This window comes from Trichosurus vulpecula, chromosome 3, assembly GCF_011100635.1.
Source record: "Trichosurus vulpecula isolate mTriVul1 chromosome 3, mTriVul1.pri, whole genome shotgun sequence".
Lineage (NCBI taxonomy): Eukaryota > Metazoa > Chordata > Mammalia > Diprotodontia > Phalangeridae > Trichosurus > Trichosurus vulpecula.
Genome location: NC_050575.1, coordinates 366,944,487 through 367,016,575, shown reverse-complemented (window position 1 = coordinate 367,016,575; position 72,089 = coordinate 366,944,487).

Here is a 72,089-nt window from a genome sequence, read left to right as displayed (position 1 = left end):
CTATGTTACTTGTTTTCCCAATGGGGTATTTTACATTTTCTTCTATTTTTCATTGTTTTTGTTTTGTTTGACTAATTCTTGCTGTTTTATAGAGTCATTTGCTTCCATTTGTCCAATTCTAATTTTCAAGAAATTATTTTCTTCAGTTAGCTTTTGTATCTCCTTTTCCATTTAGCCAATTTTACTTTTTAAGTTGTTTTCTTCAGTCAATTTTTGTCCTTCCTCTCCTGAGCTATTGACTCTGTCTTGCATACCTCTCATTTCTTTACTCAATTTTTCTTCAGCCTCTCTTATTTGAATTTTAAAAATCTTTTTTGAGCTCACCTAAGAAGGCTTTTTGGGCTTGAGACCAATTCTTATTCCCCTTTGAGGTTTCAGATGTAGGTATATTGACAGTGTTGTCCTCTTTTGAGTTTGTATTTTGATCTTCTCTATCACCATAAAAGCTCTGTGTGGTGAAGGTTCCCTTTTGCTTTCTGCTCATGTTGTTTGCCTATTTCCTGGCTTTTAAAGTTGAGCTCTCCTGCTGGAGCACAGGGCTACTGTCCCAAGCTTCTTGTGATGTGGGCCAGGGGCCTGGTCACTCGCTTTGTGCTAGATCCTCTGTTTCTGGCCACTGGGGGCTGTAGGGGTCTGGCAGTTTGCTTGGTGCTGAGCTGGCATCCTAGTGTTGGTTTTTAGTATGTGCTGAGGCCAGGTGGGGTTTTATGTTGCTGCTTGTCTGGGGCTATGCTGAAGCATGGGGAGGTTCTATGTTTCCCTGAGGAAGACGCTTGCCTGTTCAGTGCTGCCCTGAAGCACAGGGAAATCTGGCTGGTGGAAGATGCCTGCCCACCCTGGGCTGTGCTGAAGCACATGGTGGTCAGGCTACTGGAGGATACCTGCCCTGCTGGTGCATGTGGTGGTTTTCTGAACTGGAATCTGCTCATCCCCCAGCTTTGCTCAGACACATGGGGGGTCCTGGTGTAGACAACTGCTTTCTCCACCACCCTAGGTCTTAGAATTTCCTTCTGGTTTGCTGAGGTAGAGCCTGCCACTGGCTTGCTGGTACACCTCCCAACTTGGACTATGCTCCCCTGATACGCAGGTGATGCAGACCTTTTTTGCTGATCTTCCAAGTCTCCCAGACCAAAAGACTGCTCCATCCAGTCTTTTCACCGGCTCCACTGTTCTTAGATTTGTTCTGGGGTGCTATTTTATGGGTGTTCCAGGGTGAGAATGGGAGAGGGACAGTGATCTACTGCTTGCTCTGCCATCTTGCCTCTGGGAAGTACTTCCTGGAGTTGTTTTATTTAGCAGATTTATTTTTTCCATTTGAGCAAATGTATTGTTTAAAGAATTATTTTCTTCAGTCAGTTTTTGTGTTTTCTTTTCAAAGCTTTTGACTGTCTCTTGCATAACTCTCATTTTTTTTCTCAATTTTTCTTCTACCTCTGTTATTTGATTTCTAAAATCCTTTTAAAACTGTTTTCCATTAAGATATCAATTTTATTCCCCCCAGTTAGATGTAAAATAATTTTCAACATTCATTTTTTACACTTTGAGTTGCAAATTCTCTCCCTTCCTTCCCACCCTTCACCCCCCATTGAGAGGGCAAGCAATTCAATATAGGTTATACATGTGCAGTCATACAAAACATTTCTATAATAGTCATGTTATGAAAGAAAAAAAAATAGAACTCCCCCCCAAATAAACTACAATAGTAATTTAGACCGTTATCTATCTATATATCTATATTTCTAGCTATATCTCTCTCTATCTCTATCTATCTATCTATCTACCTACCTGTCTATCTAAATAGCTTTGATTACTTCACCTAAAAAGTGTTCATATCTTTTGATAATTTATCAGTTGAGGATTGGTTTTCATTTTTATAAATTTGATTCAGTTCTCAATATGTTTTGAAAAATGAGTCTTTTTTTAGAAACTTGCTTCAAATTTTTTTTTCCAAGTTACTAGTGATAAATGCATCTCCCTCCATTTCATTTTCCCCCATTTATTCTATTCTGTTTCTTTCCTTTTATCTGTCCCTCCTTAAAAATATTTTGTTTCTGACTACCTCCTCCCCTAATCTGTCCTCCCTTCTGTAACCTCCCCTTCTCTTATTCCCTTTACCTCCTACTTTTCTGTAGAGTAAGGTAGATTTCTATACCCAATTGAATATGTATGTTATTTCTTCTTTGAACCAATTCTGATGAAAGTAAGGTTTACTCACTCACCCCTCCCCGATCTTCCACTCTACTGTAAAATCTTTTTCTTGCTTCCTTTATGTAAGATATTTTAACCCATTTTCCCTCTCTCTTTCTCTTTCTTCCAGTATATTCACCTTTCACCACTTTTTTCTTCAGTATTTTTTTGTGTCTCCTTTAGCATTCTATTGTCTCATTCCAGGATTTTCTTGCATCACTCTCAATTCTCTTCTCAATCTTTCCTCTTCTTCTCCTATTTCATTTTCAAAATCCTTTTTGAGCTCTTTCATGGCCTGAGACCAATTCATATTTTCTTGGAGACTTTAGATGTAGAAGTTTTGACTTTGCTCTCTTCTGAGTGTGTTTTGTTCTTCCTTGTCACCCTAGTAACTTTCTATTGTCAGAATTTTCTTCTATTGTTTGTTCACTTTACCAGCCTATTAGTTGACTTTTAAGTCTTTGTTAAAGTAGTGCTCCATTTGCAGGGTGGAGTGCACACTGTCCCAAGCTTCAGCGGTTCTGTGCAGCTGTTTTCAGAGATACTTCTACCTACCTACCGTAAGTTTTCAGTTCATCCAAGGTGGTAGGATCTAAAGAGAGGTGCTTGCTACTCTCCTGGCCTATGCTCTGGTCTGGTGAGCAACCACACACACTCTTTTCTGACCTGAAATTGTAACAATGGTTCCCATTCAATAGTGGACACAAAGTCTGTTGTGCTAGTGCTCATCCTCACCCCGGGACTGCCACCCAGGACTGTGACCTTGATGTGAGTATGGGTAAAGCAACAGAGTCCTAGCTCAGTGCTAGCAAAGCATCCCTTGTATTCTCCTTCTGACCAGTTGTTTGACCCCCTTATCATCTGTGGGCTGAGAGCTCTGGAAGCAGTTGATGCAGCTCCTGAGTCAGTGGCTCCCAAGGCCTGCTCCTGGTTTCCTTGGGCTGGGGCTTTCCTGGCACTGCCTGAATTGGAAACTTACAAAATGGGTATAAAAATAATAACAATGCCTATATTATTTACCTTACGTATTTATTACATGAATCAAATGAGAAAATTCATATGAAATACTTTTGACACCTTAAAGCATAATATAAATGCCAGTTACTATTAAAGCATTCTGTTAAATGTCAAGGGAAAGGAAGGTTATTTCCAACCAAAGACCTTCATGAAGAAAAGTGTCAAATATCTACAGAGAGAGTTGAATAGTCTAGTTTTATTGGAGTGAAACACACATTGTGGTGAATAGCATGAAGTAAAGCCAAAACATAGGGACAAATTAGGTTGTGAAGGGTTTTGAATATTGAAGAGAATGCTTTACTCAGTAAGCAATGGGGAGTCATTGGAGGAATTCAAGCAGGAAAGTAGTATGAACAAATCTGTCCATAAGGAAGATAAAACTGGTAATATGTAAGAGATGAATTGGATGGGGGAAGAGAGCAGAGTGGGAGAAACCTGATAAGAGGGATCATAGGTTCATAAAATTCAGACCTAAAAGGTACCTTAAGAGCTAATGCAGCAGTCCAAATAGGTGGTAATGAGGACCTGTGGTGGCAGTGTTGGAGAAAGATGTTTAATGATTTGAAATAAATATCAAAAGTGTCAGTGGAATGACAAGGTTGCACTATTTTGCCAAGGGCAGGCTGAATTCTATTCAATGCAGCAAGCCCTGACCATGTGCTAGGAACTGTGTTAAGCCCCAGAGATTTGAAGACATAAATGAAAACAGCCCTTGCCGTTAAGGAGCTTACATTCTATAGTGAAAATACTGTCATCTATGTCACATTTCAAGGTTTTCAAAGTGCTTTCCTCACAACAACTCCATGGGGCAGGGGTAATATTGTGATCTTTATTATGTAGGGGAAGAATTTGAGGCTTTGGGAAATTAAGAGAACCAACAATATTATAACTCTGAAGTGAGATTTGAACCCAGGTCTCTCCAGAAATCTACTCTCTATGCACTAGTCAGTCCGTACTGCTTCTTATACCCTGAAATAAAGACAAAGATTAAAGAAGAGGATCAAGTTATCAAAGACCAGAACAAGGAGACAGACTACAAATAAAATCAGCATAGGATAGAACGTCCAATGGCCTTATATGCCTGCATGTGTTCAGAATTTCAAATAGGAATTTTTTCAACTTAGAAAAACTATAAAAAATGGTTATTGGTCAAGTAGCACAAAGAATGTCTTCATTTTGGAGGTGACGGTACAGGATACTCTCCATAATATTGGGAGTATGTGGAAGACAATGATCCAAGGAGTGATGGACTGTCATCAGAGTGAGGAAATAAAGGAAGAACAAAGAATGTATCAAGTACTTCTTCTGTGCCTATGATTGAACTATGTGCTAGGAATACATATACAAAAACAAAGATGGTGCCTGCCTTTAAGGAGCTTGTATTCTAATGAGGCAAATAATACATATAGGGGAGTAGTGATCAGGAAGGAACATCTTGCTCTAGAAAGTTATAGGGACGAGTGAGGCCATAGGTGAGTGGATTTACATATACCAATTAATGCCAGTGGCATGGAAGAGATGATTTGATCGGACTTCTTATTTTCAGAAATTTATGCATATGATGGCAATATTGTCCTCAAAGAAGTTGTAGAAGGGGTGGCAGAAGGAGGAGGGAGTGACATAAAGTATGATTGGGGCTCTCCTGAAATAATACTTCTCTTTAGCATAAAGTGTTATTGTTGTGCCTTCTTTCTTTCCTTTTGTTAAGTTGCATACAAAAAAAAATGAAGTGAAGTGTGGTTGTAGAGCAGTGTTAAATTATGTCCATGACTACTTAAAAAGGACACAAAACTTGGAATGTATCTAGGTAAGGATGACCAGGATGGTAAGAGGACTGGGAAATATGCCACAGGCACGTTTGCTGGAGGAAGCAGTGTTGCTTAACTTGGATAAGAATGGGGGACATGCTAGATGTCTTCAAGTATTCAAAAGACTACTATATGGAAGAAAGATTAGATTTTTGCCCCTTGTCTTGACCCTTGAGAGAACTAGGAAAAAATAGGTAAAATTTACAGAGAAGAAGATTTTATATTAATATAAGGACAAATTTCCTAAAAATTTACTATTCCCCATAGTTGAAATGGACTGCCTTTGGACATAATGATAAGCCCATCAACTGGATGGCTTCAAGTGGGTGCTAGGTGATGACTGACCTGGGATTCTGTAGTGGGAATTCCTGTTAAGATTAAACTAGATAATCTCTGAGGTCCTTTGTAGTTTTGGGACCTTTGATTCTATAGTATATAAACAAAGCATCCTTGAATCATCTTGAGTAGAAAAGAAATTGGAGAATGAGTATAGAATAAAACCTTTAAGGCCCTAAGCCTTACATTTAGCTGCCATTGAATAAGACAAACAGGCTCCTCAGATGCACTGCAGGAGAAACACAATGTGAATCAAAGCAGGCAGGGTTATTGCTTTCTTAGGTGCTGGTTCCACTAGGGTGGGAGTACTATATTTGGTGTCTGTCACTATTCCTTACATCACAGATAATTTCACTTGAAAGACTACAACTGTGAGCCTCTTAAATGATACCAGGCTTCAACGATTTAAGACGAGTAAGAAGAATGTTATGTATTGTGCCTGCATTCCCTGGAAGGGTAGAGAGGCTTAGATTTCTGTCAGGATCTTGCAATTGCCAGTGCGGTGTTGGCATTCTCCTTCCTCTGTTTTCTTTGCATGCTTTGCCCATATGCATTCCATTGCCACCTTGTTCAATAACCAAAGTAATTGAGGTGTTTCATGCAAAGGGCACAACTAATGTCAGGAATCACTGCTGGTCTATAAATCATCTGTCAGACAGGGCTGTGAGGGTCCTCAAATCACTCATAGACAGGGGAAAAAATACACCCTAATACATTTGGAATTGAATAAAGAAAGGAATGTGTTAGTTATAAACAATACAGATGCTTTGCCTTAAGTGGGGGAAGGGGAAAGGAGAAAAGGGAAAAAGCGTTTATATGGCACATACTATGTATGAAGTGCTTTTTTATATTATCGTTACATTTGGTTCTCACAACAACTCTCTGAGGTAGGTACTGTCATTATTCCCATTTTAAAGGTGAGGAAATTAATGAAAACAGCATTCAAGTGACTTGCTCAGGTCCTACAGCTAATATGTGTCTGAGGCTGGATTTGAACTCAGGTCTTTCTGAGATTTATCAATCTATCAATCTATCTAGTGTGGCACCAGCTGTCTCCACTGATAAGGGGGGTGGGGATGCTTCACTTGCAGTTCCATATATTTATTTGCATGTGAAAAAGCTAATCATCCCAATGATGAATGAAGGGCCTTTGCAGGAGTCCTCTTCAGATTCTTTATCAGGGTGTGGACAAGACTTTGGCCTTTTGAAAGTGACAACAAAAGCTTGAAAAACTTTGAACATGGGTCCAGGATACATCAGTGACCTCTAACTTTGACAAGGTACTGCCAAGAAGGGAAAATGTCAAAAGCAGAAATTGATTGGAGCCATTTAATTTTTTGTTACTATAGCCCCATCCTTTAGCACAATGCCTACATAGCACATAGTAGGTATTTAGTAAATACTTATTGAGTAATTGATTATGATCCTAGAATCTGGATCCAGTGATAAGCTGTGTGTTGGTGATGTGAGTACCACTGTGTCCAAGGTCAGAGACAGCTGAATCACTTGAGCGTGGTAAAATCTGCTAAAGATTTCATTTTGCTAAGGAAGTTAAAGAATGTTTAAAAGAACACTGAATTTGGAGTCAGGAGACCTGGGTTAAAATCCTGTCTCTTTATTGACATTTGTTACCTGAGTGATCTTAAGCAAGCCACTAATCCTCCCCAGGGCTCAGTTTCCTCATTTTACAATTTAAAGCCGAAAGTTCACTGAGGCTCCTTTACCTACGAATCCACGATCCCATGACATTCAAGAACTCAGGGTCTCCTCCAAACCTCAGGGGAGAATCAGAAGAAGACTTCATAGAAATATCTAGGATAGGTTAATTATTGTTATATCTAAGGGTCAAATAGAACAATTTGTGATGACTTCATAAAACAAGGCCTGTGTTTATCCCCCTCTTTGCCACCTTCAGAAATATGAACTATTGAGTCATTTAGGAAAACTGAAAAAGTATTTCTTAGTACTTACTCTGATCCAGTCCTTCCCAATTACGTCTATTTTCTACAAATAGACGAGATTGAAGAAGGCCTGGTGTCGTGTCAAAATCATTTTGATTGAATTGTTCTATTGTGAGCTACCTGAAAGCCAAGATGGTTTTGTTGTTGGTGGTTTTGGCTTTCTTTGTATCCTTAGCACTTGGCACAGTACCTGACATATAGTAGATACTTTATATATGCTTATTGACCGAATGATTGATTATTAGCTAGAGGGTCAAATACCCATTCAAGAGTCACATACAGAGCTGCTGGGCCCCAGAATTTTACCAGGCTTTTAGGGTAGGAAGTCAGTCAGTCAATGAGCTTTTATTAAGCACTTACTATTTTTACAGGCTTTGTACTAATTGTTAGGATGCAAAGAAACGCAAAAGACAGTTCCTATTCGCAAGGAGCTAACAATCTAATGGAGGAAACCAGATGCAAACAGATAAGTACAAAGAAAATATATAAAGGATAAATTGTAGATAATCAATAGAAAAAAAAAGAATTAGCATTGGTCAATAATAGTCAATAGATGTTTATAAGTAACCTACCATGTGTCAGTCAGCATGGTAAAGCTAATCAGGAATGGCTTCTTGTAGAAAATGAAACATTAATTCTGGGAGGGCCAGGAGGTAGAGATGAAAAGAGAGAAGATTCCAGACATGGGGAACAACCACTTAAAATGCCTGGAGTCAGGCAGAACCAAGATGGTGGAGAAAAGTGAGGAAGTTGCCTAAGCTCTCCCCACTTTCCCCTGGAAACAACATTAAATCCAGCCTCTAAATGGATTCTGGAGTGACAGAAACCACAGAGAATGAAAAAATTTTCCAGCTTAAGATAATTTAGAAGCACTTCAGAAAAGGTCTGTCTCACTTGGGTAAAAGAAGAACCTAGCCCATTGCAGATGGTGTCCAGGCAGGATAATGAGAGACAGCCATCACACAGATCAGCAACTAAGGCCCCATAGTCCTGGCTCAGCAAGCCAGTGGCATAGCAGACCAGCTGTGAGACCAACAGCTCTACCACAGAAGGCAAACTACCAGCCTCAGAACCCCACACACAACAGGCATAAGTAGGTCAGGCCACCCTGCCCAGTGGGCAAGCACCTGAGGCCGCAGAAATGAAAGCAAGTGACTAGGCCCCTGGAATCCAGCATAAGAAGCTTGGGACATTGCCCCCAGTGCTTCAGGAGAAAAGTTCAACTTTAAAAGTCATGGAATAGGCTAAAAAGGAGCAAAAAACTCCCTAACAACAACAACATAAAAGAGCTCTGACTATGGAAAACTATTATAACGACAGGGAAGACTAAAACACAAACTCAAAAGAGGACACCATTGTCAAAATTCCTATGTGAAATGCTTCAAATGGGAATATTAATTGGTCTCAAGCCAAAAAAACCTTGGAAGACCTCAAAATGGATTTTAAAAGGTGGAGTCAAGATGGTGGAGTAAAGGCAGGGCAGGGACTCTCCTGAGCTCTCCCAAAAAAACCCTTCAAGTACCTTTTAAATAATGATTCTAAACAAATTCTGGAGAGGTAGAACCCACAAAAAGATGGACATTTTCCAATCCAAGAAAACTTAGAAGGTAAGCAGGAAAGGTCTGTTGTACCAGGGAAGCACGTTCTGGTGGATGGGTCACCCAGATTGGGCCCTGGCAAATGCAAAGCAGGCCTCCAGGCAACTGAATCATGGCAGCAGGGACAATTTCCAGACATCTCAGCCCACAGATGTCAAAGACAACTAAGATAGTAATCAGGAAAGGTCTGTTATGCCTGAATGAGAGTGGAGCACGATATAGGTCAGGCCCAGCCCTGGTCCCAGCAAACCAGGAACAGACCCTGGGAGCCACAATCAGATTAGTAGCAGCTGCTTCCAGAGCTCTCAGGTCACACATGATAAGGTGGTTGAACAACTGTTTAGAAGGACAATATAGGGGACCCTTTGCTAGGTGTGAGGCAGGATGCTGTCGCTTTGCCCATACTCATATCCGGGTCACAGTCCTGAGTGTCTGTTCCAGGGTGAAGAGGAGCACTAGCACAGTACAGCTTGAAGGCACAGTAGTGTAGGAAACCCCATCACAGTTTCAGGGCAGAAGAGAATGTTTGTGGTCACTCACTGACCAGAGCACAGGCCAGGAGAGGAATAAACACTTCTTCTTAGATCATACCATTTTGGAAGACCTGGAAACTTACAGATCCCTAGAAATATCTCTGAAAACAGCTCCACAAAACTCCTGAGGCTTAGGACAGTGCATACTCCACCCTGGAAGCAGAGGCCTACTATAACAAAGAGTTAAAAATCAATTCTGTAAAAATGAGCAAACAACAGAATAAAAAAAATACTGACCAGAGAATGTATGGTAACAAGGAAGATTAAAACACATACTCAGAAAAAGATAACAAAGTCAAAGCTCCTACATCCAAAGTCTCCAAGAATAATATGAATTGGTCTTAGGCCATGGAGAAGCTCAAAAAGGCTTTTGAAAATCAAGTAAAAGAGGTAGAGGAAAAAAATGAGAAGAAAAATGAGGGCAATGCAAGAAACTCAAGAAAAATGAGTCAATAGCTTAGTAAAGGAGACATAAAAACATACTGAAGAAAATAATATCTTAAGCATGGACTAAACCAAATGGTAAAAGGGGCCTTGAAAACCAGAATTGTTCAATGGAAAAATTGACAACAAAATTTACTGGGAAAAAACAAACAAACTCAAAAGCAAAATTGGCCAAATAGAAAGGAGATACAAAAGCTCACTGAAAAATAAAATAATTCCCTAGATGGCAGCTGGTAAGCAGGGACTAGCGTGAGCTCTGTACCGAGTCCCTTCAAAAACCTATAAAAAATGGCTCTGAACCAATTCTAGAATGGCAGAACCCACAAAACAGCAGAGGGAAGCAGGGCTCCAGCCCAGGACAGCCTGGATGGTCTCTAGGTGAGGTCTATCCCACACGGAGCTGGGAGCTGGGAGACGGGAGCTGGGAGCTGGGAATGGAGTGGAGCAGAGCCCAGCCTGAGCAGTGTGGACCAAAGAGACCAGGAGATGGGCGGAGGGGGCCCTAGCGCCCTAAATCAGTGAGCTGTGGCAGTTACCAGGCTTCTCAACCTACAAACACCAAAGACTTCGGAGAAGGTTAGTGGGGAAAGCTGTGGGAGTAGAAGGAGTTCCCGGTTTGGCTTCCAGCCCCGGGGGCAGCGGAGGTGGGGCAGCTACAGCTGTTGTTGCTTGCTGCCTCAGGCCCACCTGGTGGGAGGAATTAAGTGGCAGATCAGAGCAGGAGTGCACAGCCTGCTGAAGATCTAAGCCCAGTCCGAAGGAGCCCAGAAGGAGCAGTGTTGGTGTGGCAGAGCTGGCACCTCCCTCCCAAACGTGGAACATAGAACTCTCTAGTCTACAATCAGTCATACCCCACTGAAAAACTCAAGGGTCAAGTTGGTTGGCTGGGAATATGGCCAGACAGCGAAAAGACACTCAGATTCAGTCTCAGACTTTGGATTCTTTCTTTGCTGACAAAGAAGACCAAAACATACAGCCTAAAGAAGTCAATAAAGTGCAAGAGCCTACACCAAAAGCCTCCAAGAAAAACATGAACTGGTCCGAGGCCATGGAAGAGCTCAAAAAGGATTTGGAAAAGCAAGTTAGAGAAGTAGAGGAAAAATTGGGAAGAGAAATGAGAAGGATGCGAGAAAACCATGAAAAACAAGTCAATGACTTGCTAAAGGAGACACAAAAAAATACTGAAAAATACACTGAAGAAAACAACACCTTAAAAAACAGACTAACTCAAATGGCAAAAGAGCTCCAAAAAGCCAATGAGGAGAAGAATTACTTGAAAGGCAGAATTAGCCAAAAGGAAAAGGAGGTCCAAAAGACCACTGAAGAAAATACTACTTTAAAAATTAGATTATAGCAAGTGGAAGCTAGTGACTTTATGAGAAATCAAGATATTCTAAAACAGAACCAAAGGAATGAAAAAATGGAAGACAATTTGAAATATCTCATTGGAAAAACCACTGACCTGGAAAATAGATCCAGGAGAGATAATTTAAAAATGATTGGACTACCTGAAAGCCATGATCAAAAAAAGAGCCTAGATATCATCTTTCAAGAAATTATCAAGGAGAACTGCCCTGATATTCTAGAGCCACAGGGCAAAATAGCAATTGAAAGAATCCATCCATCGCCTCCTCAAATAGATCCCAAAAAGAAATCTCCCAGGAATATTGTCGCCAAATTCCAGAGCTCCCAGGTCAAGGAGAAAATACTGCAAGCAGCCAGAAAGAAACAATTTGAGTATTGTGGAAACCCAATCAGAATAACCCAAGATCTGGCAGCCTCTACATTAAGAGTTCAAAGGGCTTAGAATATGATATTCCGGAGGTCAATGGAGCTAGGATTAAAACCTAGAATCACCTACCCAGCAAAACTGAGTCTCATGCTCCAAGGCAAAATATGGATTTTCAATAAAATAGAGGACTTTCAAGCTTTCTCAGTGAAAAGACCAGAACTGAATAAAAAATTTGACTTTCAAACACAAGAATCAAGAGAAGCATGAAAAGTTAATCAAGAAAAAGAACAAGAAAAAGAAATTGCAAGGGACTTACTAAAGGTGAACTATTTTGTTGACATTCCTACATGGAAAGATGATGTCTATGATTCATGAGATCTCAGTATTAGGGTAGCTGAAGGGAATATGCATATATATATATATGTTATGTATATATGGGTGAATGTGTATGTATGTATGTATGTATATATATGTATGTATGTATGTATATATATATATATATATATGTATGTATATGTATATATAGAGAGAGAGGGAGAGAGGGAGGGAGAGAGAGAGAGAGAGCGCAGACATAGGGTGAGTTGAAGATGAAGGGAAGATATCTAAAAGAAATAAAATCAAATTATGGGATGAGAGAGGAACTTACTGAGAGAGGGAGATAAGGAGAGATAGAATGGGGTGGATTATCTCGCATAAAGGTGGCAAAAGGAAGCAGTTCTGTGGGAGGAGGGGAGAGGGCAGGTGAGGGGGGAATGAGTGAACCTTGCTCTCATCAGATTTGGCCTAAGGAGGGAATACCATACATACCCAATTGGGAATCTTACCCCACAGGAAAGAAGATGGAAGAAGATAAAAAAAAAAGGAGGGGATGATGGAGGGGAGGGCTGATGGGGGTGGAGGTAGTCAAAAACAAATACTTTCAAAAGGGGACAGGGTCAAGGGAGAAAATTCAATAAAGAGGGATGGGTTGGGAAGGAGCCAAATATAGTTAGTCTTTCACAACAGTATTGTGGAAGGATTATACATAATGATACACATATGGCCTATGTTGAATTGCTTGACTTCTTAGGGAGGGTGGGTGGGAAGGGAAGAGGGGAGAGAATTTGGAACTCAAAGTTTTAAAAACAGATGTTCAAAAACAAAAAAAAAGTTTTTGCATGTAACTAGAAAATAAGATATACAGGCAATGTGGTGTAGAAATTAATCTTGCCCTATAAGAAAGGAAGGGAAAAGGGGAGGGCAGGGGAGTGGGGTGACAGAGGGGAGGGCTGACTGGGGAACAGGGCAACCAGAATATACACCATCTTGGAGTGGGGGAGAGGGTAGAAATGGGGAGAAAATTTGTAATTCAAACTCTTGTGCTGAAAACTAAATATGTTAAATAAATAAATTAATAAAAAATTTGCTAAGACAAAAAAAAAGAAAAGTAAATAGTTTAAACATAAAAAAATAAAATAATTCCTTCAAAATTAGAATGAAACAAATGGAAGCTAATGACTTTATCAGAAATCAAGAAACAATTAAAAAAGGCCAAAAGAAAGGGGAAAAAATAGAACACAATGTGAAATATTTCATTGGAAAAAAACAGCTAACCTGGAAAATAGATCCAGAGGTTAAAATAGAAATGCAAAGAATCCACTGATCTCCTGCTGAAATAGATTCCAAAATGAAAACCCCAAGAAATACTTTAGTCAAATTCCAGAATTCCCAGGTCAAGAAGAAAATATTTCAAGCAGCCAGAAAGAAACAGTTCAAGCCACAGTCAGGATAACAGAAGATTTAGCAATTTCTACCTTAAAGGACTGAAGGGTTTGGAATATGATGTTCTAGAGGGCAAAAGAGCTAGGATTACAACCAAAAATCACCTACCCAGCAAAACTGAGTATAATGCTCCACTGAGGGGAAAATGGACATTCAATGAGATAGAAGACTTTCAAACATTCTTGTTGAAAAGATCAAAGCTGAATAGAAAATTTGACTTTCTCATACAAGACTCAAGAGAAGCATTTAAAGGTAAATAGGAAAGGGAAATCATAATAGACTTAATAAGTTTAAACTGTTTACATTCCTACATGGGAAGATGACATATGTAACTCATAAGACCTTTCTCATTATGAGGGTAATTAGAAAGAATATATACATAGACAGAGGACGCAGGTGTGAGTTGAATATGAAGGGATGATAGTTAAAACATAAACTTAAGGGGCAAGAGAGGAATGTACTGGGAGAAAGGGAAAGGTAGAATGAGGTAAATTATCATAAAATTATAAAAAAATTAACATAAAAGAGGGAAGAATATGCTTTTACAGTGGAGGAGAGTCAGGGGGATGTGAGGAAGAAGGAGTGAACCTTACTCTGATCAGATTTGGCTGAAAGAGAGAAAAACATACACACTCAGTTGGATATAGTAATCTATCTCACCACAGGAAAGTTGGAGGGTAAGGCGATAAGAGAAACAGTCGGGTCAGGATGTGTGATAGAATTAAGGGAAGACTGGGAGATGGGGTAGTCAGAAGCAAAACACTTTTGGGGAGGGACAGGGTGAAAGGAGAAAGAGAATAGAATAAATGGGGGGTGGGGTAGGATGGAGAAAAATGGGGTAAGTAATAGTAACTGAGAAAGTATTTTTGAAGCAAGTTTCTATGATAAAGGCCTCATTTCTCAAACATATAGAGAACTGAGTCAAATTTATAAAAATAAGAACCATTCCTGAACTGGTAAATGACCAAAAGTTTTCAGATGAAGTCATCAAAGCTATCTATAGCCATATTAAAAAATGCTCTAACTCACTATTGATTGCAGAAATGCAAATTAAAACAATTTTGAGTACTACACCTATTAGGTTGGCTAATAGGACAGAAAAGGAAAATGTCAAATAGAGAGGATATGGGGGGAAAGAGACAACAATGCACTGTTGGTGAAGTTGTGAAATGATTCTATAGAGCAATTTGGAACTATGCCCAAAGGGCTATAAAACCATGCATACCCTTTAACCTAGCAATACCAAAACTAGGGTTGCACTCAAAAGAGATAGAAAACAAAAACAAAAAGGGAAAGTATCTATACGTACAAAAATATTTATAGCAGCTCTTTTCTGGTGGCAAAGAATAGAAAATTGACAGGATGCCCATCAATTGGGGAATGACTGAATGGGTTATCCTGTGTCACTTTGTTGGAATACTATTGTGCTATAAGAAATGATGACCAGGATGCTCTCAGAAAAACCTGGAAAGACCTATATGAGTTGATACAAAATGACTTGTACTACATACCTAGTAATAGCAATATTGTAACGTAATCAGCTATGAAAGACTGAACTATTCTCAGCAATACAATGATCCAAGACAACTCTGAAGGATTTCAGATGAAAATGCTATCCCTCCCCTGAGAAAGAACTGATGGTGTCTGAATACACAGTGAAACATTAAAAAAAAGAAGAAGATGTTGTTTGGGACAGCCACTGTGAGGTTCGAAAGATAGGAAGAGTGACAAAGGAACGATTTAAAATGAAAGCAAGTTTGTTCATTGGAAAGCCATTTCCAGAGATCATAGTGAAAATGGTAGATTTATCTCCAGAGAGGTGTTGTATTGAGGGAACTAAAGAAACAGATTGAGATGGATGGGACTAATGGAGCAGGCATTTGGGGATGGGGATAGAGTTTGAACATCAGATGGTGGTTCACCCTGAGGGAGTATGCTAATCATTGAGGAATGTGTCCAGGCAGAGTATCTATGTTTGAAGAGAAGTCCATTGAGGGTTGCAGGTAGTTAGGTTTTCAAGCTGCATCTCCACTCCCTCTGGAGATCCAACATTTTGGCAGATGGTGATGTGTACCTTGTGAAGCTGTAGAAGCCCACCTCATAACAGGTTGGAACAGAGAAGATATAATCTTGGGGAAACCTAGTTAAGAGGCAGGCAGAAGCAGGCTGAGGTGGGACTGACCTGTTGGTCTCTGCATCACTGTTGAAAGCATTGGACGAAGATTGAATCTTGGGCTGTTTCAAGGAAATCTGGGAATACCCAAGAGGGAAAGCTGAATAATCCAAAGGAATGTGGCTGGATCCTGGGCTGATTCAGGGCTCACAAGCCTTGCTGGGAAGGTCCTAGAGGGAAGACAGAGTCTGATACAAAGTTGTTCCCATGTCTGTGATGTCCTCCCTCTTTACCTTGACAGATTTTCAAAGCTGAATTCATATCGCCTTCTACAGGAAACATATTTCAATCCCTCCCAGTTATCATTAGCTTTCTCTTATCCCTGGAATTAGCCTGAATGTACTCTGTATACATTTTGCAAGTATTTGTTTTTTTCACATTATTTTCCTGAAACAAGGCAGTGCCCTTCTTGAGAGCAGAGACTTGTATTTGTCTCGATATGAAATAAGTTTTTAGTACGTACTTCTCAATTGAATGAACCCATAATATTGTTTTCATAGAGCAGAAGATGAAGGACATGTCTGTCCTCTTGACAGAGGTGGAGGATTATAGGTATAAAAATAATGTGACTTGTTCACTTCCTACTCACACACCCTAAGGACTTTTTTTCTGGGTCTCATTCCGAGAACTTGAATCCCCAAAGCTCTGATTCACACTCTCGTTTTCCCCTTAATCTAGAGGCAGACTCAGAGAGATCTTTCCAACAAAGCCTAGGTATGGTTTATGTCTAGCATCACTAGTATGATCAAAACATGAGAGATGTTATAATGAAGAACCTACTTGACTTGAAGGTGGAGGTCAAGTTATGGCTGTATATTACATTGGACAAGTAACATAAACTCCCTGGTTCTCATTTTACTCCTCTATAAAATGTAGAAGCTGGAAAAGATAGTTTTTAAATTTTCTTCCAACTCTAAGTCCTGTAAATCTTTACTTATTGGTTCCCTGCATTGAACTTTTTTTTTGAAACAATTCTCCATAAGCTACTGTTTATTCCAGAGCCATATTGATACAGATTTATCTAAAATCAGATAGGTAAGAACACTCCTTAAGCCTTGGTCTCTGTGTTCTGACTGTTGAGGACTTACTATGTGCAAGATTATTTGCTTGTTCCATTGACCAACGGCTCATATTTTTTTCAGGCAAATGTGGCAAGCCTCCAAATAAGTCTTATCAGAAAATCATTTTCCTTCTCTCTTCTGCAGTTCTATAGTCTGTGCTCCCTATATATCAATTATTGCCTTCTGTCCAAAAGTGTAATGTTTTGTGCCTTGATCACCTTATTAGATTATAGGGTATATGAAGTAAGATAGTGAGTCTTAACCTCCTCTGGACCAAGCATAGAATCTTGCACATAGTAAGTCCTCAATGAGTATGTGTTAAATGAATGAAGCAAGGATTATATTTGATTCATTCCTCATACATGTGCCTGTCTGATAAGCTAGGAAGGATACAAAACACCCACAATAAAATAGCTAGTATGTGTCAGGTGCTGTGATAAGTGATTTCCAAATATTTGATTTGATCTTTATAACCAGCCCTGTGAGGTAAGGGCTCTAATTATCTCAATTTTACAGTTGAGGAAACTGAGGCAGGCGGAGGTCAAATCATCTGCCCAATGGCACACAGTGAGACTGTTTATGCGTAGATTATAACATCTGAAGGGCTGTCATGAGGCAAAAAATTTGACTTGTAGTACTTGGTCCCACTAGGATCAAAGAGTCGATATTTAGAAGAGGTAGATTTAGATTTTAGGTAGAGAAAAAAGAAAATCTTCCTAAAAATTAGAGCTGCCCAAAAGTAGAATTGGCTTCCTTAGAAGACTCTCTTTTGCTAGAGGTATTTAGGTAAAGGTTCAATCAAAGACCAATTAATAGAGATATTACAGGAGAAATTATCATTCATATCTGAGTCAGGCAATACCTGGCAATAGCATTCTTACTGATATATGTTTGTTGTAATATCTCAGTTTCATCTTTTTTAGGAAGTCAGCTCTGATATTTCCAATTAACATCATCTCTTTTGATAGCATTAATTCTTCATTGTTATTTTGGTTATTGATTATATTCAATATGAATGTAAGCTTATTGAGGGCAGGGACTGCTTTTATTTGAACTTCTTTTGTATCACTGTCCAGGGCTAATAAATGTTGGCTCCACTTTGGAAATTAATTCATGTCAACTCTTCATTTTATACCTGACATCTGATCTTTAATCATGACTATTAGATGGGTACAGATATAAGGTTACAAATAAGTTGTGGAGTAGAGTGTTAGAAAACAATACAATGATTTTAGATGAAATGATATCTTAAGAGTCTTTCTGTCTCTAAATATTATTAAAACTATGATCCTAGGACTTTGAGGTCATTATAATAATATATTGATTGTCACTTGCATAGCACTTTAAAGTTTACAAGGCATGTGAACCAGTTGATCTTACTTGCATGTCACCCATAGGGAAAGTACTACAGCCATTTTATTACCATTTTATAAATTGAGAAACTGAGTCTCAGAGTATTTAAGTAGCTTGCCTTTGGTTAAAGAGCCCCTGAGTTTCGGAGGTGTGATTTAAATCCAGGTCTTCTTGTTTCCAAGGTCAGAACTCTGTCTACAATATCCTATTTATCAATCACTGCCCCTGGAATAGCAAATCACCAGTTGAGGTTCAATATTGATAAGGTGAACTCGGAGAATATTACAAATGATGCAATTTACAATGGCAATAAGAGATTTCTGCACAAGGAAGTCAAGATTTCAGAGTTCCAAATTCCAGGTGCCATAAGAAATCAATTCAATGTTATTAGACAGTGAAGGTGGGGAAGGAAGAGAGACTTAATTTACTGATTTGCTGAGTCTTTGAAATGCAAGATGCAGTTTCAAGCAGATTCTAGCTTTGATTAAATTAACACCTGTCCAGTCACACTAGAACAGAAACAAAGTCAGCCTGAGAATCAAGGTCAAGGGAGAGATATAAGCTGTTTTTCTTTGGCTGAGGCTTTTGGGCTATAGTATTTCCACAACATGCTTGTTGATCCTTAACTCTCAGCTAAGCCATTGGACCATAGGAATGCAGAATTAGAACTAGAAGGGACCATAGATATCATCTCATAGAATGTAACTGCCTTGAGGTTAGGGAATATTTGTATATATGTATATGTGTATGTGTACATGTATATGTGTATATACATGTCTATGTGTGTATGTATGTATATACATACAAACATACATGTGTATATGTGTATGCACATATATACACATAGAAATATATACTTCTAACAACGATGATGCTAGAAGCTGCTGTGGAGATGTAAGGCCAATAACACCAACCTGCAGGAGGGCTGCTAGCACAGGTTCTTTGATCTGCTTTCCAAAGGAAAACAATTTTAAGGGATTTATAGTCTCAATTTAATTAAACATACATAAATCATTCGCTTAGTTCAGGGGAAAAAGTCAGCACCCTGAACTTCAGAGAAAACACAACAGAAATTACAAGCACAGATTATATAAACAGAGCAAATAACACAAATCAACAGAAAGGGCTTCTGTCTCTCCATAGCGATACATACATAGTTACCAGAGAGAGAAGCACCAACATCTGGGTTTTCAAAGCCAGGGTGAGGGGCTCCTTAACAGCCACCCAAAGTCTCCACAGGAACACTCTTCCAATGAGCGAGCCTCCAAAGCAAAATGCTCATTTCAGAGTATATAAAGAATTCTTCAGGGTCAGCCCACAGAGGGCATCACAACCATGTGACTCAAACTCATGTGACTTAGGCTTTCTTGTGACTTAAGCAGGTCATCAAAGACTCTTGATTCAATCAAAGACTCTTGATTCAAACAAAGGCAAGATTCAATCAAAGACAATTGATTGCCTTAGTGCTGAGAAGAACTAGAACTGCAGAAGAAAAAAATAGCAAAACAAAAGTCCCAATTTACTTGCCATTACAATACTCATATATGTACATGTGTGTATATGTATATACACAATACACATACACACATATACACATATGTATCTTATCTGTATGTATGTGTGCATGAATTCATGAATGCATGCACATATTCATACACATTTGTGCATAATACAAACATATACTATCCACGTTCATACATGAATGCATACACATGCACACATATATGCACACACATGTATGTGTATGCACATGTATATGCACATATATGTATATGCATGCATACATGTATAAATACATGCATACCTATATTTATCTGGATATCTATTTGTACCTATGTATCTCTATATATTGGAGAGGTGACTTTGCATCCCCCAAGGCCTAGCACAGTATATTTGTTAAATAGAATTTAGCTTAACCGCTTCAGTTAACACATAAGAATACTGAGTCTCAGAAAGTTTCAGTGACTTGCCACAGGCCATACAGGTAGTGAGTAGCTGGGTCCTCCTGGTTCAGAATGAAGATAAACAGTAATTGTTTTTCTTTTGGCCAGGAACCCTGAGGGTCTTCCCCTCCCAGTTTGATTTTATTTTTGATTAAAGGAGCCATCTTTGACTCACTTCTTAAAGAGGCCTTTTCACTGAATGGGCATTACCTCACTCAAAGTGAGAATCTGAAAAGACTTTAATTTTAAAAGGCCAGGATTCCCTGTTGCCATCTTGGACCATCTCCAGTTATCCTGATGAATATCTGGCCACTGGATCCAGATGGCTCTGGAGGAGAAAGTGAGGCTGGTGATCTTGCATAGCCCTGTCTCACCCAAATCAAAGTCAACTGAAAGTCATATCATCATCTCCCTGATGTCATGGTCCTCATCAAGAATGAAAGACAAACAAAACAATGACAAGCAGCATCAAGATTTGAACCCAGGTCTTCAAATTCTCAATTCAGCCTTCTTTCCATTGTACCATTCTGTCTTAATGTTATCTCTGTAGATGTTTAGAATAAAAACTCATGTTCCAGAATATTTTATTATCCTCTTTGATCCTTGTATGTACCTTGTGAGGAAGAACAGAGGACATTGTGTTGATTGAACAACTAAGTAAGCTGAAGCTGGGATATAAAAGTCATTTGCTCAAAGATACATAGCTGTCCAATGTCCAGCTCTTATCTCCAAATCCAACTTCAAGTCTATTTAGATTTTGTTGAAACAAGTTAAACATAAGCCTGAAATTCAAATTCCACAATCTGTCCCTAGTCTTAGGAATTTTCCAGTCTTATCCCTTCTTTGTACTTCAGGTCATCTGGATTTTCATTGGACCCAGACCATCATTTTCCATCTCTGTATCTTTTCTTACAGTCCCTCCATGCTGACTCCCCTTTTCATCATTTTCAATTTTCTAAATCCCAGCTGTCATTCAAGACCCTTGCTTTTTGAGAAAGTGTTCCCCAAACTATTCAAGGGAATATTAACTAATCAATCAATAAACCTTTATTAAGTACCAACTGTGTGCCAGGAATTGTTCTAAGTGCTGGAAATACAAGAAGAGTCAAAAGACAGTCCCTATCCTTAAGGAGTTTACAATCCAATGAAAAATAAAATCATATAAAACAGCACATATAGAGAACAAATAGTAAATGATGAATAGAGGAAAGGTACTTGAATTAAGATGGTTTAAAGAAGGCTTTCAACGGGATTTTAATTGAGTCTTAAAGGAAGCCAGGGAGGTCAGTAGTCTGAGTAGAGGGAGAGCATTCCAAGCAAAGGATTCAACCAGGGAAAATTCCTAGAGTCAAGAGATGGAATGCCTTGTTCATGCAACATCCAGGGGGCTAGCTTCACTGGATCACAGATTACATTTCAGGGAGCATGGTGTAGGAGAGGCTATGTCATGAAGGACTTACAGTGCCAAACAAAATATTTCTTATTTGTTCCTGGAGGCAATAGGAAACCACTAGACTATATTTGAGTAAGGTGAATGACATGATTAGACCTTCACTTTTTGAAAAAAATCACTTTAGTGGCTGAATGGAAAATGGATTGGAGTGGGGAGATAATTAAGCAGAGAGAATACTAGCACACTATTGTGATAGTAAAGGCATGAGGTGCTGAGATCCTACACAATATTGGTGGTAGTTTCAGAGGAGAGAAAGGGGCATATTTGAGAGATTCTACAAAGGTGAAACCAAGAAGTCTTGATAACAGCTTGGAGAGATAGTGAGGAATCCAGGATGACTCCTAGGATTTGAGTCCTGAGGGACAAGGAGGATAGCATTACCCTCTACATTAATGGGGAAGGTAGGAGAGGGAGAGGGCTTAGGAGGAAAGATAATAAGTTCCTGTTTGGTCATATGGAATTTAAGATGTCAACTGAACATCCAGTTCAGATGTCTGAAAGGTGTCGTAGCATTGCAGCTGTAGTTCTCTTAGTGAAATTATCACATCCTTCTGGGTATTATGATTCTTTTTGTTCTTCTCTTAGATCTCATACTAGATTATTCTTCAGGAAGGCAAGAATTGTGTCTTTTAAATTTAATGTAACTCACAGCACCTCACATTAGAGCTTATACAAAGTAGGCCACAGTAAGTGATTATGAATTGAATTAAATTGAATTCAGGGACCATGGCAGTTCAATGGTAAGATATTTTTGGGTGGCAAAATGTTATAGTGACTGCTAAATATATCACATAGGTAGGCTTTGAATAAGGCTGGTATTAAATAAAATTAAATTCACTCTGAATGTCAGCAAAGTTGTACTGCCCATGATCAATGCTCATCAGGATCAATAGTATTCATCCACCTAGCTGCTATAACTGTATATATACATTAGTAGAAAAATTGTATTGACAACTGGTGAGGGACAATTAAAAAAATAAATCTTTTGTTTTTTCTTTTTCTTGTATTTGTCATATTGGTCTAAATATAGGCCACAACCCCCAACTGAAATCTCTTTGAACTAAAGGAAAAAACAAAACAAAACCACAAAGACATATATTGAAAAATAATTGCATAAAATTTTCATATTGAATTGTATCTACTGTGAAATATTTGCTTTTACGTTTCCTTCAACTCAAATCAAGATGTTTTATTCAGTTTTATGATCATTGTTCACTTTGTCTTCAACACTGAGAGAGCAAATATAGGTCAGACTCAGTTTGATCAAAGCCATATTGGGGGAAAAATAGTGCATCCTGTATTCAGAACAATACACTGTATTATTCAAGTATATTTGATGTATTATATGAATATTCCATATTTGTCCCCCAAAATTAAACTGTAGTAAATCCTGGAACCTACCTGATCCAATATTTGGGGATACACAAGGATTTCACAGGATCCATAGTGTGGAAGAAATGGGACTTAATTTCTGGTTGCTAAAGGTGTTTATGGAAAGGTTGTGCAATTTACCAGATGCTGGCATTATACAGGTGCATGGAATTTGAGATATATGATACCTTCTCCTGGCCTGAATGCATTAATTAAGGGAGGAATATGTTCACTAATTAAAAGTAGAGGGTAGAGAAACAATTTGTTGGTTGAATACTCCCTATACTTGACCTAAGTCCCCTTTGTGTTTGGGCATTTGAGAATCCCTTTTTAAGCCATGACTCTATACCTACTCTTACAGAGTGGGTTCTTTGACTCTAACAGGAATCTTGACCTATGTGGAATAAGCTCCTGGTACAGGCCATTGTGGTTTAGTATTCAACTCACCTCATCTGTACCCTCAATTGTCCTCTACCCCTCAGATTGGCAAGCTGGAGGGCAGAGCAAAAACTCCCCAAACCTCCCTTTACAGAAGACTCAATATTTCTAGCTATCTCAGTTTCCCATCATCTTCTCTATTTAATTTAGATTTTATCAACATCATGCCTCTGTTCTCCAGAGTACTCTCTGTTGTCCCTCCTCCACCTTCCCCTCCTCTCTTTCTTTCTTTTTTCCCAATTCAGCTTCTTTTTGCTCATTGGCTTCCCCCATTAGCTTGTAAAATCTTCAAGGGAAGGTATTGTCTTTTTCTTATTTGTGTCCCAGCATTTAACACAGTGCAAATAATAAGTGTCTTTAAAAGCTTATTATATTCTTCTATTGTATTGATTTAATTTGGAGTACGGGGTTGTATGGTATGACCTGTACTTTAAGAAGATCAACTGGATGGTTAAATAGAGGATGGGCTCAAGGGGGGATAGATTTGGGGTTGGGAGACAAAGCAGAAGCCTATTATAATAGTCTAGGCATAAGGTGATGAGAGCCTATCAGGTGATGGCAATGACAAAAGAAATAAGTGGAAGGATGATATGAGAGATCATATGAAGCTAGAACTGAAGCCAAACTGGATATGTGGTCAATGGGATGTCATATTCCATATCCATTTACTGATGAAAATTTATTTATGGTTTTCGTCATAAATCAGCCTTGATATGACTGCTAATGAATATACGAATATAATGAATACTCATTCTTCCTCCTCCTCCTTCATCTCCACTATCAACATTTGTCACATCTTTCAGTGATCAGCTCAAGTTCCACCTACCCCTTGAAACTTTCTCAGATCCTACCCAACCCACACCTTTTGGTTAAAGTGATTTTTTTGCCTCAAAATTTTCTAGAGCTCTTTAGATTTCACGCGCAGGTCTCATGCTGCTTCCCTCTTCCTCCTCCGCCACATCCACACAGCCGCTGAGTCTTGTCAATTCCATGACAAGACATTATCCTCACATTAACCATACCCTGTGCATATGTCTATATGTACTTGTGCATGTATATAATATGCACAGACATGCATGCCTAAGTATAAACACACAGATATATATCTATATATGTTTAAATTCACATATACAAATATGTATATATATGCATATACATGCATATATGTATATATCTATGTATTTGTGTATATCTACATGTATATATCTTGTTTCTCCTAGTAGAATGTAAACTCTTTGATTAGAAGGGAAGGTGAGGCGTTATTGTTTTACAATCTTTCTACATCCAAATGAGTTGCTTTTCACTTAGTAGGGATTTAGTAAATTTCAAATGAATTGAATTTTCAAGACTAGTTCCAAGGCACTAATTCCAATACTTGTATTTTTTTATGGAATTTTTGTTGGAACATTACCTTAATTTCTCAATATATTTCCTCCTCCTCCTCAATCACAGAACCATTCTTTAAAGAAATAACAGAAAAAAAGGCGGGGGGGGGGAGCATTTCAATCAAACAAATCAACACGTCAAACAGAATCTAATGGTATTTATGATATTACCTCCCCATATGCCCTTCCATGGAGTTTTGTTTTCAAATCAGTTGTATTACTTTATCAACACAATTTAGGCATGCAATGATTGAATTGAAAACTTTAAGACCACCAATAATGCTCCAAAGTTTAATTGAGAGGTTTTCTAATACTTCATAATCATATTCAACTACTAATATTTTAATGAAATGGTACTATAGGATTGAACTCTTTGGAAAACTGGTGAAGCCTATGGAGTCCTTCTAAGAAGAATGTTTTTTTAATTATTAAAATAGAATTTAAAATGAAACAAATTATATTGAAATATGGTTTATTTGTCCATCAATCTATCTATCCAAGTTCATGAACCTCAATATGAAACCTTTTATATAGCGGGAACAGCTCTTCATGTTTTTTACTTAGAACAAATAGCTTCAAATCTCAAAGTTGCTGCTTCCCAACTGTGTGATCTTGGAGAAATTGCTTCCAATTTCTGGATCTCATGTTCCTCATCAACAAAATGAATGTTTTGAACTATATATTCTAAGGCTCCTGCTTGCTTGAAATTTTTTGATTTATACATTTTCATATTTGCAATTTGTTTTTTATCATTCATGTGTATATGTGTATGTATATATACATGCATACATATATAATATATGTAATATTTAACAATGATTGTCAAAATATGCTTACTAAAATGTCCTTATCAATTACGTATCTTCTATAAAGTCAGGTTATTCAAGCAGTCTTTTCATAGGCCTCCCAAAATATTGTTTATACTTCATAAAGATATTTCTACTTTCATCCTCTGGTGAACAAATGTTATGTTATTGGCCTATGAATCTTATTGAAAGGAAGCAAATTCTGTTCCTTCTATATGAATCATATCCGGGTGTATTTTTTTTTTCATTTTGAAACTAATGCACTATTGGTGGATTTATAAATTGGTAGAATCACTCCAGTATTTGGTGTTATGCTATGAAAGGGATTAAAATCCCTTGATTCTTCAACCCTGACCTTTTCTCAAGTTTTATAGCTCTGACAACAGCTATAAGCCTGGCTAACTGCCTAAAATGGGGTAGAAAGTAGCCACAAGCAGTTTAGCTTCATGAAGTATAAATGATAGCAATGCTATACTTCAAATGAATGAATTCCTTGGCCCCTAAATCAATGTAGACCCAGCTTCCAGGTCCCACAGCTGGGTGCAGAACCTTATTAGCTCCACATCTACCAGTTGTTAGGGCAGAAGCAGATGGAAAGTGGCCAGTTTATGTACTATGAAGATGTCTTGGGATCCAAGTATAGTCTATCCCTCAAGGCATTACGTCCATTTGATCAGGCAACTAAGATTAATGTGTGCTGACTGAGCTCTCATGTTTTTATTTTTGTTTGTATTGTTTTGTTTTCTAACACAGGTAATAACAACAATTTCTTACCCAGGACATAATGGAGTAACCTGTTATGTGTATTCCAGAGAATCCCTGAGACATATATGTTGAAAGTGGTGACAAGTGTGTGGTGGTAGCAGCATTTCATTGGCTTAAGGGCCATTGATAATGCTGAGGCCAGGATAAGTAGAAATTTAGGGTGAGTAAAGAGTTAGCACCAGAAATCAAAAAGTCCTAAGAGGTGGTGTGCTTCTAAGGGAAGTCAATGCTTCAAAGAAGTATGTGGCAATTTAATCAAGTCTGCAATGCAACACCCTTTTCTCTGTAAAATGATGACTAAAGATTTAAGATTTGTTAAGGCCATTGGATTTGTGTAAGGAATATACTTGTATTATGCTTGTGCCAAGTTGACGCAAAAAGTGGTGAAGTCCTGGGTCAAGACATCCTCTAAAGAGCAGCCTAGGAGAAAGTCTTCTACATTAGGCATATCACACAAAGAGTCCGGCTGGCCACAATGTAGCATGGTTTCTGAAGTTTATGAGATCTTAAATTTTATGAGCCTATGAATCACTTGTATAATATGTTAAGAATGAAAGAGAATGAGACAGAGAGAGATGCATACACAGAGAAAGACAGAGAGAGACAAAGATAGTGATAACTTAGATCTGGACATGACCTCATAGATCATTTAGTCCAATACCCTCATTCTACAGGTGAAGAAAAAGAGACAAATGAATAGACAGACAAACAGATGATAAAAGAGATGGGTAAATGATAGATAGACAGACAGATAGATAGACAGATAGATGAATGGATAGATGGATAGGTAGACAGAGATAGATGATAGATAGATAGATAGATAGATAGATAGATAGATAGATAGATTTGGAGATGTCATTTGACCTTTGCAGGTCTCAGTTTTTTGAATATAAAATGAAGGAAGTATATGAGATGGTCTTCCCAAAAGCTTTTACTTCTAAGGCTATGTTTCCACCATTCTATTGGTCAACTCTGTCAACTTTGTCAATTCAATACTCCAACTCATTATTTTGACATCACATAAACTGTATTTGCTGGGCAGCAGCAAACTTTGAATCTTGAGCTTTGGGTGTTAAAGGAACATAGTCACAGTCAATGTCCTGAGTGGCCCCAGCTAGAGTCCTGCTTAAGTCATGCAAGTCTCTTTGGTGAACAATAATCTGTGTGCTGCTCCTGTCCAAATTGCTTCATAATATTCCTCAAATATATACCTTCACATAGATGGCCCTGGCTTCCACTTTGCTTATTGGTATTCAGAATTCACTTGACTGATTTTATATTGTTTCTCCTATTTCTTTTGTTTAAACATCTCATTTTTCCATAGTAAATTTCCTAAGCTACAGTTGAGTCCAATCAATTTAATTTAGCTCATGTTTAATTCCCTTCCTGTCTAGCATTTTAAAAATCCAATATGGAGTTTTTGTGCTGTGTCATTTGAAAACTTGCAAATCTGATTATGCTATGATTAGAGCTATATGTGGCATATTCATTTTCTGTTTTCACTCACATTTAGGTTCAGCAGCTAGGATGTCAAGTTCAGTTTTTAAACTATTATGGGAAAACGGTGGTATAAAAGAAAAAGTTTGAGGGACTCGTACCAAGCAGGCACATTTTAACATTATTATCCTAGAAATGCTTTATGATCACTCAGCTTGGAACACCACGCATGCTTTCAGTAGAGTTAAAATTACAAATGACCCAAAAGGCAAGGGAAAGACACATGGAAGGTATCATCAGGTGGCAAAATGTTTCAAAAGATGACTTGCATGCAAGATGTGGAATGGAAGACACCATCAAGAACATGTGCAACAGGAAAGGAGTTGGGCTGGTCTTGTAGTTAGAATGAGAAACAACAGATGGCCAAACCAGGTGGCACATTGGCATGCCCAAGATGCTAAAAAAAAACAAGACAGACTTCCAGTGAATTAGGTAGACTCTATAAAGAGAATTTATGGGAAGTAAGGATAAGAGTCATGTAGTAGAAAAGATGTCCAGGTATATAATCTGCATTGGAGCATAGAATAATCACATTGATGAAATCATGACTGACTCATAGAATTGAAGGAAGAAAGAAAAGAAAAGAGGAAGAGAGGAGAGAAGGAAGGAAGGAAGGAAGGAAGGAAGGAAGGAAGGAAGGAAGAAAAGGAGGATGGAAGGAAGGAAGAAAGGAAGGAAGGAAAAGAAGGAAGGAAGGAAGGAGAGAAGAAGGAAAGAAAGAAGAAGAAAAGAAGGAAAGAAGGAAGGAAGAAAAGGAGGATGGAAGGAAGGAAGAAAGGAAGGAAGGAAGGAAGGAAGGAAGGAAGGAAGGAAGGAAGGAAGGAAGAAAGGAAGGAAAGAAGGAAGGAAGAAAAGGAGGATGGAAGGAAGGAAGAAAGGAAGGAAGGAAGGAAGGAAGGAAGGAAGGAAGGAAGGAAGGAAGGAAGGAAAAGAAGGAAGGAAGGAAAAGAAGGAAGGAAGGAAGGAGAGAAGAAGGAAAGAAAGAAGAAGGAAGGAAGGAAAGAAGGGAAAGAGGGAAGAAAAAGGAAGGGAAAAGGAGGGAGAAAAGGAAAGTACAGAGGGAGGGAAGGAAAGAAACCAGGGAGTCAGAATTCTAGATTTAAATTCCCAGGTCTGCCATGGACTAACTGTAACTTTATTTAAATCCCCTTCCTTATTTAAGGTGTTATTTCTATGTTGTGAAATGAGGTGGTTGAACTAGATGACCTCAGAGGCCCCTCCAGCTCTAGAAGCCTATAGCTTTATGATTCTTCCTTGTAAATATTGTTAGGATAAAATGAAGCCGTCTTAGGCATAAAAGGAATTTTTTGACTTTTGGCTTTTTGGTTTTTTTGGCTTTATAGTTCCAAGAGACACAGGTGAAGAAAGGAATATACTTCAATGCAAAACACAATAAACAAAAGACCAGGGATAAAACAGAAGTATGCACTTGTCTTTTTGACTGTTTATGAGGAAGTTTAATCTTAAGAATTATACAGATTAAATAGGTCTCAAGGGTTATCTGGAAACTGGACTCTTGTAAAGAAATATGAGGCATCTGGTGGGGATAAATTTTTTAAAATAGCGGAGCTGGAGTTGGTGTAGCCATCAGAGAAACTCAGAATGTGCTCAATATATATCAACAAGCTTTGTACCCAGGGAAAGTATCACAAGACATAGTGGGGACAAGAAAAATGAAATACTCACAGTGAGCAAGATGAAGTGGGAATTTAACAACTGCTGGAGATACTGTAAGACAGGCCCACAAAAGCCCAGAAAAGAGTTAACATGGGGAATGGTCACAACTGCTAAGTTTCTATTTTACCTAATTATGCTTACTAAGTAGTGGATGGACCCAGTTCTTTTTATGGTGCTGAAAGGTTGCAAATGGTATTGACACTTTCCAAATTTCAGAACCCTGGTATAAGCCTCTGATTTGCCCACCCTAGTTGAACTTCTGGCCTTCAGAGGTTGTAGTCAATGTTACATAATTCCATGCAAAGACACACAGAGTTCAAATTGATATGGGACACTCAATAACTAAATTTTAGTACGCATCTAGGGTAGTAAATAGTTTATCAAGGACTTACATGAAGGTGGGGGTGGGAGACATGGCATAACAACAGGAATAAGAATTCACTAAATATATGACATTTCTGGTTTATTCTAGATTATTGTGAACTTTTCACTCTCCTCTTTTCTAACTCATTAGTAGCTACCAGAACTTTCCTTAAGATCTCAGTAATAGGAAAGGATTCCAGGAAGATGGCAGAGTAGGTCAGAAAATTTCAAGGTCTGAAGATTTTCCTCCACAAAAGAGAAAAAATAGCATGTCTGGGTGAACAAAAAGTTGTGAAAACAAATAAGAGTAGAGGTAGAACAGGGGTCCTCTTGCGACAATTGGAGAAAACCTGAAGAAAAATCCCAGGGCGAGATTTCCTCCCAGGGAAGAGTAAACACCTTGAGACAGTGGTCTGCTTTAACTACAAGAGGCAAGCCATTTAAACAACAAAGTGCAAGCCCTGGGGTTAGCGGGGTTGGGAGGCTGCCTCCTTCCTCCACCGGAACTTTTACTCCAGGATAGTGAGGGGAGTTGGGCTTCAGACCTGAGGAAGATCTAGGGACTCTCTACTGACAAGGAATGCCAGACACAACTGTGCTGCAGAGAGTGGCAGGGTGAGAAGGAACCAGCACCTGCCAGGTGAGTGCAGAAGCAGTGGGGTAGGGATGCCACTGATAGTGGGCACTTATAGGAGGCTGGAGGTCTTGGTTTGACTTCAAGGTCAGAGGGGAGAAGTGAAGAGGATCGGAGGCCAGAAACACCATCCCCCATATCACAGAACTAGAGGGGATTATAAAAAACTAAATATTACAAAAAAATGCTCAGGCAAAGGTGAAAGAATTCAATCATAGAGAGCTACTCTGGGAATGGAGAACACCAAAGGTCACCTTCAGAGGAAGATACTAAGAGAAAGAAACCCTCTTCTACCCCAACAAGTAAAGTCAAATTGTCATCTGCCCAAAAATAATTCATTGACGAGCTTAAAAAAGACTGTAAAAAATCAAATGAGACAGATGGAGGAGAAAAAATTGAGAAGAAAAATAAGAATAATACAAGAAAAACAAAAAGATTATGACAACAAAGTCAACCAATTAGAAAAGGAGATCCAGAATCTCAAGGAATAAAATGATTCCTTGAGAATCAGAATTGGGCAAGGGGAAGCCAGTGAATTTATAAGAGACGAAGAATTAAAAAAATTATGAATAAAAAAATAGAAGAGAATGTGAAACATCTCATACAAAAAAACAACGGATCTTAAGACCAGATCAAGAAGAGAAAACATAAGAATAATTGGACCACCTGAAAGTTCTGATAAAAAAGAATCTTGATACAATAATACAAGAAATAACTAAAGAAAATTGTCCTGAAGCATTCGAACAAGAGGGGAAAGTAAAAATAGAAATGATCCACTGATCACCACCTGAAAGAGCTCCTACAAGGAAAATAAGAGGGATTGATAGAATCCAGTGTTTTTTGGGGCAGCCCTTGCTATGGTAAATTTAAGTGAACACATGGACAAGAGGAGCTAGGGCAGCTAGGTGGCACAGAGGATAGGGTACTGGGCCTGTGGTCAGGAAGACTCATCTTTCTGAGTTAAAATATGGCATCAGACACTTATTGGCTGTGTGACCCTGGGCAAGTGTTTGCCTCAGTTTTCTCATTTGTAAAATGATCAGGAGAAGGAATGGTGAACCATTCTAGTATCTTTGCCAACAAAACTCCAAATGGAGCGATGAAGAGTCAAACACAAATGAAAAATGACTGAATGACAACAAAATAGACTAGGGTCATATAGTATTGACAAACAGGGATGGATTACAACCTTCTTTATTAAGATGGAGTTCCTAGATCGCAAATCCATCAAAGTAGTTAATTGTAACATGTATAGGTCTTAATTTGCACATTATATGTTACTTTTTATAATCTGTTAAATATGGAACCTTATCTTTCTAGTGAGAAAGAAGAAAAATGTACAGCACAGAGGCATATAAAAGCCGAAAAACTGTGCCAAGTAGAAACTTGTTGTACTAGTGTACAATATAAATTTTTTTTTTACCTAGAGCAAGCCTCAATGGAGATTAGTAGGTAGTTACTATTAATAGTTGAAATTTAATAAGGAAAGTAATAAAATTGTTTATAATTGTTATATTTTTATAGATATTAAATTTATAAAACTAGACAACTGAAATTTACTTTACATTTATCACTTTGTAGAAAACATGCCATTTTAAAAGATGCCAGATGCTTATCATTCCATCAAGGCAGAACCTAGTTATATAGTTCATATCAGATGCATCCATTCATTTCTTGGCAGCTACCTGAATTACAGACATACAGGATGAATATAACTTTTAAAAACACATCAAATGTCCATTAAATAAGACACAACTTAATCTATATTCATTGAAATTACCATGTTGTGGGTTTTCAGTTTACTAAATAGTGAATAAGGAATATAGAAGAAGTAAATATAAGAAGTTGGCCTGTGTTTCCATAGTATAAGGTAAAGCTTCCACTCAGATAATTTTATGTTTCAATGTAGTGGGAGGGGCTTGCCTTAACAATGCCAACACTACTAGGGGAAAAATGAAAAGTCTAATAACTTATGTATTTTTTAAATTAATTAACTTAACAGATTTCTGCCCATGCATGGACTGCAATTTTGACATTATGAGGACTGTTGGCCATAGAGTAGTAGCCCTATTTTTTTTCTTTCTCTTAAGCATTTGACCTGCTTAAGGATTAGTTGTTTGCCCTTTGTTCTCAAAGAATACCACAACATTGGGAAAATGATGACATGACTTGCAATAGACTTTGATTTAAGTGAGGGCGGGCTGTGCAAGGTCACTATCCTCATTTCTCCTCCAGAGCCACCTGAGTCCAGTGGCCCAGTATTCACCAGGATGACTGGAGATGGTCTGTGTCCCTCTCCCTCTCTCTTTCCCTCTTCTCAGTGCTCTGCCCAAAGGAAGGTACATTTTGATGGCTGAAGGCTGCCTCCTTAACTTCGGGTTTATGGACTAGATTTCTTCCTCAAAAAAACCAAGCCTTAAACCCAATTGAATCTGGAGCTCATAGATAGGACAATAGGTCTCTGCCCTCCTAGCACAGAGTGTATGTAAATACTAAATAGTAACTGTTTCTCTTTCGACCAGGAACCCTGAGGATCTTCCCCTCCCAGTTTGATTTTTTTCCTGAGTTTTGATTAAAGGAGCCATCCCTTAACTAACTTCTTAAGGATTAGTAAGGATGATGTAGAAAGAAGAGGCACTCACTGTATAAGAAGAAAAAGCAGAAGGATGGAGTTCCAGCAGTGAAAGAATAACTCTAACACAGTAATGCATTGTTAACAGCTGTAACAACATTTCAATTCTGTATGATTTCGTCTCTGTGGACGCAGCCATCATGGGAGATTGCAATTGCTTCATATATGGTTGAAAGAGATTTCTTGGTCTGAATCTATGATTTCATCTGTATCGGGATCTCTTGATTTGAAAACTCCCCCCCTTAGTGCTGAATGACAACTCTTTTGTAACATTTACCCTTAGGCAGTTTCCAGGGCTCCTGTAATGGCAAGCAAAGTGAGACATTTTGTTGTCTTTTGTTTTGGAGTGCTTCTCAGCACTAAGGCTGAGAATCAAGTGCCTTCGATTGAGTCTTGCCTTTGTTTGTAGGAAGGCCCACACCCTTTTGCCAATTAGGTCACGAGAGGTGTGAAACCCTCATGTCCTGAAAAAGGGTATATATACTCTAAGGGTAGCCATTAAGCTAAGACTCTCAGAACCTCGGGTTTAGCTTGGGGGCTCACTCATTGGAAGAGTGTTAATGTGATGACTTTGGGTAGCCATTAAGCTTTGAAAACCCAGATGGTGGTGCTTCTCTCTTTGGTAACTAGGTATGTATAGCTCTGGTCAGACGGCTAGAAGCCTGTCTATTGATTTGTGTTATTTGCTTTGTATTTCTCTGTAATTTCTGTTTGTATTTGCTCTGAAGTTCACAGTGCTGCCTTCCCCCCCCCTCCCGAACTAAGTGAATGATATATGTATGTTTAATTAAAGTAAGATTGTTAACCCCTTAAAGTTGCTTTCCTTAGAAAAGCAGATCAAAGAACCTGTGCTACAGGTTCCTCCTGTGTGCTGGTGTTATTGGCCTTACACAGCCACAGTAGCTGCAAGTAACAGTGTTGTTACAGTTCCCTAAGGGTTTAAATTACTTCAAAGGACACATGGTTCATTTTCTCAATCAAGATTTGAAGTATTTCTTATTCAAAGGCAATCACTGTATCCATCACATCATACTGTCTCTCTTCAAGAATTGCTATATTCAAAACAATTCATTACTTTGTGGTGGCCAGACTTCTATTTATAATTTCTTTGCACTTAGCTGAGGTGGTTGTTAGAAAAGGGATACTTAGTGCTTGACTAAAAGATTATTTTATGAATAGCTCACACATAGCAAGTCCTCAAATGGAGGTCAGAAGAAGCTATACAAGGACACTTTTAAGTTATCTCTGAAGAACTTTGAAATTGATTGCATGACATGGGAGACACTGGCAAAGGACTGCCAGGCATGGTGGACCAGCATCCAAGGAGGTGCTGTGCTCTATGAGCAAAAGAAAATAGCAGTAGCTCAAAAGAAATGTGAGATGTTCAAATTTAGAGACATCTACCAAATGTTCATGTGGACTAATTGTGCCCTGACCTGTGGTAAAATCTTCCAAGCTCATATTGATCTGATGAGCCATAGTTGGACCTACTGTATCTTGACTCCAACATAATGATGTCATTTTGGTTCTCTTTGAGAATGAAGGACAATAACCAACAGACCAACTAAACAACCAACCAATTTGGTTCATGACTAAGGTCATGTTTGGCATCTTTCCAGTTTGGTAGGACCCTTTGGCACTTATACTTCACAGACAGAGCTTTTGGATATGATTTTCTCTGAACCATGCAGGAGGGACTTAGTGAAGAGTTGTAACATTACAGTTTCAAGAGTAAAACGAATTTCATTTGGAAGAGAAACCAATGAAATCAATAAAGATCTATTAGGTGCCTACTATGGTCTAGGCACTCAGCAAGCACTGTGGATATAAAAAGAGAAAAAAGATAGTCCCTGTTCTCAAGGAGAGCAGTTCTAGCAGTTCACCCCATGGCAGTTTCCTTTTATACTCTGAAGCAAAAGTAAGGTAAGTTAAGGCTAGGCAATCTGCTGAGCACATCCAAATACTGACTTAGGGTGTTTGACTTTACAGGCACTCCTTATTTTATCCATTTGCATACAAAGCACGTAGGTTTGGTGTTTCCTTATTCTTTCCTCTTAAGGCAAAACATTAAAAGAAAATAGAAATTTTGCAGTTATTAGAAGTGAAGCCATCACTTTCTTGCATTTCATCTGTTTATGCCAGTCCTCTTTCTAACTATCACTGTGTCCAGATGCCAAGCTGTTGAAAACAGTTTTTTTTTCTAACTACAGCATCTGGGCCTGCAATGAGCAGGCAGTTGTGTCTGAGTCAGTTATGTGGCTAAATGGATAATGGACTGCCTGAGCTGCCTGGCCCTCCTGAATGTCAATTTCCTCCAACTTGAATTTTCCAGTAATTTATGCATCTTTTCCTATTGTTGACAGTGTTTCAGCAGCAATCCTCTTGCTTGATTGCGGCCTATTTAGGGTCACAGAAAAAGAGGGGAAAAAAGTTTTCTACGAAGCATTTACATCAGTAAAGAGGACTTGAATTTTGAATGTACTTGGGCTTGCCGCTCACCTATGAATTTACTTTTAATATCTGTAGTATGAATGGAGATTTTGCTGCATATGGTACTCATGTATTTATTAGTTGACAATGACTTCAGCTGTATGTTAAATTGTTCTAAAAATGGTTATTTCAGCTATCACCTTTCTGGGGAAACCACACCCACATCTAGAAACATTAAACAAATTGTAAAGATCCCTCTAATTGAAAATCTAAACATGGGCAGTTAATACATGATGCTGCCCTGAGCCAAAGGGGTATGCTATTTTTTTCTCCAATAGTCACAAATGCGGACAAAAATCACTCTGATTTATTGGAAGTGAGATAGAAATTTCTGATTACTATCCTGCCTCTGCATGAAACCAATCTCCTCAGAAAGACCATTTGAATCTAGAAAATAGAGGGCAAATGTAAATATGACTGGAGGTTAAAACTGTTGGTATGGGCATGAAGTCATAAATTATGCAGCCATAAAACTCATTGGGTTGTTTTTGCCACCCATCTCCTGGACTGATGAACCAAATCTCCAGGAAAAAAAAAATTGTGAGAGAATGAGATTAGAAGCAGTGGAAATTCCACAAAAAGGAAAGTGGCTTTATCACACTAAGTCTATAACTAGATGATAACAATAATGAAAAAAAAAAGATTCCATTCAAAGAGCCTTTAAGGTGGTTACAATTGGGAAAATATCACCTACTTCAACTTCTAAAGAACTTAATTATTTCTGTTAAAGAAGGGTAAGAAGAAAGATGATATAAGAGTAAGATAATTTACAGTGGGTACATCAAAGTGTTTATTTTCAAACAAAAGGTGGTGTTCTGTTTTATATTTTAATAGTTGATCTCCTTGTGCTAATCATTTTCTGCTGTTCTTTCAACATATGTTTTAAAGATCTGAATAATATTTAAAAATTGCATGTAATAATATTCTGTTCGTTCATTCAAATAAATCAGCCTACCTTTAATGTACTAGCATAATTTTGCCATTGGATTAATTCTGACAAAGGGCCATTGAGTCCTCTTACTAGTTCTACAAAGCCAGATTCCCAATTTATCAGGGTTTGTGGAAAGGTTTGTCCATCTTTTTCTTTTTGCCCAATTCAGTCTTATCTCTCACCTCCACCTTGGAGAGCCTGACAATTTGTAACTGAGTAGGTAAAAACACTCACAGTTTCTTTTGCTCCATTTTTCCTCCAGACCTTGTGCACTGTCAGAGTTTGTCACAAGGGACACTAGCTAAATGAAATGTTGATTTACTTCAAGTTTGCTTTAGTGAATATACTGATATCGGAATATTGTTCCAGCTTAATATTTTTAGAATACATGTGAGCTTGTGTTAAAATGCAAAGCTCATTCACTGAATATATACAATATATATACAATAAGATTAATAAACATTCATTAATACAATTTGGCAAAATAGGATGATTTATATACTGTAATGGATTTCAACTTTCCAGATGAGGTATTGCTAAGTTGAATAATTGGTGCTTTGGAAAATAGCCTCAGGATGCAAAAAATATCTTACCACATGAAATGATCTAAAATTTAACGAGATAAAATTTAGAGTCATAGTATTATAGAATATCAGAAATGGTAAAGTAGACACACAGTCTTAGCATCCGTGATAGACAAGAAGCAAAATTGGGCAAAGTCTCAGATAAATCTTGTATTTGAGGACAGCTGCTTTCAAAATCTTCAGAGAAGTCATAGATAGGAATTCTAGAAAAGGTGATAACTTGAAAGTTTCCAGTCAAACCCAGCTCCCTTTAGAACAAAGATTCTTAATCGGGAGTCTGTGAACTTAAAAAAAGATCCTTGTATTTTTTAAAAAATAAGCTTTTATTGATATTTTCTATTTCTTACATCATCATAACATCCTGTGTATACCTCTACCTTTCCCTTCCAGAGAGTGATCTCATATGACAAACAGTATTTTTTTTGGAGAGAAAACAAAAGACAGCACAACTGATCAACAAATTGAAAAAGTCTGAAATGTGCAATGTGTAACAACTGTGGACCTCTCAACTACATGAAGGGGTAGATTGGCTGTTTCTTTTAATATGTCCTTATTAGAATCCCACTTGATCTTTATAATTTTCTTACATTTGCTTTTGATATTTTGGTGGATTTTTGTTCATTCTGTTGACGTTATTGTAGTTACTGTATATATTGTTTTCTTTGCTCTGCTTACTTCACTCTGTATCAGTTTATATGGCTCTTTCCATACTTCTCTCTATTCATCATATTCATTATTTCTTATAGCATAGTAATAGTCCATTATATTTACATACCACAGTTTGCTTCACCATTCCACAATTGATGATCATTTACTTCATTTTGAATTCTTAGCTATCACAAAAAGTGCTTCTGTAAATATTTTGCAATACATGGAAACTTATTTCTTATTGATGTCTTCTTTTGGGCATGAGCCCATCAACAGAATCTCTATTAAAAGAGTTATGGATATTTAGTGATTTTACTTTGTAATTCTAAATTGTTTTCTAAAATTATTGTACAATTTTGCAACTTCACCAACAATGTAGTACTGTGTCTATCTTTCCATAACCCCTCTAGTATTCACTGTTGACTTTTATTGGCCATTTTTCCTAATTTGCAGGTCACAAGATGAAACCTCAGGGTTATTTTGATTTGTATTTTTCCTATTATTAGTGATTTAGAAGAATTTTTATGTGGTTGTGAATACTTTGAAGTTTATCTTTTGAAAATGGTTGGTTCATTTCTTTTGACCATTTACTATTGAGGAATGGTTATTAGTCTTATACATATTCAATATATACATATACATACATATGTGTGTATATGTGAGCACGTATGTACACACACAGAAATGATATATATTATATGTGTGTATATGTATGCATGTATGTATATCTTGGATACCAGTCCCTTAGCACAGGGCTGTCCAACCTTAGGTTTTTCTTGAAACAATAGACAGTATATTTTGATTTGCCATTTTAGTGAGAGCTCTGAGGTAGCTGGTAGCTCAGCTTCATTTACTAAAGCATTTATGTACATTTCTATGCTTGTAGGTGGCATATAAATTGCACTGTGAGCAGCCCACAGGCCTCATTTTGGACAGCCCTGCCTTAGCAGATAAATTCAATAGATTTTTTTTCCTATTTAACTATCTCTTTTTATCCTAGATACTTTGAAGTCTGTGCAAAAAATTTTCAGTTTCAAATGATCAGTTATCTATTTTATCTTTTGTAATTGTATTTCAATATAGTTGGTTTCTTTTGTGATCATATATATTTTATTTGATGCATTTAGAACATTATTCTTAGTAGGGGTGTATAGACGTCCACAGAGAGGGAGGCAGATAGTTGCAGACAGACACAGAGGCAGAGAGAGACAAAAACTTAGACAGAGAAACAGAGAGAGAAAACAAAGAACCATACTATAAACTCTACTTTTGAGCTGGTTTTGAAGGGACATCAATTCTCCCCTCTCCCAGGCCCTTTGCATAATTGTGGGAGGAAACAGGATTCCTGCTTCATTTTCCCTGTTCAGGAGATCGTGGTATTTAGATAATTCAACCAGTCCAGACTTGAAGCAGGCAACAGTACTTGGCCCATGTAAAAGGTCCAAGTTCTAGTCTTTACTAAGAAGCAATCTGTGCTCAACTAGTAGAATCATATAAGTGGAAGGAAGTATGGCCTTGGCTTAGCTATCCAATCCAAGATTGTAGGAGGTATCAGTGATTAAAAACATGATTTAATATTCCTAGACAAAAATGCAGTACTGGAGAAGGAAGGGTTCTGCCTCTGGCTCAGAATCTCAGTCAAGGAGTATGTAAGGGGACAGAAGTCTGAGATCTCTTTTGCCTTAACTAAGCTTCTCCACATGGGACTGAGGAGATGTGTATGTGTGTATGAGGGGGGAGAGAAGGGGAGGTTGTCAATACACAAAGAATGGGATCTCAGGCTTAGCCACCCTAGCCAGGACCCTGATTTCCAATCCCTTGTATATTCAAAAACAAGATTACAAGAAGGTATAATTAAAAAAAATCAATTATCAGCTTGACTTTCTTGTAGCCCTCCAAACTGAAGATTAGCATGCAGGCTCTTTGAATCATCTTACATTTGTTGTTTTTTTTAAACTCCCATTCCAAGTCTCATTCTGAGGGAATTCCATCAGTTTTGGAGGCAAGAAAAGTTGAGGGGGTGGGGGAAAACAAGGAGGGATTTTCCAACTACACAGTCATAGAAGAAAGGCTAAAGAGATGAGTAAGCCAAAGAGAAACTTGAGATTTCATTTAAGAGAAATGATGAGTAAAGAAAATAAGTAGAAGGGGGTAGGGTAACAAAGAATGGATTGGCCCCAATGACTGAGAAAAGATAGAGGGATTGAAGAAAGAGTTGTGGCATGAAATAAAGAATGAAATTAGAATTCAAGAAGATAAATTGAAGGAAAATATATAGCAAAAACTAGGAAGCATAAAACCTCATTCAACTATGGTGATGAAAAAAACTCAATAAAATTTTATTTAAAATAAAAAAACACTTTACTTAAATAATGAACATGTTAAGAAATAAAATTAAAATGACAATTCAAAAAAGCAAATTGAAAAATTCATTTTTTCAAAAATTAAAAAAATAGAAAATTAAAAATATGGAAATAAGATTATGAACATATAAAAAATAAATGAAGAATTCAGGAAGTAAAATCTTGAGCAGATGAACAATGTAGTAGTGATGGGGATTTCAGCTATCTAGAATTCTGCTTTCTCTGACAAAAGCAGAATAATGAATAATTTCTTGACTTGTTTCTGTATCTGATTTTTACATGCTGGATATCACCTCCTTCTGTCTCCTTCAACAAATTATCACCATTGATATCATGCTTCTCTCTTATTTTCATTCTTTCACAAACTACGGGTTCCTTCAATCCTCTCATTCTCTTGTATGGCTTCTGCACTATAGAAGCTTACTTAATCATTCAAATGAAACTGCGCTCTCCATAGTTACCAGTGATCTCTGAATTGCACAGATCAATGAATGGCCTTTTATAAATCCTAATGCCTTGACTTTCCTGCAGCAATTGATACTCTCGATCACCTTGTCTTCCTGTAGTCCTTGTCCTCTCTGAAATTTCATTATGCTGCTTTTTTTTTTCTCCTTCCATCTGTCTGATGGTTCCTTTGCAGTCCTCTCAATTTACTCTTCATGCATGTTATGCACACTAACCATGGCTGTCCCCCAACTGTCTGTCTTTTTTTGTTCTATAATCTCTTAGTTATCTCATAAACTCCTATAGTTCAACTTATCACTCTAAATTGATGATTCCTACATCTACATGTTCAGCCCTAATCTTTCTCGTGAGATCAAGCATGTTTTACCAAGTCAACAATAATTTGTTAAGCGTCTACTATGTGACAGGTGTTGTGCTAAATGAAGGGAACAAAAAGAAAGGCAAAAGGAGAAATAGTTCCTGCTCTCAAGGGGCTCACAGTATAATAGATGAAACAACATGGAAACAACTATGTGCAAAAAAGTAACAGATAGGTTAAATTGGAGATAATCAACAGAAGGAAGAGAATAGCATTAAGGAAGATCAGGAAATCCTTGTAGAAAGTGGACCTTGGCCAAATCTGTGCTTGAAAAAGATTACTTGAGGCATGGAGGCCAATGAGGTCTGCATGATGTGATGTAGGCTTGAACTAGGTCAGTGTCTGAGGAGAAAAAAAGGACAGTGATTAAAAATATTTGTTTTATTGATATTTGAAGATTGAGGATCAAAGAAATGATAGTTTCCATGTTTAGGGTGTATAGGACAAAAACGACTGGCAACAGAGACAAAGCAGGGCTGCTCAATTATATTTTGTGTTTTTCTTTCCTTTTTCTACCAAAGAAAATTACCCGTACGTAGAAAATGACAGAACCAGAAAAGCTTATTGTAAGTTGGTAGTCAACATAGGCTATAAGAAAGCATCTAGTTTCCCTTGAGGAATTATTCGAATTATCTGGCCTAGGTAACATGCAGCCTCCTATAAAGGACGAATTGAAAAGTGAGCTTTGCTCAATCACTATCAGTGAAATATCATGGGAAAGTAATAATGTATGTCAAGATTTAAGGAGGATAAATTTCTCAAATTTTCCTTTTTTGTATTCATTTAGTATTTAATTTTCTTCCAGTTACATGTAAACAGCAACTTTTAACATCTGTTTTTAAAACTTTGAGTTCCAAGTTCTCTCCCTTCCTCCCTCCCCACTCCCCCTCCCACTGAAAAGGCAAGCAATTCCATATGGGTTATATATGTGTGGTCATGCAAAACATATCCATAATAGTAATTTTGTAAAAGAAAACAGACCAAAAAAAACCTCAAGAAAAATAAGTGAAAAAAGTTGCTTCAATCTGTATTCAGACATCATTAGTTTTTTTCTCTCTGGATTTTTCATCCTTAGTCCTTGAGAGTTGTCATGGATCCTTGTATTTCTGAGAATAACTAAGTAATTCACAGCTGATCATCCTACAACATTGCTGTTGCTTTGTACCCATTACATTTCACTTTGCATCAACTCGTGTAAGTCTTTCTAGGTTTTTCTGAGAGCACCCTATTCATCATTTCTTATAGTAAAATAGTATTCTATCACAATTACATACCACAACTTATTCAGTCATTCCTCAATTTATGTACATCCCTTCAATTTACAATTCTTCCCCCCCCTGAAAAGAGCACTATAAATATTTTTGTACATATAGGTTCTTTCCCTTTTTTTGTTTTTTTATATATTTTGGAATACAGACCTAGTAGTGGTATTGCTATGTGAAAGGGTATGCATAGTTTTATAGCTCTTTGGGCATAGTTCCAAATTGCTCTATAGAATGATTTAATCAATTCACAACTCTGACAACAGTACATTAATGTTTCATTATTCCCACATCCCAACCAACATTTGTCATTTACCTTTTCTATCCCATTATCGAATATAATAGTACCTCATAGGTAGTAGCTCAGAATTGTTTTGACTTGCATTTCTCGAATCAATAGTGAGTTAGAAAATTTTTTTTATATGGCTATAGTTTTAATTACTTCATCTAAAAACTGATTATATCTTTTGATCATTTATCAGTTGAGGAATGGCTCTTATTATTATAAATTTGACAAAGTTCTCTATATGTTAGAGAAATGAGGCCTTTATCAAAGGAACTTGCTTCAATTTTTCACAGTTTCTATTAATAACTGTATTTCCCTCCATCCTATGCCCCTTGTCCCCATTTGTTCTATTCTCTCTCTTCTTCCACCATGTCTCTCCTCAAAAGTGTTTTGCTTCTGATTATCCCTTTCCTCAATCAGCCCTTCCTTCTATCACCACACCCTTATCTCATCCCCTTCCTCATCTATTTTCCTGTAGGGTAAGATAGATTTCTATACCCCGTTTCCTCTGTATTTTATTTCCCAGTTACATGTAAAAACAATTTTTAACATTTGTTTTTAAAATTATTAGTTCCAATTCTCACCATCCCTCCCTCCCCACACATTCTAATTGAGAAGGCAAGCAATTCAATAAAGGTCATACATGTAAGGTCATGCAAAAACACTTCCATAATAGTCATGTTGGGAAAGACTAATTATAATTCCTTCCATCTTATCCCACTTCCCATTTATTTAATTTTCTCCTTTCACCCCTGTCCCTCCTCAAAAGTGTTTGCTTCTGATTACCCCCTACCCCAATCTGCCCTCCCCTCACCATCACCCGCCTTGTCACCTTTCCCCCTACTTTCCTGTATGGTAAGATAGAATTCCATACCCAATTGAGTATGTATGTTATTCCTTCCTTAAGCCAATTATGATGAGAATAAGGTTTGCTCTTTCCCTTTCACCTCCTCCCTCTTCCCCTCCTCTGTAAAAGCTTTTTCTTGCCTCTCTTAAGTCAGATAATTTACCCCATTGAATTCTTCCTTTCTCCTTCTCTCAGTACATTCCTCTATTATTCCTTAATTTTATTTTTTAGATACCATCCCTTCATATTCAACTCACCCTGTGCCCTCTGTCTACACACACACACATACACCCACATACATGCATATATGTATGTATGTATGTACGTGAGAAAGGTCTTATAAGTTACAAATATCATCTTTCCATGTAGGAATGCAAATAGTTCAACTTTATTAAGTCCCTTATGATTTCTCTTTTCTGTTTACCTTTTCATGATTCTCTTGAGTCTTATATTTGAAAGTCAAATTTGTATTTAGTTCTGGTCTTTACCCAAGAATGCATTAAATTCCACTATGTCATTGAATATCAATTTCCCCCCCACATGGATGATACTCAGTTTTGCTGAGTAGATGATTCTTAGTTTTAATCATAGCTCCTTTGACCTCTGGAATATCATATTCTAAGCCCTCCAATTCCTTAAGGTAGAAGCTGCTAAATCTTGTGTTATCCTGGTTGTGGTTCCACAATACTCGAACTGTTTCTTTCTGTTACTTGCAATATTTTCTCCTTGATATTGGAACTCTGGAGTTTGGCTACAATATTCGTGGGAGTTTTCTCTTTGGGATTTCTTTCAGGAGGTGATTGGTGGATCCTTTCAATTTCTATTTTACCCTTTGGTTCTAGAATATCAGGGCAGTTTTTCTTGATAATTTCTTGAAAAAATGATGTCTAGGCTCTTTTCTTATCATGGTCTTCAGGTACTCCAATAATTATTAAATTATCTCTTCTGGATCTATTTTCCTGGTCAATTTTTTTTCCAATGAGATATTTCACATTGTCTTTTATTATTTTTTACTCTTTTTTTTGTTTGTTTCTTGATTTCTCACAGAGCCATTCACTTACGTTTGCTCAATTCTAATTTTTAAGGAATTATTTTCTCCAGTGAGCTTTTGGACCTCATTTTCCATTTGGTCAATTCTGTTTTTTAAGGCATTCTTCTCCTCATTGGTTTTTTGGACCTCTTTTATCATTTGTCCTAGTCTATTTTTTAATTTGTTATTTTCTTTAGTATGTTTTTAGGTTTCTTTTAGCAAGTTTTTGACTCAGTTTTCATGATTTTCTTGGACCTCTTATTTCTCTTCCCAATTTTTCCTCTACTTCACTTACTTGATTTTCAAAATCCTTTGTGAGCTCTTTCATGGCCCAAGACTAAGTCATATTTTTCTTGGAGGCTTTGGATGTAGGAGCTTTTACTTTGTTGGTTTCTTCTTAGTGTATGTTTTGATCTTCCTTGTTGCCAAAGTAAGATTCTGTAGTTTGAGTTATTTTCCCTGCTGTTTGCTCATTTCCCCAGCCAATTATTTGACTTTTTAACTCTTTGTTAAGGTAAGCTCTGCTTTTAGTGTGGAAGGTGTACTGTCCCAAGCTTTATGGGTTTTGTGCAGTTGTTTTCAGAGATACTTCTAGGAACCTGTAAGTTTTCAGTTCTTCCAGTTCAGTTCAGTGTGATCTGAGAAGAGGTGTTTACTCCTCTCTTGGCCTGTGCACTGGTCTGTGAGTGACCATAAGCACTCTTTTCTGCCCTGGGATTGTGAGGAGGGTTCCTTCTCCATTGTTTCCACAAGCTCCGCTACGTTAGTGCTCCTCCTCAGTCCAGTACTGTCACCAAGGACTGCGACCCAAGTCCAAGTATGGGCAAAGCAACAGACTCAGCACCAGCAAAGAGACCCCTGTAATCTCCTTCTGACCAATTTTTCAATCCCCTTACCATATACAGGCTGAGAGCTCCACAAACAGCTGCTGCTGCTGCTGCCACCATTGCCGCTACTACTGCTGCTGCTGCTGTTGATTCAATCACTTCTAAGGCTTGATCCTGGTTTGCTGAGGTTGGGGCTGTGCAGGGGCCAGGGCTGGACTGTACTCCTCACCTACTCAGGTCTGATAGCCCTTTGCTACTGACCTTCAAAGTTGTTTTTGGCGTTTGTGGGTTGAGAAGTCTGGAAACCACCACAGCTGCCAGTCAGTACCCTGAGGCCTGATCTGGGTTTGTTGGAGCCTGGTCTGTGCTGGCATGTCCTATGCTAGACTGTGCTACTCTTTCAGCATGGTACAACAGACCTTTCCTGTTGACCTTCCAGGTTGTTTTGGGGTGGAAATCTGTTTGTTTCATTCAGCCTTTTTATGAGCTCTGCTGCTCTAGAATTTGTTTAGAGTCGTTTTTTACTGGTATTTGGAGGGCTTTGGGGGAGAGCTCTGACAATACCCTGCTTTTACTCTGACATCTTGGCTCCACTTACACAAATTTTCAAAAATCAAAGTAGTCTGCAAAGTATAGGTCAGTGAGACTGACTTTAATTCCTGGGGAAATTCTAGAATGGATCATTAAAGAGAAAGTTAGTGAACAGCTGGAAAAGGAAATGGGGTTTACAGAGATGACCTCATCAAGAACAGGTTGACTCTTAATGATAGAGTCATAGTCAGCTCCTGAGGAATGAGGAATTTGGTTTTGTCTAATTTTGTCTAAAACAGGCTATATTTACTTCCTTTATTTTCAATAATCTGTATGTCTATTTATCTATCTCTATCTGGTAAGCAGATTTACTAAACTGTTATATTCAAGGAATGCAATAAATAAAGTTAGCCTAGCTTGTGCCAAAGATTTCAATAAGTCATTTCATAGATTTCTTCTACAAAATATGCAGAGTAGACAATTATGAAATTAGATGCAGTAAGGTTCTTTGTTAATGGTTCATGTCAACATGGCTGTAGGTCTCCAGTGAATAGCCCTAGAAATCTGTGCATGGTCCTTTACTTTTTAATCTTTTCATTAATGCCTTGTATACAGACATAGATAGCATGCCCATTAAGTTTACACAGGAGACAAATCTGGGAGAGTTGGCTAATAACCTGGATGACAGTCAAAATCCAAAAAGATCTTGACAGGTTGGAGCATGGGGTTGAAACTAATAAGATATAATTCAACAGGGATTAATATAATGTGGTACATGGCTTGGGAAATTAACCTTACAAGTGCAGGATGTGTCAGGAATTATTAGACATTATTGAGCCAGGAGTTAAGAAGACTGAAGTTCAGGTCCAACCTCAGACACCCACTATTTGTGTGACCCTGGGCAAATCACAACCTCTGTTTGCCTCAGTTTCTTCACTTGTAAAATGAGGATCCTAATAGCACCTGAGTATCAAATGAGGTAATATCTGTTAAGTGTTTACCACAATGCTTCATTCTATTAGCTCTTACTACTCTTGTACATATGATTAGAAAGTTTGTTGGGGAAAGATCTGTTGATGATAGTGGACTGCAAGGTCAGTGTGAGTCAACAGTATGATGTAACCATAAAAGTTAACCCAACCTTAAAATGCTTTAGGAGAGGCATAGTTCTTACTGTACTATACATTATATGCAAAACCACCTTCATCCTTTTAATCCCTGTAGATCTCTGCCATGGTCACATTCATCCTCACTAAACTCTTATTGTTCACCAGGAAATGAAACACTTCAGTGACTGGCAGAACTATGTGACTCAATGATACTCTGATAATGAGTCATGATTAGCTCCTGGGAAATGAGAAATTTGGTTTTGTCCAGTATTGTCCAAAATAGTACATACAGACTATTTTGTTCAGTTCTGAGTGCCACAGTTGAAAAGGATATTAAAAATATAGCAAGTATGCAGGGGAGGGAAGCCAGGATGGTGAAGGGACATTTCCATGTCATGAGAGGATAGATTGAAGGAAATGGGAAAGTTTATTCTGGAGAAGAGATGATTAAAGGGTAGATGGAAGGAAGAAACTATGCTCAATTATTTGGAGAACTTCCTGATAGAAGATAAACACAAGACCAAGGAGAGGAAGTTACAGAGAAATAAATTTTGACTTGATATCAAGAAAGAATAACAACAAAACCTTCCTAACAATTTCAGCTATTTAAAAATGGACTTGCCTGCTTCAAGAGTTGGTAGGCTTTCTCTTATTTACCAAAGTATATTACCAAAGTGTATTCAGGACTACAAGGCTACTGAGTTCTATTCCAATTTCAAAATATTATAATTTCAAAATCCACGATCAAAAAAGAAATGCCTTGTAAAAAAATAAGGCACAGATAAATTAAGAAATGAAGAAAACGATGATGAAAATAAAATTAAAAAATATTCTATATACTACCTTTGAATGTAAATATTGATGTTTGTAAATATGTATACACATATAAATATAGGACATGCCAAGAAATACTCGAACTTGAAGCCAGTGTGAAAGAGATATTAGTAGTGTCTGTCTCACAGTAGATGCTTAATGAATGTTTATTGAATTGACAATGTACCATGTGTAAGAGAACCAAAATGTAATAGATCACAAAATATGAAAGCCAAATTGCAGAATTTTTAGAGAAAAGGAAATTTGCTAGAAACCACCAGGAAGAAAGAATGCTAAGACATTTACAGCTAATAATCTTACACTGTTTCTGTTATTTGTACATAATATGTTTCACTTTGCATCAGCCCATGCAAGTCTTTCCAGGTTAATCTGAGAGCATCTTGCTCATCATCTCTTATAGTACAATATCATTGCATTATAATCACATAGCATAACTTGTTCAGCCATTCCCCAGTAGCTAGGTTTAGCCTCAACTTCTAATTCTTTACCTACAGAGAAGAGCTGCTATAAATACTTTCGTACATATAGACCCTTTTCCTTTTTTTTAAAATTTCTTTCAGGATACAGACATGGTATGTGATATTGCTAGGCTAAAGGGTGTGCATGGTTTTATAGTCCTTTGGACATATTTCCAACTCGCTCTCCAGAATGACTGAATCAGGTCACAACTCCACCCACATTGATGTCTCATTTTTTTTTTCCCACATCCCCTCCACTATTTGTCATTTTCCTTTTCTATTCTATTAGACAACCAGTATGAGGTACTACCTCTAATTTGCATGTCTCCAATCACTAGTGAGTTAGACTGTGTTCTCATATGGCTCAAGATAGCTTTGATTACTTCATCCGAAAACTGTTTATATCTTTTGATCATTTGTCAATTGGGGAGTGGCTCTTATTTTTATCAATTTGATTCAGTTCTCTATATGTTTGAGAAATAAGGCTTTTATCAGAGAAACTTGCTTAAATTTTTTTCACAGTTACTATTGCTAACTCTATTTCCATCTATCATACCCCCCTCTTAATTATTCTATTCTCTCTCCGTTCACCCTGTCCCTCCTCAACAGTGTTTTGCTTCTGACTGCCCCATCCTCCAATCTGCCCTCCCTTCTATCACCTCCCACCCCATTCTCATATCCTCTTCACCTCCTACTTTCCAGTAGGGAAAGTAAGATAGATTTCTATACCCAATTGAGTGAGTTTGTTATTCCGTCTTGAAACCAATTCTAGTGAGAGTAGGGTACACTCACTCGCCCTCATTTACCCTTCAACAGTAAAAGCTATATTTCTTGCTTTTTTCTGTGAGATAATCTACCCCATTCTATTTCTTCCTTTATCTTTCTCCCAGTACATTCTTCTCTTACGCCTTAATTTGATTTTTTAGACACAATCCCCTCATATTCAACTCACTCCTTTGTCCTCTGTCTATATGTACTTCTTCTAACTACCCTAATAATGAGAAAGATCTGAGTTAAAAATATCATCTACCCACATACGAATGTAACCCGTTTAAAATGATTAAGTCACTTATGATTGCCCTTTCCTGTATACCTTTTTTTTTATCTTTCCAATGTGTATTTATTTATTTATTTTCTGAATCATTATTTATTTATTTAATATTTTTGGTTTTCAGCATTCATTTTCACAAGAGTTTGAATTACAAATTTTCTCCCCATTTCTACCCTCCTGCCCACTCCAAGATGGCATATATTCTGATTGCACCATTCCCCAGTTAGCCCTCCCTTCTGTTACCCCACTCCCCCGCATCCCCTTTTCCCTTACTTTCTTGCAGGGCAAGATAGATTTCTATGCCCCATTGCTTGTATATCTTATTTCCTAGTTGCATGCAAAACCTTTTTTTTTTTGAACATCTGCTTTTAAAACTTTGAGTTCCAAATTCTCTCTCCTCTTCCCTCCCCACCCACCCTCCCTAAGAAGGCAAGCAATTCAACATAGGCTACATGTGTATCATTATACAAATCCTTCCACAACACTCATGTTGTGAAAGACTAACTATATTTTTCTCCTTCCTATCTTATCCCGCTTTATTCAATTTTCTCCCTTGTCCCTGTCCCTTTTCAAAAGTGTTTGCTCTTAATTACCTCCTCCCCCTATCTGCCCTCCCTTCCATTTTCCCCCTTTTTTATCTCCTTCCTCCTTCTTTCCTGTGGGGTAAGATGCCAAATTGAGTGTGTGTGTTATTCCCTCCTCAGGTCAAATCCAATGAGAGCAAGATTCACTCATTCTGCCTCACCTGCCCCCTCTTCCCTTCATACAGAACTCCTTTTTCTTGCCACTTTTGTGAGAGATAATATACCCCATTCTATCTCTCCATTTTTTCCTCTCTCAATATATTCCTCTCTCATCCCTTAATTTTATTTCATTTTTTTCGATATCATCCCTTCATATTTAACTCACCCTGTGCCCTCTGTCTATCTATCTATCTATCTATCTATCTATCTATCTATCTATCTATCTATCCCTACCTATCTATATATATATGTATGTATATTCCCTTCAGCTACCTTAATACTGAGATCTCATGAATTACACATCATCTTTCCATGTAGGAATGTGAACAAAACAGTTCAAGTTTAGTCAGTCCCTTATGATTTCTCTTTCTTGTTTACCTTTTCATGCTTCTCTTGATTCTTGTGTTTGAAAGTCAAATTTTCTATTCAGCTCTGGTCTTTTCACTGGGAAAGCTTGAAAGTCCTCTATCTTGTTGAAAATCCATATTTTGCCTTGGAGCATGATACTCAGTTTTGCTGGGTAGGTGATTCTTGGTTTTAATCCTAGCTCCATTGACCTCTGAAATATCGTATTCCAAGCCCTTCAGTCCCTTAATGTAGAAGCTGCTAGATCTTGTGTTATTCTGATTGTGTTTCCACAATACTCAAATTGTTTCTTTCTGGCTGCTTACAGTATTTTTCCCTTGATCTGGGAGCTCTGGAATTTGGCAACAATATTCCTAGGAGTTTTCTTTTTGGCATCTTGTTCAGGAGGTGATCTGTGAACTCTTTCAATTTCTATTTTACCCTCTGGCTCTAGAATATCAGGGCAGTTCTCCTTGATAATTTCTTGAAAGATGATATCTAGGCTCTTTTATTGATCATGGCTTTCAGGTAGTCCAATAATTTTTAAATTATCTCTCCTGGATCTATTCTCCAGGTCAGTGGATTTTCCAATGACATATTTCATATTGCCTTCCATTTTTTCATTCCTTTGGTACTCTTTTATAATATCTTGATTTCTCATAAAGTCACTAGCTTCCACTTTCTCCAATCTAATTTTTAAGGCATTATTTTCTTCAGTGATGTTTTGGACCTCTTTTTCCATTTGGCTAATTCTGCCTTTCAGGGCATTCTTCTCCTCATTGGATTTTTGGAGCTCTTTTGCCATTTGAGTTAGTCTATTTTTTAAGGTGTTATTTTCTACAGTATTTTTGGGTCTCCTTTAGAAAGTCATTGACTTATTTTTCATGGTTGTCTCACATCCTTGTCATTTCTTGTCCCAATTTTTCCTCTACTTCTCTAACTTGCTTTCCCAAATCTTTTTGAGCTCTTCCATGGCCTGAGACCAGTTCATGTTTTTCTTGGAGGCTTTTGATGTAGGCTGTTTGACTTTGTTGACTTTTTCTGGCTGTATGTTTTGGTCTTCTTTGTCACCAAAGAAAGATTCCAAAGTCTGATTCTGAATCTGAGTCTGTTTTCACTGCCTGGCCATATTCCCAGGCAACTACTTGACCCTTGAGCTTTTTGTAAAAGTATGATTGCTTGTAGAGTAGAGAGTACCTTGTCCCAAGCTTGAGGGGCTGGGCTGTTGTTTTCAGAGCTATTTCTACACAGCAAGCTCTGCCACACCAGCACTCCTCCCTCTCCCAATAACTGCGAACCCAGACCAGACTCAGATCTAAGCAGACTCTGCACTCCTGCTCAGATCTGCCACTTAATTCCTCCCACCAGGTGGGCCTGGGGCCAGAAGCAACTGCAACTGTAGTTCTGTGGCTGCCTCTCCTCCACTGCCCCTGGGGTGGTGGTAGAACCGAAAACTCCTTTCACTCTGTCCCCTGCAGTTTTTCCCACTAACCTTCTCTGTTGTCTTTGGTGTTTGTGGGTTGAGAAGTCTGGTAACTGCCACAGCTCACTGATTCAGGGTGCTAGGGCCTGTTTTGCTCAGCTCCCAGTCTGGTTGGTCCTGTGGCAGCCCACACTGGGCTCTGCTCTGCTCCCAGCTCCAGGTGACAGACCCTACCCAGCGACCATCCAGGCTCTCCTGGGCCGGAGGCCCTGCTTCACTCTGCTATTACATGGGTTCTGCAGTTCTAGAATTTTTTCAGAGCCATTTTCATGGTGTTTGGAGGGTCCTAGGGGAGAGCTCTAGGCAAGTCCCTGCTTTCCAGCTGCCATCTTGGCTCTGCCCCCTGTATGCCTTTTTATGCTTCTCTTGAGTCTTATATTTGAGAGGCAAATTTTCTTTTCAGTTCTGGTCTTTTCATCAATAATGCTCGAAAGTTCTCCGCCTCATTGAATTTCCATTTTTTCCTCTGAAGGATTATACTCAGTTTTGCTGAGTAGGTGATTCTTGGTTGTAATCCTCACTCCTTTGCCCTATGGAATATCATATTCCAAGCCCACTGATCCTTTAAGGTAGAAGCTACTGTAACAGCAATGTGGCCCACAGCAACTGGGGGTGTAAGACTAATAACACCAGCACACAGGAGGGCTGCTAGCACAGGTACTTTGATCTACTTTTCTAAGGATAGTTTCTTAAATGGGTTTACAATTTCACTTTAATTAAACATACATATATCATTCACTTAGTTCAGGGGAAAAGTCAGCACCCTGAACTACAGAGAAAACACAAACAGAAATTACAGAGAAAATATAAACAGAGCAAATAATGGAAATCAACAGATAGGTTTCTAGCTGTTTGATCAAAGCTGTATATACATAGTTACTGGAGAGAGAAGCAAAACATCTGGGTTTTCAAAGCCAGGGGGCTCCAATGGTTACCCAGAATCTCATCTGGTCAAATCACATGACACTCTTCCAGTGAGTGAGCCCCAAAGCAAAAGCCTCTCCTCCCACAGTTTTGAGAGTTCTAGCTTAATGGCTACCCTCAGAGCATATATATATATATATATATATATATATATGCATATATCTATATGCTATATTATATATCTATATCTATCTATCTATCTATCTATATACATATATGTATATCTATATATCCCTTTCCAGGGCTTCACACCTCTCAAGGGCTTCACACTTCTCCTGACCTAATTAGCAAAAGGAATGTGGGCCTTCTTACAAACAAAGGCAGGACACAATCAAAGGCACTTGATTGCCTTGGTGCTAAGAAGCACTCCAAAGAAAAAGTAGTGAAAAGTCCCATTTTGCTTGCCCTTAGAGCTGCTAAGTCTTGTGCTATCTTTATTATGGCTCCACCATAATTGAATCGTTTCTTTCTGGCTGCTTGCTATATTTTCTCCTTGACATGGGAATTCTGGAATTTGGCTATGATATTCCTGGAAGTTTTCATTTTGGGATCTCTTTCAGGAGGTGGTTGAATTCTTTCAATTTCTATTTTACTTTCTGGGTTTTAGAATATCAAGGCAATTTTCATTGATAATTTCTTGAAAGATGATATCTATCATGGCTTTCAGGAAATCCAATAATTTTAAATTACCTCTCCTGCATCTGTAGTCTAGGTCAGTTGATTTTCCAATGAGATATTTCACATTGTCTTCTATTTTTTCCATTATTTTGGTTTTGTTTGATTGTTACTTGATTTTTTATGAAGTCATTAGCTTTCATTTGCTCCATTCTCATTTTTAAGGAATAATTTTCTTCAGTGAACTTTTGGACCTTTTTTTTCCATTCTTCTCCTCATTGGATTTTTGGACCTCTTTTACTACTTGACCTAGTCTATTTGATAAGATGTTATTTTCTTCAGTGTTGTGTGTTTGTGTGTGTGTGTGTGTGTGTGTGTGTGTGTGTCTTTTACCAAGCTCTAGGCTCTTTTTTTCATGATTTTCTTACATCACTCTCATTTCTCTTCCCAATTTTCCCTCTATCTTTCATTTCATTTTTAACATCCTTTTTGAGCTCTTCCTTGACTTAAGACAAGTTTGTATTTTTCTTGGAGCCTTTGGATGTAGAAGGTTTGACTTTCCTGTCTTCTTCTGAGCGTATGTTTTGTTCCTCCTTGTTGCCAAAGTAAGATTCTATATTCTGAGGGTTTTTTCCCCATTGTTTGCTTATTTCCCCAGCAAATTCTTGACTTTTTATACTCTTTGTTAAGGGCTCTGCTTCCAGGATAAGAAGTATACTGTCCCAAGCTTCAGGGGTTTTGTGCAGCTGTTTTCAGAGATACTTCTAGGGACCTGTAAGTTTTCAGTTCTTCTAAGTTGGTAAGATCTAAGGTGAAGTGTTTACTATGCTCTTGCCCTGTGCTCTGCTCTGTGAGTAACCACAAGCACTCTCTTCTGCTTTGGAGATGTGATTATGTCTCTCGTTCCACTGTGCCTGGAATTGTAAGGAGGGTCACTGCTCCTCTGTGCCCACAAAATCTGGTTTTCTAAGTGCTTCTCTTCCCCATGGGATAGCCGTCCTGGACTGTGAACCTGATCTGAGTACGGGCAAAGCAACAGAGTCCTGCCTCAGTACTAGTAAAGTGTCTCCTATATTCTCCTTCTGACCCTTTCATGTGTGAGCTGAGAGCTCTGGAAGCAGCTGCTCCTGCTGCTGATTCGGTCAGTCCCAAAGCCTACTCCTGGTTTTCTGGGACCAGGGCTATCCTGGCATGGCCTGTGCTGGACTCTGCTCCCCTCTCGGCCAGGTGTGACAGAGCTTTTCTGCTGACCTTCTAAATTTTCTTTGGCATTTGTGGGCTGAGAGGCTGGAAACCACCACTGCTGGCAGTGATTCAGTCACCCAGAGACCTACTGGTCTCTGGTGTGGCCTTCACTAGACTGTGCTCCTCTCACCCTGGTGTAACAGAACTTTCCTGCTTATCTTTCAAATTGCCTTGGGCTAGAAATGTGGTTAGCTCCATCTTTTTGTGGGTTGTGCTGCTCTAGAATTTGTTTGGAGTCATTTTTAAAGGTATTTGGAGGGGTTTAGGGGAAAATTCAGGTGAGTCCCTGCCTTTGCTCTATCATCTTGTCTCTGCCTCCCACTTTGTAGATTTTAAAGCACCATGTGTTGTTTTTGATGATGATGAAGTTGCTGTAGTAGTTTGTATATTGCTTAGTTTGGGGAGGGGGCAATCATCACATTAGGCTCCAGCAATATAAAGAAAAGAAAAGCATAGTTCCTTCACTCAAGGAGCACACATTCTAATGGGGAGATTACATATAAGTAACTAGAAACATACAAGACAGGGAGCAGAGCCAAACTGGTGGCTGGAAAGCAGGGACTTGCCTAAAGCTCTCCCCCAGGACACTCCAAACACCTATAAAAATGGCTCTGGACAAATTCTAGAACTGCAGAACCCATGAAATAGGAGAGGGAAGCAGGGCTTCAGCCAAGGACAGCCTGGATGGTCTCTGGGTAAGGCCTATTATATGGAGCTGGGAGTGAAGCCCAGATCAACCACACCAGGAGGTAGGCAGGGCAGGCCTTAGCACCCTGAATCAGTGAGCTGTGGAACTTACCAGACTTTTCAACCTACAAACACCAAAGACAATAGAGAAGGTTAGTGGGAAAAAACTGCAGGGACTGAGTGAAAGGAGTTCACGGTCAGCAACCAGCCCAGGGGTGGTGGAGGTGGTACAGCTTTGAGGCTGCTTACAGAGCTACAGCTGCAGTTGCTTCTGACCCCAGGCCCACTTGGGGGGAGGAATTAAGTGGCAGATCTGAGCAGGAGTGCAGAGTCTGCTTAGATCTGAGTCTGGTCTGGGTTCGCAGTCATTGGGGGAGGAGGAGTGCTGGTGTGGCAGAGCTTGCTGTGTAGAAATAGCTCTGAAAACAACAGCCCAGCCCCTCAAGCTTGGGACAAAGTACACTCTACTCTACAAGCAGTCATACCTTTACAAAGAGTTCAAGGGTCAAGTAGTTGCCTGGGAACATGGCCAGGCAGTGAAAACAGACTCAGATTCAGAATCAGACTTTGGAATCTTTCTTTGGTGACAAAGAAGACCAAAACATACAGCCAGAAAAAATCAACAAAGTCAAAGAGCCTACATCAAAAGCCTCCAAGAAAAACATGAACTGGTCTCAGGCCATGGAAGAGCTCAAAAAGGATTTGGGAAAGCAAGTTAGAGAAGTGGAGGAAAAATTGGGAAAAGAAATGAGAGTGATGAGAGAAAACCATGAAAAACAAGTCAATGACTTGCTAAAGGAGACCCAAAAAATACTAACTCAAATGGCAAAAGAGGTCCAAAAATCCAATGAGGAGAAGAAACCTTGAAAGGCAGAATTAGCCAAATGGAAAAGGAGGTCCAAAAGACCACGGAAGAAAATAATGCCTCAAAAATTAGATTGGAGAAAGTGGAAGCTAGTGACTTTATGAGAAATCAAGATATTATAAAAGAGAACCAAAGGAATGAAAAAATGGAAGGCAATGTGAAATATCTCATTGGAAAACCCATTGACCTGGAGAATAGGTCCAGGAGACATAATTTAAAAATTATTGATCTACCTGAAAGCCATGGTCAAAAAAAGAGCCTAGATATCATCTTTCAAGAAATTATCAAGGAGAACTGCCCTAATATTCTAGAGCCAGAGGGTAAAATAGAAATTGAAAGAATCCAATGATCACCTCTTGAACAAGATGCCAAAAAGAAAACTCCTAGGAATATTGTTGCCAAATTCCAGAGCTCCCAGATCAAGGAGAAAATACTGTAAGCAGCCAGAAAGAAACAATTTGAGTATTGTGGAAACACAATCAGGATAATACAAGATCTAGCAGCTTCTACATTAAGGGATCAAAGGGCTTGGAATACGATATTCCAGAGGTCAATGGAGCTAGGATTAAAACCAAGAATCACCTACCCAGCAAAACTGAGTATCATGCTCCAAGGCAAAATATGCGCTTTCAATAAAATAGAGGATTTTCAAGCTTTCTTAGTGGAATGACCAGAGCTGAATAGAAAATTTGACTTTCAAACACAAGAATCAAGAGAAGCATGAAAAGGTAAACAAGAAAGAGAAATCATAAGGGACTGACTAAAGTTGTACTCTTTTGTTTACATTCCTACATGGAAAGATGATATGTGTAATTCATGAGACCTCAGTATTAGGGGTAACTGAAGGAACATACATACACACATATATAGTGGACACAGGGTGAATTGAATATGTAGGGATGATATCTAAAAAAATAAAATCATATTAAGGGATGAGAGAGGAATATATTGAGAGAGGGAGAAAGGGAGACATAGAATGGGGTAAATTATCTCGCATAAAAATGGCAAGAAAGGCAGTTTGTTGGAAGGGAAGAGGGGGCAGGTGAGGCAGAATGAGTGAATCTTGCTCTCATTGGATCTGACCTGAGGAGGGAATAACATACACACTCAATTGTGTATCTAACCCCACAGGAAAGAAGGAGGAAGGAGATAAAAAAGGGGGAGCAATGGAAGTGGGGCAGATGGGGGAGGAGGTAATCAAAAGCAAACACTTTTGAAAAGGGACAGGGCCAAGGGAGAAAATTGTATAAAGGGGGATATGATAGGAAGGAGCAAAACATAGTCTTTCACAACATGAGTATTATGGAAAGGTTTTGTGTAATGATACACGTGTAGCCTATGTTGAATTGCTTGCCTTCTTTGGGAGGTTGGGTGGGGAGTGAAGAGGGGAGAAAATTTGGAACTCAAAGTTTTAAAAGCAGATGTTCAAAAAAAGTTTTCACATGGAACTGGGGAATAAGATATATAGGCAACGGGGTGTCAAAATCTATCTTGCCCTACAAGAAATTAAGGGAAAGAGGGATGGGGAGCGGTGGAGTTACTTAAGGGAGGGTTGACTTGGAAATGATGCAATCAGAATATATTCCCCCTTGGAGTTGGTGGGAGGGTAGAAATGGGGAGAAAATTTGTAATTCTAACTTTTGTGGAAATCAATGCTGAGAAGAAAAAATAGAAGACATATTCAGAGTAGATAGAATGTAATCTCAGAAGGCAGAGACTGGTGGCAAGAAACTGGAAGGGTCTTTTGAAGAATACTATTGTGCTATAAGAAATGATCAGCAGGGTGCTCTCAAAAAAAATCGAAAGACTTACATGAGCTGATGCAAAGTGAAATGTATTGTGTACAAATTAACAACAATATTATAAGATGATCAGCTCTAAATGACTTAGCTATTTGTTGGGGTTTGTGGTATGAGGTGACATTCTAAACTATTTTATTTTAATTTATTTCTAAACTGGTTTTTTTTTTTTTAGAAAATCGGTCAAATAAGGAGTTCTTCATCCAAGTAATTTATATTTTTTGTGTTTATCAAATGCTAAATTATTTAATTTGATTGTTTCTGATTCTTGCTTAATCTATTCCACAGATTTACATTTCTCTTTTTTAGCTAGTACCAAACAGATTAGATGTTTTTTACTTTATAATAAATTTAAGTTCTATAAATGCTACCTCACTCCCATGCATAGCACATAGTAGGCACTTAATAATGCTGGTTTACTTCCTCCCTCATCCCACTTTTGAAATCAATTTAGCTTCGCATTTTGATTGTCGTTAAACAACAACAAAAAATATCTACATTATTTAGGAATTAATTTATTTGAATATACTATAAACAATGTATATATTTCCAATTATTTTCTTTTGTTTACTGCTTTAAGGAACATTTTACAAATAATTTATTTCTTGAGTATTTGTTAATCGTCTGTCCTAGACATTTCATGAAAGATAGAGTTATTTTGAATGGAATTTCCTTTTTGATTACTTCCTCTTTGATTTTCCTATCACTAAATTGAGATGTTAGTGATTTTTGTGCATGTATTTTGAGTCTTTCAATTTCACCAATGCTATTCATTGTCTCAAGTTATTTCTTTACTGATTTTCTGGGTTTTTTCCAAGTGAACCTCCCTTTTCTCTTATTTGTCGATACTCCTTCAGTTCTTTTCTCCTGTTTTACTGCTATTTCTAGAATTTCTAGAACTAGAAACAATACTGAAAAGTGAACATCTATGCTAGTATTTAGGAAATACACTAAGTTTTAGGAAATACACTGAGTATTAGGGAAGTTTCTAGTATATTCCTATGGAAAATAATGCTAGCTTTATTTTTAAGTATTTCTATTATATTAAATTTTACATGTACATTCTTTTTAATTTTTTAAAATCATGAATAAGTGTTGTAAATTGTCAAAGATGTTTTCTACACGTACTTAGTCATTTGTGACTGTTTTTGTTTTCATTAGCTTTTTTTCCCTTAATGTTAAAGCAACCTTATATCACCTTCCATATATCTAATTTGGTTGCACTTTTTTTTAAAAAATGATTTATCATTGCTCTATTTTGCTGATTGTATTTAAAATTTTGATGTCAATATGTATTATTGACATGAGTCTGTATTTGGTTTAATCCATCTCTGCTTTAGGTATTCATTACATGATAATCCCACAAAATGAACCTAAAAAGGTATTTTATTTCTCAATTTTTGAGAATAACTTTTTTTAGCATAAATATGTATTTCTATTTTATAGACATTTTATAGAATACAACTGAAAATGGACCTGGAGATTTTTTAAATTCTCCTTTGGTACTTCTTCAGTGATTTTAAAATTTTATTTTCTGAGATTGTTATTTACAGTCTTTATTTAATCTTTTTTCATATTTTTGTAGACAATTATATATTTTTCCAAAGTGTATTCTGGTACCATTTAATATTTTATTTCTGGTTCTAATATTTTTTAATTCTTCTCTGTTATTTTTCTGTTGTTCATTTTTTATTTTATTTTTTTATTTTCCTCTATTATTTTGATCAGATTACTTAAAATTGATTGCTCTACTTAGCATTTTTCATGAATAATCTTAAACCAGTGAGTTAAAGAACTGAATATACAATTTAAAAAACATATAATTCAATATATTTTATGCATTGAAATGAATACATAATATTTTAATAATAAACACATTTTTTAAAAAATCTAAAAAATAAAGCAGAAAATTAAATATAACAGTGGGTATGTGGTGGGAGAGGAAGGTGTAAGAAGACTGGGAAGGTAAGGGAAGGGAAGGTTATAAATATCATTTAACAATTGGAGTTGATTCTGGACATGCTAGGAAGCCACCAGAGTTTATTGAGTAGGCAGGTGACAAAATCAGAACGGTGCTTTAGGAAAGTCATTTTAGGGGCTGGATGGAGGATGGATTGAAATGGGGAGAGACCTGAGTCAGACACCCCTTGCCTAGCAGGCTATTGCAGTAATCCAGGAGTAAGGTGATGAGAGCCTATACCAGAGTGGCAGCAGCGTCAGAGACGATAGGGAGCATATTAGAGAGATACTGAAAAACTGAAAGTGACAGACCTTTACAACAGATTGATCATAGAAGGTGAGAGATCATGAGGAGTTGAAGATGACTTCTATGTTGTAAGTCTGAGGGACTAAGAAGTTGATGTTACCCAGTAAGAGGGATGCAAGGAGTGTTTTAAGGGAAAGATAATGAGCTTGGTTTTGTACATGCTGAGTTTACAACGTCTATTGGACATTCAATTTGAGATATCTAAAAGGAAGTGGGGGATGCAAAATTGGAGATTAAGAGAGTTTGGGGCAGGAGAGGTAGATTTGAGGATCATCAGCATAGAAATGGTTATTAAGTTCATGAAACAGATGAGGTCACCAAGCCATACATTAAAGCGGTAGAAGAGAAAATAATTCAGGACAGTACTCTATGAGACACCTCTTTGTATCCCACTTCAACAGTGTTTGTTGCTCTTAGGAACACTTACATCCGTTCATCTGTGTGGGGATGCAGTCCTGGGAGCTATATCCCTTACTCAAAGAAGATAGTCTCCTAGTGTTCAAATTCCTCCTAGATGAAATCCATTATAAGGCCCTATGTCTTACCAGAGACATATGGAATGCCTACCATGGGATAGTGCTTTTTCAGCACTTCTTATCCCTTCATCTTATCCCTTATACTTCTCCTTTGCTTTTATCCTATTTTCCCATAGCCATCATTTTTATTGAGAGGCTAAAGAAAATATTATCTCTTCCCCTACTCACTCACTGCAAACATGGAGATACATTGTAGCTCTCATTTTTCTCTCATTTCCCATCCCTCCATTGGTAGAACTTCTCAATGTATTTATTCCTTCCATAAAAGATGATGATACATTTTCAGGAAATCATGAGGTTCAGTCCAGTGGGCATTCAAGTCTTCCTCATTCCCTCTCTGATTCTTTTAGCTCTCCATACATTTTTAGTCTCTTAGGCTCTTTTCATCCTTCATCAGTCTTTGTTCTTTTTCTTCCTTTCAGTTACTTTTTTTAATTTGAAACTTAGTAGCATGATAGAAGTAATTTGGAATTCAGTGCAAAGATTGAGGGCTCTAGAATCAAAAGATATTGTGTATAATTCTAGATTTATTGCTTACTCTCTGTGTGACCCTGATTAATACACTAAACCTTTTAGAAGCTCCATTCTCTCACCTGCAAAATGATGAGCTTGCATTGACTGGTTTCCATCCTTCCTATCAATTCTTTATCTATGATCCTTGGCTTAATTTCTTAGTATTTTCTCTTTTTTTGTTTTAAATATTATTTTATTTTTTCCCAAGATTACTAATCAAGAAAATTTTTAGCATTAATTTTTATAAGATTTTGAGTTCGAATTCTCCTTCCCTCACACCCTTCCCCATTTCTGAAAACAGTAGGCAGTTTGATATAGTCTACACATATTCATATTACATATTCATCATGGTTTTGGAAGAAGATACAGATGAAAAGTGAAAAAAAAACATGAGAAAGCATAAAGTAAGTGAAAAAATATGCTTTGATATGCATTGAACCAAAAGTTCTTTATCTGGATATAGATATCATTTTTCTTTGTGCATCCTTTGTGGTTGAGAAAAGCTGAGTCATTCACAGTTGATCATCATATGATGTTGCTGATACCGTGTACAGTGTTTTCCTGATTCTACTCATTTTACTTTGCACCAGTTCATACAAGTCTTTCTAGGTTTTCCTTTACTCTGTGTGTGTCTCTTGGCTTCAAGTGTGATTCTTGTAAGCAACATATTGTAGAATATTGGTTTTTGATCCACTCTGTTATCCACTTTTATTTAATGGGAGATTTCAACCCATTCACATTCACAGTTATTATTACTACCTGTGCATTTCCCTTCATCCTATTTTTCCTCCTGCTTCTCCTCTTTCTCCTTTTACCCTTTCCCACATCCCCAATGTTTTGCTTCTGTCTATCACCTCCCCTTATCTGCCCTCCCTTTTGTCAGTTCCTACCCCCTTCTTTGTTTAATTTCCTCCTCTCCTAGTTCCCTATTGAGTAAGACAGATTTCAATATTCATCTGATTGTGTATGTTATTCCCTCTTTGAGACAATATTGATGAGAGTAAGATTCAAGTAATGCCCATTGCCGCCCCCCACATCTTTCCCTCCACGGTAATATGCTCTTTTTTTTTTTTTTTTTAGCTCTTCCATGAGTTCTTTCTGGACTTAAAATGACTTCCCATTTTTCTTTGGGGTTTTGCCCATAGGTATTTTGATATTGTTATCCTCTTCTTAATTTGTCGTTAATCTTCTCTGTCACTATAATAACTTTCTATGATTAGATTAAGTTTTTTTTTTCCTACTCATCCCCCTCTCCTTTTTTGGCCCTTTCCCTTTCTTTTAAATTTGAGCTCTGCTCCAAGGGTGGAAGGGGCACTGTCTCAAACTTTTTGTTCTAGTTGCTGCAGGCCCCTACTGTTTACCTGGTACTGTACTGATGTTGTCCTGAGACCCATGGGGGACCTTTGTTTCTGGTACTGCTCTGTAGAGTTAGAGTGGGGGTTGGCTAGGCAGCTTAACTGACCCTGAGTGAGGGTCCTGGTGATGTCTGGTGTGTGCCGAGGCCTGGTAGGCTATTTTGCATATTACTGGGGCTACACCGAAGCCTGGGGAGGTCTGGCCCATGGAGGATGATTGTTTTCCCTGCACTATGCTGAAGCATGTGGATGTCCAATTGCTGTAGGATGCCCACCCAGGGCACCCATGAAGCAAAGGGAGGTCCAACCATAACCAGATACCTGGCAGTTTGCCAAAGTTTGTGGTGGTTGTTGGAGCTTGAATCTGTCCATTCCCCTGGCTGCGGCTAAGGCACAGAGGAGTCCTGGTGTTGGCCTTTGCCTGATTTACCACACTGGGCCTCAGGAGCTCCTGCTGGTTTACTGAAATGGGGCTTGCTGTTGGCTTACTGAAATGCTTCCTCTCCTGGGCTGAGCTCTCCTTTTAACTGAGTGGGACTGTGTTGATTATCCAAGTCTCTGGGGCTAAGAGACCATTCCACATGTCTTCCCACTGACTTTGCTCTTCCAAGATTTGTTCTGAGATACTATTTCACGGTTGTTTGGAGGTGACTATGGGAGAGTGACAGTGATTTACGGCTTCCTCCCCCATCTTGGCTCCCCTGACATCCTTAGTATTTTCTTGATTTTCTTTTCTTATACTTCTCTGGTTTGAGGTCTTTAAAAGTTCAATATTCTTCTCACCTCTAGAATTGTTGAGTTCTCATTGCCAGTTTTTTGTTGTTTTTTGGGTCCAGGAATGGCTAAATGCATTCTTTTTCTCTCTCAAAATAGTCAGCTGTTCCCCTCCCCCCGTAGATATATTATTAGTCTTATATTTTGAGTTGCATCCTGATTTCTTTTTGCTTTTAATAATCTAGCATTTTAATCTTTTCAGGTTTTTTTTATTCTCATCACCTGAAAGCATTCCTATATTATTATAATTAGAATTTCTCTATAGCTAAGGTTTATTTTCTTGTGAAATTGTGAAATTTAATCACTACATGGCTTGGATTTTTCCTCTGGCAGAGCTCTGAGTTTTAGTTGATGTGAATTTATTGCCAGCATTCAAAAGTTCTGGGTATTTTATTTGTATTAATACCTGTAATAGAAAAAAAATAACATATCATTTTTTGGAGGGAAGTCACCAATGTCTTTTTGAAAAGTTACTTGTATATTTCTGTCTAAAGGTCAAAAACTTTGCCTTGAATAGAACTCATTGTCTTTTAATTTGTTGCCCTTGTTCTTTTCTACAGAATATCTTTCCACATCTGTATTTTCATATTCTAAGTCAGTCATATTCTCTTCCCTATTCTCTTTCTTTTGTTTTTTTTTTTGTATTCTTCCATATTTTTTTCCTCTCATAGTTCTTTTTTTTTCCATATTCTGCAATGAGCATTCACATTTCTTACTATTTCTTTTCTAATATATTCTTTTAAAAGTTTTACTTTTTCTTTGAATTATTATGGAGTTATTTGCTGTTGTTCCATCATCTTTGATATTTTAGTTTCTCTTTGTTATCAGTGAATTTTGTCTATTTTTTCTTCAGAGTATAACACTGATTTGTTACATTTTGACCTCTCTGAATTTTTATTAATTTTTAAATATCATTAATTTTCTATTCTCTTTATGAGCTTCCTTTTCAGCTTATCTTCTTGTAATCTAGGTTTTTACTCAATTGTTCTTCCTTAGATTTTTGAACTTTCATTTTTTGTCTTTTATTCCACGTACTTGGCTTTTGTTTCACTCTATTTTTGATCCATGACCTTCCACTGATGAACAAATCTTTCTCTCTCCCATTAATGGGCTTTATCTGGCTTCTTAATTTGGGAAATTTGGCTACTGATTCTGATGAATGCCCAATTTAAATTCTGGGGAAAGAAAATTGCCCCTCCCTATAAGTTTCAGGCCCCTTTGTATTTAGGAACGTAAATCTGTATACTTGAAGAATTACAAGTTTTGAGTTGGATTGAACCTCGGAGTTCATGTAGTCCAAACTTCTCATTTTACAGATAAAAATACTGAAAGTTAGAGAAGGTTAATTTATTGCTCAGGTGACACAGCTAGTATGGTACTCTAGATTCCATTTACAATGCTCTATCTAATACAACAGTCTGCCCCTCTAGGTGGTTTTTCCTTGTGCTCTGTCCTCTTCTCCTGCCCCCCCCCTTCTCCAAATACTTTAAATTCACTTTGAGTGGCTGGGCATACATAATAAGTGTCTTTCACTTGCAGAATTCATGTATGGGCAGTGGAGGTGGAGGAGGTGGTTCAGGATGTCATTGCTATGACTGTATAGGGTCAAAAACTCACCTTCCTCTGTCTTCTCCAAGACTATACTCTGAAACATAATCTTTGCAAGATACTTTTGTACACTTGTGAACCTATCTGGGATGTTGCATGTTCATAATGAATGGAAGTTCCAAGTATTTAAATTTTGTAATATTATTTCATGACTTTTTTTCACACTAGTAGTGCCTCAAATGCTTATTTGTTTGTTTTAGACTCAGCTTTGGGTACTTTTATATAATATCTAATTCCTTTATGTTATTGAAGAAGGTTTCTGAATTAAAATTATTTCCAGAATATACGTTTATCAACATTTTGGTTGATCATGTAATCCTTAAGTTACAATCTAATGGGGATGATAACAGTGCTAATAACATGTGTAAGTGAGGAAAACACACTACACATTTAGTCAGATAATTAAATACGAAATACCATATATTGTACTCTCTATATATTGAGAGTTTGGAGAAAAACTACTTCTTGAATGCAATGTCAAGGTCTAAGATCTTAAAGGATCAAACCACTGAAAAAGCTTTAAATGTATTCTTGGTCAAGAACATCTGGGTTCAAATTTTGTCTCATACACTCACAAGTTGTGTCCCTCTGGATCAGTGATTGCATGCATCTCAGTTTCCTTATTGTAAAAAGATGATGATAGTGCCTGCTTTATAATGTTGCTGTAAATGTTCAATGAGATAATCTATATAAAGGTTTATATAAATATAAGCTAACATTGTAACCTTTACTTCAAGCTTCTTTTCCATTGCAGGCATTATACATTCAAAATCTTAAATTCTTTTATCTTGTATTCCTCTTTACTTGGAACATATTTAGTTACTCTATAACTACATCATCAAATCCCATCTCTCCAAAGAATTTCACTTAATATTTGAACATTATATTTTCCCCTACTTTCATGTATAAGACAACTAATTACTAAATTCATGTGATGGAGATTTTGTTTCTCAACCCACTTTAGAAAAAAAAAAGTTTCTGTTCCCCCTTAAAGCCCTCGTGTGATTTTGTTTCAAGCTGCTTCAGAATGGAATGAAAGTATATTACTGGAGGAAAAAAAAGTAAAACTAGCTTCATTTCAATTTACAAGAAATAATAAATCAATCATTAAAATGGAAAGTATGTGTGAATAAAACCTGGAGATAAGAACTGTCACTGAATTTTAAGTAAACTCTGTAGCAATCCTCAAAAGCCCAATACTTATTGTTTATGCGATTGATGTTTTAGACAACTGTGTGTTGAGCCCCTGTAATTATGCCATAGTTACATTACAATTCCGATGTAAACAGAAACATAAACATTTTTTCATTAAGAAATCTGAACAAGTGGATATCTTTTATGAAGTCTTCTCCTTAGGACAATTTTAGTGTCTGTTCCTCAGGTATTCTCATTTATCATTCTTTGTTCTCTTTATTTTTGTTGTTGTGGTGATAGGTGTGGTTCTTGTTTAGCAACCTGGTCAGCAAAGACAATACCAATCCTCATGGCTCATGTAACCTATTTATAAATCCTGAACATCTGACAAATGCCCAAAACTCACTTCTCTTCACATTTCTTCTACTCAAATTGCACGAAATAAGTATGTTGAACACAATGTAGGCTAGAGTGAATTTTTATACTTTTTTTGAAGTAGGGATAGTTATTTCTTGTTTCACCAAAAAGAAAACCAAGTTACTGGAGAAAAAACTTTGAAGTGAATATTATTAATCCTACCCTGAAAATTTTAACATGCAAAAAATGTAAAGATTGGATCCATCTAACATTAAGACTTACAAATTAAATTGACATAAGGTTGTGGGAGAAGAATGGTGGGTGGGGAATGGGGTTGACCTCTATTTCAGTCTCTTTCAATGCTGACTCTTTCCCTCTGTTCTACTGCTGAGATCTTTTGTAACAGAAAATGCAGTCGTGATCTCTGTCTGTTGCAACGCAAACAATCTTCTGAATCCTGGAGCCTGAATCTCTACGGCACTGGAAAGAAGAAGGAGGGAAATGGTATGAGCTTGGGTTTTGTGGCAAGCAGTGTATCAAATCCTTAGGTTGTCTAGTTCAGCCCCACTACCAAAAGGCATTGGCAGAGGGGATGCTGAAGAAGTTCATGATGGGTGTGAGTTCATGTTTGTTATTGTTATTGTTATTTTACATTTTCTTTTGGATTCTAGGTGTCCTAGACTGTGGAGAAATTTGACGTTGCTCTATCCTTTTTTAAAAAGCATAACGTTTTAGAGAGATCTGAGAAATTGTAAAGATCGGAGAAAATATCAAGTCTTCCAGTTGTATAGATCCTCTGATTTGGAAGTCCCATAAAACCTCTCTGTGCCTCATTTTCCTCATCTGCAAAAATAAGATTGAAAATAATAGCATACACTTCCCAGGATTTTTGTGAAGATCAAATGAGATAATATTACTGAAGTGCTTTATAAACCTTAAAGCAATAGGTAAATATTATTAGTTGTAATAGACATTTTATCCCTTAATATTTGTAATCATAGTAACACTAGATATACTGCTTTAAATTTACAAAGTACCACATGTGCATATATGTATATACATATAGACCTTCATATAAGCATATATTTATGTCATATGTGGGCATGCACACACATACACACACATATATTTGTAAAATTTGAAGACTGATAATCTGAGAGGCTATATGACTTTTCTATAATCATGTAGCTAGTAAGTAAAGTTGATTCTTGTCATTGGGGGTAGTTATGTTTTATAAAGTCCCTGGGAACATTTAATTATAAAATACGGAACAACTGTGCATAGGGGAAATATAGGGTTAGGAACCAATCCTGCAAGCCAGAACATTTCCTTTAACATTTTCCAGAGTGGCTTCACATACAGATCAGTGAATTTAAATCTTCCATTTTTAAATGTACCTTGTTGCTGAGTCATTCATTCATTCAACACCTTTAATCAAGTTTTTATTATATGCCAGGCACTGTGCTATGCCCTGGGGAGACAAAAAGAGACTTGCCCTCAAGAGCTTAAAGTGTCATAGCAGAGATGACATGCAAACAAATATATTCAAAACAATCTGTTTGCAGGAGAGATAGGAGATAATTAAAAGGTAGAAAGTCCTGGAAATGTGAGGAGTTATGAAAGGTTTCTTGTAGAAGATGGAATTTTAGATAGGATTTAAAAGAAGACGGAGACATCAGTAGTTGGAGCAGAGGAGGGAGAGCATTCTAGGCATAGGAAACATACAGTGAAAATGCTTAGCGCCTAAAGAAGGAGTTCCCTGTTTGGGAAACAGCCAAGAGGTCACTAGGTCAAAGAGTACCTGTCAGGGAATAATATCTAAGAGGACTGGAAAGGTAGCAGGAAGCTAGGCTATGAAGGACTTGGAATATCAAAGAGATAATTTTGTATTTGCTCCCGGAGGCAATAGGGAGCCGCTAGAGTTTATTGAATAGGAGAGTGATGTGATCAGATCTACATTTTAGGAAAATCAGTTTACTGGCTGAATGTAGAGTGGATTAGAGTAGAGAGAGACTTAAATCAGGAAGATCCAGAAGTAGCCTATTTCAGTAACGAAAGCAATGAGGGTCTGAACTGCAGAAAGAACAATGTCAGAGGAGAAAAGATTGTGTATATTGAAGAGATGTTGCAAAGGTGACATTGATAAGTCCTGGAAAAATATTTAATATGCTGGGCGAGAGATTGTAGGAAATCCAGGATGGCTTCTAAGTTGTGAGGCTGGGAGACCTGGAGAGTGGTATTGCCCTCCTGTAGTAATAGGAAAGGTAGAAAAAAGGGAGGGCTTTGGGTGGAGGGTGGGAAGATAATCAGTTCTGTTTTGGATAGATTGAGTTTAAGATGCCTACTGGACATCTGGTTTGAAATGTCTGAAAGGCAGTTGGAAATGTGAGATGAGAGATCAACAGAGAGATGGGGGCAGGAAAGGTATATTTGAGAGTCATCAATATACATATGGTAATTAAATCCATTGGAATTTATGAGATCACCAAGTGAAATAGTATAGGGGGAGAAGAAAACAGGATAGAACTCTTAAGGATGCTTATGGTTAAAAGGTATGATCTGGAGGAGGATCCAGCAAAGGAAACAGAGGAGTGGTCAGATAGGTAAGAGGAAAACCAGTAGAGAGAGTGGTATTCTGAGAACCTAGAGACAGAAGTGACAAGAAGGAGTGAATGATCAATATCATCAAAGACTGCAGAGAGGCCAGGAAGTATGGGAATTGAGAAAACATTGTTGGATTTAGTAGCTAAAAGATCACCAGTAACTTTGGAGAGAACAGTTTTGATGGAATGACAAGGTCAGAAGCCAGATGGTTAAGAAAAGAATGAGAGGAGAGAAAATGGAAGCACTATTGTAGACTGCCTTTTAGAAGAGTTTAGCTACAAAGTATGAAACAGTTATAGGATGGCAATTGGCATTAACATTGAACTCACAGATTATGTTTGTCCTTCATTTTCAAAGAGTACCATGACATGGGGGAAATGATGACATGACTTGTAGTTGACTTTGATTTGAGTGAGAGAAGGCTGTGCAAGGTCACCAGCCTCACTTTCTGCTCTAAGCCATCTGGATCCAGTGACCAGATATTCATGAACTCACAGCCAATAGCACTATAATTCATGGCTGAATGAAATTATCTAATAAATATATTTGTGGTTAGGAGCATTAGATTTCACTTCAGCACTGTGCTTGGAGTCCATTTTAGGTAACAAAATCACCAACAAAAAGCACAAAAAATAAAAAAAAAATTCAGGATACTAAGTAGACTAAGAAAAGGACATATTTACAGTATGAGAACTGGAACAAGAAGGCAGAAAAACATCACCTTGTTCAACCTCTTCTAGGAATGGGTACATTGAGAGGCTTCAATTTTTTGCTACTCTATGCAAGTCCAAGAATGATCAAAAAAGCACAATGAGTATTGATTTGGGGTTACAAATAAATTTTTGAAGTAGCCAGAATTATGAGGATTGGTTGTACTTGGCTGAATCAAAACAGTTAATACTATAATATTTAGAAAGCCCTTTAATAGTTTGCAAAACGTGTTACATAGGCTTGCTCATTTGATCCTCACAATAACTATAGGTGCTATAGGTGCTTTAGTTTCCCCACACCTATTCATATATATTTATATATAACTGAAGTATATTGACTTGCCAAGCATGACACAGCTAGCTAAGTGTCTGAGGCAGGATTCAAATTCAGGTCTTCCTAACTCCTATTCAAAAAGTAAGTCACCTAATTATGGCCAGTGCTTTCTGCACACCTTTTTGCCTCTTACGAAGCTGAACTTAAATTGAACATTTCCCGAGTTCTTTTCAGACAGATAAATAAATGATTTGTAAAAGTTGGCTTTATTTTTCACTATATTTAAATCCTAATAATAATCATATCATGGGATTAACAGTGATAGCACAAAGTAGGCATTTTTAAAGTTCATTGATTGATTGATTGATTAAATTTGGTCATATTTTTTAGTACCAGGGATGATATAAAGCAAAAATACTACCATGAAATAACTTTCCTTTATGTGCCTGTACTTGTTAGGAAGAATGAGTATTGACAAAATTAGTACTTACCAGTGTAGATATCATTTAAAAATATGTGCAGTAAGATCACCGAGAAAATTAGAACAAAGGTCAAAATCACCATCAAATTAGGAAAAAAAAGGGATAAAGATGAAAAAAAGCCTCTGCCTTCAAACGCAGCAAGTCCAACCTAACCTATTTGAATAAGCTGTGGACTCTGAAAAATTAATATTAGATATAAGCAACAATGTCAACTCTGATTTTCAACATTTCTTAATGAATTTAAAGTAATGTAAAAACAGTTGATTCAACAAAGAAGCCAAAAAATCTCAGAAACTAACTCAAATGACTAATATGTGATCTCTATTCCATGTAAAAACTTGAAAGCCAAGGGTAAAACCAGTTTAGAGAAGAAAGTCATCACAAATCATTATGTTCTCTTCCTCTATGTATGCACATAGGTATACACGCCTACATAAATATACTATATATGTATATATGTGCGTATAGATAACATACATATATCCATATACACACATATATACAAAGATGTCAAATAACCTTGGAGTTTCTTTCCCTTTTTATATTTTGATACAATATTTTAAAATATGCCCCACATAGTTGAAGTTTAGTATGCTTTTTTCAGATAATAGGTTTTGTAAATGATCTATCTTTGACTTCTACAAACACTAAAACTGCACATTTATTCTGACTTCTCTGGCTCCCCAAAATAGCACTCCTGCAGTATTGAATTGGTCATCAATAGCAATTTGGAGATCTCTTTCGCATCCAAATGTCCCCTGTGGTCAAACAGCAGAAAGAAAAAACATGCTAGATCTGTAAAAATAAAATAATGCATGATTTTCATGATACTTTGGGTAAATTCAAAGTAATACCAACTGCTAATAATATTCTTCGGAGTGAAATCATCTGCACTGTAGCTTCATGTCCCTGGGTTTTCCATAGATACTAGTTGAACAATTATATTATAAATTAGAGAAATGAAGACTGTCTATCATCCTAAGATTCTAGAATCAGAATGGAACTTAGAAATCATCTTAAGATATCATCTCATTTTATAAAGGAAGAAAATGAGAGTCAGAGAAGAAAAATGACTTTCCATCCTTATGCAGCAAGTAGGGTACAAAACCCAGGTCTTTTGACTCTCAACTCTAGTGATCATTCCAATTTACCACAGTATGCACCCATCCTTTTGAAATTTTAAATTATTTGTGCTGTAGCCTTACTAATGATCATAACTAGAATTTAAACAATGTCTTACATTTTGCAGCTTCATATATTATACCATTCGTCATTTACAACAAACCAGGGGGTAGGTGCGCCAAGTAATTTTATCTCTGTTTTGCCAGTGGGGGGAAAATCAGCTTTAGATATGCAGGTAAATTGTTTATGGTCACACAGCTAGTAAAATTCTATTTTCAGTTCTAAATTATCTGTATCACTCTATCCCTTCCCCCACCCATCTTGTTGCTGCTAAGTCATATTTCAGTTGTTTCTATCTCTCCTTGACTGTAATTGAGGTTTTCTTGGCAGAAAGACCATAGTGGTTTGCCATTTCCTTTAGCTCATTTTATAGATAAAGAACTGAGACAAACAGGGTTAAGTGACTTGACCAGGGTTACAAAACTTCTAGGTGTCTGAGGCCAGGTTAAAACTCATGAATTTGAGTAGTCCTGACTTTAGGCTTAGAATTCTATCCCTGAGACATACTGTCTTAGGACCTTCTCATTAAAAAGGCAAAAAATATACTAACTATTTAACATTTGAAGTCAGGCAAAACTTACTTGCA